The sequence below is a fragment of the Myxocyprinus asiaticus genome, chromosome 20 (genome assembly GCF_019703515.2).
Source record: "Myxocyprinus asiaticus isolate MX2 ecotype Aquarium Trade chromosome 20, UBuf_Myxa_2, whole genome shotgun sequence".
Classification (NCBI taxonomy): Eukaryota; Metazoa; Chordata; class Actinopteri; order Cypriniformes; family Catostomidae; genus Myxocyprinus; species Myxocyprinus asiaticus.
Genome location: NC_059363.1, coordinates 5,724,387 through 5,788,837, shown reverse-complemented (window position 1 = coordinate 5,788,837; position 64,451 = coordinate 5,724,387). Strand labels below are relative to the sequence as shown.

The following is a 64,451-nucleotide window of genomic DNA, read 5'->3' as shown; positions in this document are numbered from 1 at the left end:
ATTGTTGTCGAAATTTTAGTCCATAAGGCCGAAGAAAACCCCAGATCTTTTGATGGGGTAACGAGAAATGCCACATAAGTTTGAAAACAAGGCGCTTCTAAAATCTCCGGCTTGGACACTGCCCGCTGATAACATATGTTATGCCTTAATAAAGTCTGGCCCATTTAAATATGCAGCACTTAAAATGTACACTAATTGTACAATGGAAAATAAAGGTTGTAATGCATTATGAGCGTCGAATATTGAAATATAGAAATGAAGTCTTGTCAAAAATGCTGGCTTGTGCAGTTATAGCCTATCAGTTACCAGTTCTTATGATGAATTATAACGCATCTAAATTATATATGCCGTTACATAAACTATAACATTTAGGAAGAAGCATGCTTTAAAATGTGTTCAATATTTCTGCACTGCCTGGATTTTCGCGCAACAATGCTGCCATGGTTTTATCATCATCAACTTGACAATAAAAAACTAAAGCTTTGGCAATTTTAAGCCATGGTTTCTTTACTTGCACAGTGTACGAATCCGATTACCAGTCACTGATCATAAAGATATATATACGATTTAAATATTGAAATAAAGACATATGGCTTCTGATAAAGCATCTGAGTATATGACAACCAAACAGACAATCAAATCACAAGGTGTGATAAAAGACAGTGATACAGCAGTCTACTGTGTGATTTATGAATTTGATAATGGCCCTATACGTAAAAATAATAATAAAATAAAACTATATATAATAAAAATATATATTTTTCCACTTAAGTATGTGTTTGTACTGAGGTCATTATGTGTAATCGGGTAAATGTGGGCTATCTCCACATTTTTAGATCATAAAATATTAAACAATTCGTTTTATAATGCACTTTAATTGTGTCTATAAGCGCTTTGGTTTCTTATCGTGCGCTGGAGAGTAATTTAGACTGACATGCAGCTTCCTTTACCATCTTGGCTAATTACAAAAAAAGGTTTCTTATTTCGAGTTCTAACTGCAATAATTTCAGTGTTAATCAATACAAATATTTCCACGTTTACAAAGTTTAATGTAGGCTATGTCGTCCCACAAATATCACACAAATTGGCGGCAGTCTAATTTAGTGAAATTAAAGGTCTTTATCTCTATATTTAATTCGAATAAAAAATAAAAAAGTCACATATTAGCTGCATAAATGAAATGAAACATGAATGTGGTCGCACTTCTGCACTTCTGTGCACGTTATACTGATAGAGATGTATCAAGCCTAAAGTCAATTATCCATTTTATTTACGCATCAGGGGGAATTACATGATAATTAAATGAATTTCACGGCTACTCAGCCAAAATGCGTGTATACAAAATACCATGATCAAAGTCAAATCTGTTCAGGTTCACGTGCCCATCATGTAGGTTACGCTCCACAAAAAGATGATTTGGCCTCTCTATGATATTGTTTAAAATCCCATTTAAAACGCGATCGGATCTTTTATGAAGCGCGTGTTGGAGGCTGCGCTTGTGTTAGACTTGGATTTCCTCTTGGTCTTTTACCAACATCAGCCAGACGGTCTCAGCCAAAATCTGCCTTTAAGTGGAGACCGCATATTGAAATATTATATATATATATTTATATATATTTATATATAGCGATATAGATAAAACCGCAGCGATTGAACTGTTTTGTTTTGGTTCCTATTTAGTAATTGATCGCGCATTGCATTTAAATTGCAATTCCATCATCACTGCATGGACATTAAATTGTGCCGTAAAGCAAAAAAATAATAAAAATTAAAAAGAAGTCCAAAAACTTTCGATCAAAATGTGATCAGTAAATTGTAATAAATAAAATCCGTTATTCCTAGAAATTAAGTAAATTACAACTTTTATTTGTCAATAGTCTTAAATTAATTTCAAATATAATGTCACCATATTTTGCCTCTTTGCAAAAAAAAAAAAAAAAAAAATAAAAAATTTTCTTACAAAAATCACAAAGCACTACAAACTTTTGCTTGATTAAGAAATACATATTTTATTCAGAATGCATTTCCACCTTGGATTAATTTATTTCAATACAAGATTTGGATTTAAAATTGTGTGTGTGTGTGTATATATATATATATATATATATATATATATATATATATATATATATATATATATATATATATATATATTCAAAACGAGGTAAATAAACCCCCAAAATAATGAGTAAAATGACAACATTCAGATACATCTGCAACAGACAGGGGAATCGCTTTTTTACCAGCAACAAGCGTTTTTCAACAAGACCAAAGTTGACCTTCATTCGTGCACGTTTTAACACGTAGACATATGGCGGCGATCTACAAATTTGGGGGATTACAACAAGTATTTTACAAGCTCAAAATTATTTTAAATACACTAGCAATGATTTATAACTGGGATATACAATCATTCAATGGGAACACTTTACAATATTTTATTATACACATACACATTTATACTTTAAAGTAACAGTTCTTTATGCACAGGGTGCATGCAAAAAATAAAGTTGTTGTTGTTGTTGTTTCGTCGGCAACTTCAGCGGAAATGAAAACATGGACTAAGACGTATTAAGAACCGGCCTGGAATACACACCTTGGTAATAAGAGGCCTCTAAAGCCGAAGGGTCCATGCTGGCTCTGCCGGCCATGGGCAAACTGGAAGACATCCCTGAGCCATAGGAGGAATATTGCAACGCTTGTTCGTATGCTTTCAGTTCCAGTTTATGCTGTTGCTCTGAGGAGGACATTAAATTATTGATGGAAAACGGGTGGTTAAAGGAGTAATGGGGGTCTCCCTTGAGGTGCAGCTGGGACTCGTGGGCAATTGAGTGCAGGGGTAAAGGCAAAGAGGACAGAGATGTGGCCGAACTGGACACGGGGTGGATCTGGGCGCCGGTGCTCTTCAGTTCTGAGTTGGTGGCACCGCTTCTGTGGTCCAAACTGTGCGGACTAGAGGACTGGTTCGAAGAGGTTATAGAGCTTGAGTCTATATGCACGGGTTTGGTGCTGGTACTGTCGCTCGATGGCGAACCCGAGCCACTGGTCTGGTCCCTTTTTCCGTCTGAGCCCTTGCCAGACGTCAACTTTCTGTCGCATTTAAAGCGCTTTTGTCGGCGCAGGTAACAGCCGTTCTCAAACATATTCCCAGAGTCAGGGTGCAATGCCCAGTAGGAGCCTTTTCCCGGTTTGTCGGGTGACCTGGATACCTTGACGAAACAGTCGTTGAAAGACAAAGAATGCCTGATGGAGTTTTGCCACCTTTGTTGGTTCTGGCGGTAGTAGGGAAACAGGTCCATTATCCACTGATAAATCTCACTTAAAGTAAGCATTTTGCTCGGTGCTTGCTGGATAGCCATTGCAATGAGAGAGATATAGGAATAGGGCGGCTTTGCATGGGGGTAACTTCTCCTAAAAGTCTTGTTGTCTCTGGCCCTGTTGAGGTTGGGCTGCGCGTATGTCATGGAGCTCATGGTGGGGCTCATGCTCGAGTACGGGTTCAGGGCGTTCATGGAGCTGTGTTGAGCCGTCATTGCGTTCAGGTTGGACGGGCTGAGCGCGGTGCCCATGCTCGATATCCCGCCGCTCATCCCGTTCATGGCACCGGTCGAGCACGGGGGCATCCCGGCCATAGTGCCCGGGCTCAGGCCAGCACCGAGCGCGGGGTTCGCATAGGACATGTTGAAAGAACTGGAAGTCATATTCCCACTGGTGGACATGCCCATGTAAGTGTTCATATTATTCATGGAACTCAGCCCAGCGTTTATACTGTTGTTCGTCATAGGAGAATAGACCTGAAATAAAAAAAGAAAACCATGTTTTCTTTTTCTGTATTATTTCAGTTTCGAATAGGCCTACATTTATTCCGCATAGCTTGTCATTTCACGGTGTTCTCTAATTGACAAAATGTACATAATTCATGCCTTTAACATTTTTCACGTTGCACTTTAAAATAATTTATCAGATGTTCCACAAAATATTTAACAGTTTGAGCTTAGGCTACACAAAAATAAGTACGGCAATAATTATGCACAAAACCACGTAAAAATCTGATTTTGCCTGCAATGTGAGAAAAAGTAATAATGACAGTATTATTTTATATATTTCACATAAAAAAGCACATTACTGTCCGTATAGGAATAATCATAAGTTTATAAATATAAGCGACAATAATTTCATTTTTAGGCTACATTTTATTGTGCGTGATCTGACAGACTAAAATTTCGCAGGACAAAACAGACTGAAACGTCTAAATTTGTTTGAAATGCTCTAAATACATACACAAATGATTATTAAATAGTATTAAAACTATCTAATTAAGTAAAATAGATCAAACTAAATTTAAGTTAAATAAAATGTTGCTAAACTCCTTTAATATCTCATATTGTGACCCACTTCTATGGGATCACTGCTGCCACCAAGTGGGTTGATCAATTGCAGATATTTTCTCAGCTTCTGACAACAATCCAACGAACAATTATTTAATTAAAATTAATTATTTCTTTCCAGAAGTGGTTTGTAGAGTTAGCCCCAGTCCCAAAAACACAGCGCTGTTGATGCATTATCAGCATGCATTCACAGCAAACTTTCTGAACATTTAAAGGTATCTCAGACTGCCAGTCACCATATGTCCGCAGTAATCATTTTTCTTACCTCTTGGGCATCATTATAATAACTGCTCCAGTCTGGAGTTTCGTGTCCTTCCATTTTCACAGCGCCCAACATTATGGAGGAAATCCGCAGCTCCTCCACATGCAGTTCGCAGACTCACAGTGGTTCGTGTGTGTAAGTGTGTATGTATGTGTGTGTGTGTGTGTGTGTGCGCGCGCGCGCGCAATCACTGGTGGGATGTTGCGCGCGGCTTTGGGTAAAGTGAGGAAATGTTGGGACTGCAATGGAGATCTTCCCCCTGCTTGTTACGTAGGACAAGTTACATCCCACTTCCTATGTCTCATTTGCCTGCATCGCTCTTTATTTCAGGAACAACTCGACTCTACTGCTTTTAACAGGAAACATGTCCCGTTTGTTTTTATTGTACTCAAACAATATGTTTATAAAGTTAACATTCTTAATGTTAATTTAATTACAAGTTAGCACTAAATTCAGGCTAGCACTACTGCAATCTTCACATAAGCATGTCATGTAACGCAATTGCCTGCTATTACATATCCTACCTAAAGCACAGACCATTTGCTACATTATATTTCGTGTTTGCAAAATAAATGTACTTTCTTTAATAACAAATTGATAAACCTTAAAGAAATAGGCTAATTGTATTTAACATTGTACTGCATATACAGTACATTCAATTATGAACTCTTTCAGGACGTTTCTATTTGAGCTATTTGAAAGTGCATAACGATCTGTTATGCATGATATAATTTACAGTAGGCCTAATTATTAACACACAGTAGCATACATTCAGACATGAATCTATCTGAAAATAATGAATAATGAAAGTCTCATGACGTTGTATTTGAACTATTTACAATATGATCTACATTATCGTCTGTTAAGCATGATACTGTGGGCTAATGTTTGTTAAAAAAAATAAAAATAATGAATACTGAGTTTTAATAACTTTAAGTCATTATTTTAAATATATTATAATAGCTTTCATTTATGCATCACAATACATTATATACACCGATCAGCCACAACATTAAAACCACCTGCCTAATATCATGTATAGGTCCCCCTCGTGCAGCCAAAACAGCTCTGACCTGTCTAGGCATGGACTCCACAAGACCTCTGAAGGTGTCCTGTGGTATCTGGCACCAAGACGTTAGCAGCAGATCCTTTAAGTCCTGTAAGTTGCGAGGTGGGGCCTCCATGGATCGAACTTGTTGGTCCAGCACATCCCATAGATGCTCAGTCGGATTGAGGTCTGGGTAATTTGGAAGCCAGCCTTGATTTCTTGTGAAATGTGTGTAGTGTTGCAGGGTGCAGTATCCTGCTGAAAGAGGCCACTTCTATCCGGGAACTGCCATGAAGGGGTGTACCTGGATTGCAACGATGTTTAGGTAGGTGGCACGTGTCAAAGTAACATCCACATGAATGCCAGGACCCAAGTTTTCCCAGCAGAACATTTCCCAGAGCATCACACTGCCTCCGCCGGCCTGCCTTCTTCCCATAGTGCATCCTGCTGCCATCTGTTCCCCTGGTAAACGACGCACGCCTGTTGTCCACATGATCTAAAAGAAAATGTGATTCATCAGACCAGGCCACCTTCTTCTATTGCTCCATGGTCCAGTTCTGACGCTCAGGTGCCCATTGTAGGCGCTTTCGGTGATGGACAGGGGTCAGCATGGGCACTCTGACTGGTCTGCAGCTACACAGCCCCATACGCAGCAAGCTGCGATGCACTGTGTGCTCTGACACCTGTCTATCATAGCCAGCATGAAGTTTTTCGGCAATTTGTGCTACAGTAGCTATTCTGTGGGATCGGACTAGACGGGCTACACTGCAAAAAATGTCCGTAATTTTAACGGCAAAAGACTGTAAAAATGCTACAGTAAAAAAAAAAAAAAAAAAAAAAAAAAAAAAAAAAATTTAATTGGTAAACGGGCAAAAAAATTATAATATATTAAAAAAGACAATACATGTAATTTTACAGTACAATGTTGTACAAATTACATTTATGTAAAAAGTATGATTTTACCGTATAATTAACGGTAAAAATGTATAATATGTTTAACAAGAGAATAAATGTACTTTTTACGATAAATTATTGTTAAAATTACAGTAAAAAAAAAACAAAAACAAAAAAACACACAAACACAATAATCGGGCGTTCCCAGAATTCCCTGAGTTACCCATTACATTTCATTATATTTTATAGGAATAGTTGTTTCTTCTTATTTTTAACATCACTTATCATCATTGGGGTGTACTGTGTTATATCTGATGTACTTTAGTTAATGTTTATTGCATTATTTTAATTTCACATGTGTTACCCTGATGGTGTTTAGTGTTTGTGTGAGTGACACTGAGCACTGTCTCTAAATGTTAAATGGTCATTGCTCTTGGAAAGGCCACTATTGATGAACTTCATGTCGTCATGTGTCTTTTGTAAATACTATGGAGAATAACAATACGTTATAAAGTGAAAAGCAGAGTTTTACAGTTTTAGAGGTTAAAGTATTAAGTTTATATCATGTAATAATATAAACGGTAATGCGCCGTAAAATATACAGGCATCAAAGTTACATCCCGTAATGCCTGAAGCGTGGTATTTTTTTACAGTGAATTTCTGGCAACCACAGCTGCCAGTTTTTTACCATACATTTAACAGGATTTTTTTTTTTTACAGTGTAGCCTTCGCACCCCATGCGCATCAATGAGCCTTGGGTGCCCATGACCCTGTCGCCGGTTCACCGGTTGTCCTTCCTTGGACCACATTTGGTAGGCACTAACCACTGCATACCCCGCAAGACCTGCCGTTTTGGAGATACCCTGACCCAGTCGTCTAGCCATCACAATTTGGCCCTTGTCAAAGTCGCTCAGATCCTTACGCTTGCCCATTTTTCCTGCTTCCAACACATGAAATTCATGAACTCACTGTTCACTTGCTGCCTAATATATCCCACCCCTTGACAGGTGCCACTGTAACGAGATAGCCTAATAAATGTTATTCACTTCACATGTCAGTAGTTTTAATGTTGTGGCTGTGCAGTGTATAATTAACATATGTGCATTAAAATATCACCAAGATATAGGCTAATATAATCTTTAACTGTCTGGGTCAGTTTAAATATGCATTAAATAATTATCTGAGCATCATTTAATGCAATCATGTTTGTTAATGTAATTTAACATTATTAGGCTAGTGTTACTAAATTAAGTTAGCAGATGGGCTTCACTGGATAGTTCAATGACTAGCAATTTAAATAGGCTGTTAATGTTGACGTGCAACTTTGAAGAGCGTTTGTGAAGTAACTGGAAACCATCTCCCGCCCTTTTATTGCTCAGATAAACAAGAGATCACACTTCCCACTGTACACCTGCTAATGAGCGAATAACAGCTCTGATCATCCACTTACAGCGGATTATCTCCAGTGATCTCTGACACCATTAGAGCACACATCGATTTCTCACAGGACGCAATGAAATGGCCCTTGAAGCAAAAGAACGTTAGACCATGTCAAAGCTCCCATGAGAGGAAGGGAGGGAGAGAGAGCACTTATATCATGGAAACGTGTCTTGTTGTCAGTTAATTAAATGCATTATTTATTAAATGAATTTATAACAAAAGCTGGTTATAAATACGTATCTTGCTTTATTACATTTTTTCAGCTTCTTTAAAAATAAATGCATTACAGTATTGCATGGTCTGAACATTTGCGCTTCATGAGGTTTGTTATTGCTTTTCTATCAGACAGTAAAAAAAAAAAATACACAATGATAGCAGAAATATGCACAAAAATAAATAAATAAATACATAAATAATGCATGAAGAAATAACAATTATTAACAGCTAGATAATAATTTACTTGAGTATTTCCAACTGCAGATTTGCACGGGCAGTTCTGGCACGCGCAGAGAGACAGACCGGTTGCTAGGAGACGCTGCTCGGCGTTTCACTGTTTGAGTTTCTAAGGTAAAAAGCTGCACTTACATTTTAGCAACGAGCCGATACTCTTTTACTTTTAAGTACATTTGGCAAAGATTAAAGGTGGTGAGACACATTCCCGAAAAGGTAAGAGAAGAATTTGTAAAGTTTTGAAAAGGTTTTGCGAATCAGTGTCTGGGAAAAGAGCAACTTTGGAGAGCGCTAGCTTGCTACCTCAAAAAAAAAAAAAAAAAAAAAAAAAAAAAAAAATTACTTTGAGACAAAAGTAACACTTAATTTTATGCAAATTTCTATGAAAGCTGTCTGACATTAAATATTTAATTTTCCCTGAGCTGCCCAAAAGTGTAAAGAGAATTTATCACGATTAAGAAATAGGCCAGTGAAAAATGTGCATACTGTAAATAATAAAACTCAAATAAATTGCATTAATATATTGCACTGCCAGAAAAAAATGCTGGACAAAGCTTTTTTAAAGGGATATTCCCAGTTCATACAAGTTAAGCTCAATCGACTGCATTTGTGGCATAATTTTGATTACCACAAAAATTGTATAAAAAAAAAAAAAAAAGAAAAAAAGAAAGAAAAAGAAGCAAAACTGTGAAGCGTATAATTTTATAAAAGCACTTACATTAATTACTCTGTTAAAACTTGTGAATTATTTGAGCTGTAAAGTTGTTTTAATTAGCATTTTATAATTAGTAGTTGTTTTAAGGTTTCTTGTCAATGTTGTCATGGCAACGAAGTTGTAAAGTTGGATATAAGTTTACATAGAAAAGGTTAGTAAGTGATTTGATAACACTTTAATTGTTAACACGCACGTTGTTCACCTCTTGTGGCTATACTTTTGAAACTGTATTTTAACACAAAAAATTGGCCCCCATTCACTTCCATTGTAGGTGCCTCACTGTAACCCAGATTTTTTTTTCTTTTTTTTTTTTTTTAAGAAGAGGAGTGACAAGTCAAAATTGATTTTTCTAGTAATCAACATTTTGCCACAAATGCTGTCAATTGAGATTAATTTGAGTTTAACTGAACCTGGAATAATCCTTTAAATATAGCTATTTTTTCCATGTGAACTGTTACATCTTTCTCTTCCAGTTCTGATTTAAAAAAGATGATTGAGCTTGTGTTGAGTGTGAAGGATTTTCAATGCGTTTTAGTTCAAATGCTTGTACAAGTGCACAGCAAACAATGTCTGTGGACACAGAAGTACATTGAGTAGCTGTAAATGAACGACGAAGAAACACAATTAAAAGTTTTTGATTCCTTAAAAGCACTTTCGGGGTGAACACATTTAAAAAAAAAAACAATCTACTCAACCTTACCTTTTCAGGTGAGCCCTGTCAGCTTTGGTGAACCTGGTATCCTGACTAAAAATGACCTAAAACCAGTGTCTCACCCAGCTGTGTTTGAGCTCCAAACAGACCTTATCCCATCTTAAAACTGCCTCCCGAATCCATGTCTCAACAAAGGCTTACAAAATGAGTGGGGGTCAGAATAAAAGACCAAAGATTTGCTCCGTAGACAAATCATTGAACACAATGACACTTCCAAAACTTAAAGCGGGTCAAGAAATGGTCAAAAAGCCAGCTATCGCCTCTCTTGCTGGGACCACCAAAGCAGTATCCTTGTCCCAGAGGCCACAACCTCCTGCTAAGCCCAGATCAGAGAAGACGTTATCAGCAGGTAGGGCTTTACACCACACTCTTGTGCAACAGAGTTCAGGTGTGGAGAAGAAAACTTCCAGCACTTGTGCTCAACAGCCCATTTTCTGTAGAGGACAGAACCGGCCGAGCTTGGACAGCTCTAATGGCAGTGTGGACAACGAGAGGCCAGGCTCTGAGAATTCAGAAGATGGTAGACATAGTAGAAGAGGAAAGACAGGATCATTCTTAAAGCCACATAAGTGTGACACCAGCAGCTCTGGCTCCAGCACCATCCAAAGTGTAAAATCCACCTCAGAGCTGCTGGAGGAAGCCAGACTTCTTGTAGGCCTGGAACAACCAGGTGAGGTTGACCAACAGAGGGCGCCAGATGAGGCCTTGGCAGACACATTCGTGATGGAATGTGGGCACATTGAGGATGAGATCATTGGTCCCCTGCAAAGGGAATTGAATGGTGGAAATCTCTCCGCCTGTGACCATACAAATGAACAGTTCACAGAAGGAGAACTTGCACACAGCTGCATCGTTGATAATGAGGTTAGCGAAGACATTATTACTTTTTATTAATTTATTTTATTTTATTTTATACATTAAACACAGTACAAAATCAGATTTCATACTTTCATGTATAGTGGCCCCAAAAAATATTTGGACACTTAGTTCACTCATAGATAGCACAATATTAATATCAAACTATGTGACATCTTCAAACATTTTCTCACTTCTAACTTCACTTTTCTCAGCCATTTCTTTCGGATGAGACGTTAAACCGAGGTCCTGATTCTCTGTGGTCATTAAAAATCACAGGGCACTTCTCGTAAAAGAGTAGGGGTGTAGACCCAGTGTCCTGGCCAAATTTCCCCCATTTGCCCCTTATCAGTCATGGCCTCCTAGTAATCCCCCTCCATGAATTGGCTCTGTCACTCTTCTCTCTCCTCTCCATCAACAACTGGTGTGTGGCGAGCGTACTGGCGCACTATGGCTGCCGTCGCAACATCCAGGTGGATGCTGCACACTGGTGGTGGTTGAGGAGAGTCCCCTGTTCACTGTGTAAAGCTCTTTGAGTATAGTATCTGAAAAGAGCTATATAAATGTTACATTCATTCATTCATTTTTGCAGTTACTTTTAAACAACTGATCCGGAGGTGATTTTTAGTGGATATTGGAAGTTAGCAGAGTAACCACAGGTGTAGTTCATCACATTACATAGACATGTTCCACTAACATTTGACAACCATATTGTAGTAAAATATATATTTTTTTGTCTTCATTTTGAACAGTATTTTTGATGTTTTATCATTTTAGCCATTTTCAAACTTCTTTTTGTGAAATGTTTTGCTTAAAGTGTGGTTGTGCCGTGTTTCGTTAAAATAATGCAACATGTTTTGATTTTTACTGTATGTATTCTAATGAAATTCATACAATTTTAAGTAAGTAAAGATTTATTTATCAGCAACATTAAAACCTTGTTTACAAAGTGCTTTAAAGAAAACATGTAAATGTCATATTCATAGAATATAAAGAAAATGCATGTTTTGTAAAATAAAATGCATAAAACGTATTGAATAGTAATAAAAAAAAAAAAAAACAGTTAAGGAGAGAAGACAATAAAATGTTAATTTTAAGGGTGGCTTAAGTATCCAAATACTTTTGGGGGCCACTGTAGATGCAACATATATCTATGTAAAAAGGATAATGTGCAGTATTATCCGTACTGCTTAAATAGAGTCTGCGTACACCTCATGAACATTTAATCTGAAGCGATACAATAAAAGTGTAACATAATAGTAAAATCCTTCGTAGGGGGAGCTCTAAAGGCCACAAATGGCAGTGCTGGGTAGTAAAGGATTGAAAGTATTCTTTTTTTACTCTGAAACAGACAAAAAGCAAGCACACACACTCACACAAATCATAAAAATGATCATATTTTTGATCCATTAAAGGGATAGTTTACCCAAAAATGAAAATTCTCACATGATTTACTCACCCTCCTAGAATTTTTTGAAAAAAAAAAAAAAAAAAACTTGCATGTTGATCTGTTTCTCACCCACACCTATCATATACCTGTCAGAAGACATTGATTTTATCAATGGAGTCGTCTTGAGTACATTTATGTTGCCCTTATGTGGATTTTGAAGCTTTAAAATTTTGGCACCCATTCACTTGCATTGTATGAACCTACAGAGCTGAGAAATTATTCTAAAAATCGTAATTTGAGTTCAGCAGATTAAAGAAAGTCATACACATCTGGGATGGCATGAATGGGTGCGTAAATGATTAATTTAAATTTTTGGGTGAACTATTCCTTTAAGCTTCTTTAATGCATTTTAGCAACATTATCAAACTGGTACAAGCTTATCCTACTTGAATGCATGTGACATCAAATAAACAAGAATGAGGTCAGAAGTAATCCAAAAGCAATCAGATTATATTGCTTTAAAAATTTAATACAAGAGACTGCGTTATGGACTCCCATTTTAGCCATGTAATTTGTAATCAGTTCCAGATTACAGTTCAGAAGTAATCTACCCAGCACTGCAAATAAGCAACATGTTTGTTCTTTATTTCAAGCAAAGGTGGCTGTTCCCATGCTGTTTATAAAATGACATTGCTGAAAAATGTAGAATATCTAGTTGCAGTGGGGAAATTTGTAGAATTTCCTGTTTGTACGTACATCTTAATGGGTAAAGTCATAAGATTGGAATGATAACTCTTCTATGTGTATTTTCCTTCAGGGGCCAACTCAAAGGGACCCCTCATTACCAAAAGAAAAAAGTTCACCAAGACCTGAGACAGTCTTACAGAGGGAATCTGAGGGTGAAGGACTCAAGGATCTGCTTTCCGTGGTAAATTCATCACACAGTGCTGGTGGTTATTTGTGGTGATATGAACAAGAAACCAGTGCTATCAAAGAAATTACTTGAAAAACATTGTTCCCTTTTTTGACGCTATAGCTTCAATGATATATGTAAATATAGGAAGCAAACTTTGAAAGGTGACTTAAAGCTACCAGTCTGGGCTGCATTTCCCAAAAGCATTGCAAGCTTAAGATGATCGTTGAGACCATTGGCACCCATGGTTTCTATGATCTACTTAGACTTACGATGATTTCTGATCAGTTAGAATAAATAAATAAAGTGTACTACTGTACTGTATGACTGTACTGTGACAAAAGCCTGAGCTACTGTGCCAATTAAATTTGGTAGATATACCTTGGAAGCTCCAGGACGAATTATAGTTAATAAAGTATAGATCATAAATTTTCAATGAAAGGCTTTTGGATTTTGGGTATATTTGATCATCAGCAATGAAAAGCATCAGTCAACCGTTTAGAAAAGTAATTGCACACAAAGTGAAGAAAGGCTGAAGAGCTGTGGTGAGTTTGATGAATGTTGCTTGAAAGCTCTAGGAGGAGATACTGTTGAAACATTTGGTTTTGGGGAAAAATAGAAAGGATTTTAAAAAGAACCTTCAAGTCAAGATAATTCAAGTAATTTTTATTTGTATAGTGCTTTTCACAACACAGATTTTCAAAGCAGCTTTACAGAAAATTATCTTGTTACAGAAAATGAAGCTGGAAGTCATCTTTGTGCGATGTCTATGTATTACATTTTAAGAGAGTGTAGTCCATCCTATGACCAAGATGATGCTGGTTCTTGGAGGTCAGTGAGGTGCATTGCAATCCGGCTGAAAGCTAGTGGCCGTTCATATTTGGTGGAGTACATACTAACTCCGAGGTTCAGGCTTGTAGTCTTGTACTCCACAAAGCTTGTAGTCAGAGGTTCAAGATTGTGGCAGTTCATTTCTATGAAAAATTCCATCCTAAGTCCAAGGTTCAGGCAGTGGCCAGTGGAGCATCCCATGTCTTATGGTTACAGTTGGCAGTAGTTCATCCTCTGTGAAGTCCAACATAGTAGACAGAGGTGATGTAGACAATGATGACTGAAGTGCCCCTCGCTGCCTGGTTGGTACAGGCTGCAGTTAGTAGTCATCATTCAGTGACACATAGCAGTGGGAGTGGACTTCGAGCTGGACCGGAGCTGGATCTGGCAACCTCAGAATATGAATCCCGAGGATGAGACGGGTAAAAAAAATAGAATTATATTAGCGTAGATGCCATTGAATTTAAAAGTAGACTTAAAGAATACGAGAAGTGTTTCCGGTTCCGGCAGACCTGACTAATGCAGCATAACAATGAGTTAAGGGATAAATTAGGTGTATGCCTGGCTGAACAGACAAGTCTTTAGTCTAGACTTAAACTGAGAGACCTCCTTTTGTGGATTTTGATATTCTAGGTATTATTAACGGCCGGAATCTTGTGATCGTAGTGAACATGATGGATTATAGCATGACAGAAGGTCGCTTAAGTACTGAAGAGCCAGACCATTCAAAGCTTTGTAAGTAATTATCAGAATTTAAAAGTTAATACAAAACTTTACAGGTAGACAGTGTAGCGATGATAAAATGGGGCTGATATGATCATGTTTCTTGGTTCTTGTCAGCACTGTAGCTGCTGCATTTTGATCCAACTGGAGCTTTTTATTGAGCCTGCACAACATCCACCCAGTAATGCATTACAATAATCTAGTCTTGAGGTCATGATCGCATGAATTAATTTTTCAGCATCTGAAACAGAAAGCATATGTTGTAACTTAGCAATATTTCTGAGGTGGAATAATGCTGTTCTAGAAATATTGAAAATGTGATTTTCAAAGGACAGATTTCTATCAAATATAATACCCAAGTTCTTTACTGTAGAAGATGACGTAACAGTACAACCATCGAGAGTCAAATTATAGTCTAGTATCTTATTTTTAGAGGTTTTTGTTCCAATAATTAAAACCTCTGTTTCGTCAGAATTAAGTAGAAGGACATTTCTAACCATCCAATCTCTTAGGTACAGTATTTGATACATTTCACAAAATTGGAGAATTGGGAAATTTCTTTGGGTTCCAAGGAAATATAAAGTTGGGTATTGTCTACATAAAAGTGAAAACTAATTCCATGGTTCCTGATAATGTCTTATAGGGGAAATATGTATAAGGAGAAAAGCAGAGGCCCTAAAACTGAGCCCTGTGGCACTCTGTATTAAACTTTAGTTTGATCTGAAACTTCCTCATTTCCACTTCCTGTAACCTTAAAGGAATATTCTGGATCCAATGCAAGTTAAGATCAATCAACAGCATTTGTGGCATAATGTTGATAACAAAAATGTATTTAGACTCTCTTTAAAAAAAGCTATAATCTGGGTTACAGTGAGGCACTTACAATGGAAGTGAATGGGGCCAATCGGTAAACATTAAAATACTTTCTGTTTCAAAAGTATAGCAACAAGACATAAACAAAATGCGTGATTACACGATTTAAGTGTGATAAAATTGCTTACTAATCATTTTTGTGTTAAGTTATATCCAGTTTTACAACTTACTATTGCCATGACGACGTAACGTCGGTGACAAATGTCTAGAAGTTCATCTGCCTAGAACAGTAGTCTGCCTCAAAAACAATGATTTAAACAACTTTACAGCTCAAATAATACACACGTTTTGACAGAAGTGCTTTTATAATATTATAAGCTTCACATTTCTGCCTTTAAACCCTCCAAAAATTGGCCCCATTCACTTCCATTGTAACTGCATCACTGTAACCTTGATTTTTGCTACTTTTTTTTTTTTTAATAAAAGGAGGGATGAGTCAAAATTAAGTTGTAATTTACATTATTCCCCAAATGCTCTCAGTTGAACTCAACTTGAACTGAACCCAGAATATTCTTTTAATTCGGGTAAGTACAATAAATTATGAAAAGGGAAACCTTAAAATTCTTTAAATCCTTCAGATAAAAACCTATTTGTGTTTACTTCTCTCCTTTTATATTTTTAAGGTTACCAGTGCAGATATCTTAATGGCTCGTGGACGAAGCTTTACTCCTGTTCAGAGAGCAGAGAAGACATCCCATAAAGCCAAAACCCTCCAAGGCCTTTCCTTACTCGCAACCTGGACACCTAAAAAAGAGTAAAGAAGTTCTAAAACATTTTGAGATATTTACATCATGTTAGGCATTATGACAATATGGTTCACCAATTTACGTGTTGACATAATGGGTCATTAAACTCTCTATCAACTTGTCAACCTCTCAATGTGACACTAGCGGAAGGGCTCAGAGGGTGGCCTTAGACACAAAATATCATCTAGTTTCATGGTACCTGAGAACGGCGTCCAAGGCTGTCATCAGACCCCCTCAACCCTATTTAAGGGGCAGTAACATGGCGAGTAATTACCCATCACTTACGCCACTCAGCTGTGCTGCAGTTCTGTCTGGAGCCAACACACCCACACATACCTCCTCTCGACCTCACCTGCACTCACCTGAGAGCTGATAATACAAGATTTACTACCTGCACGGCTGTACCAGCGCCACTCCCTCTCAGCAAAACACTCTCAAAAAAGGGCCTTTTAATTACTAGCTTTTTCCAGTCTCAAGGGTCACTGAGAGGTTCCTGTTGGACGCGGTTGAGAGGGTTTATATGGAGTCGCATGCCTACGGGCAGATGGATAGCAGGGCAGGTTGAAGGTTCCTACTCGCAGTTTAGGAATGTTGCCTTTCAGTGATGACTTTGCCGTGACCTTCCAGGTCTTCCGTTGAGGCTTAACCACGCCAGAGCGAGGTGATAAATCTCGCTTGTCACAGGCCCAAGTGAACAAATTGTACGCAATAAATTGTCATTGTCATTGGAGACGTGGGTGGCGGAGGGCCCTCTCCTGCCTGTCTGCAGTTTGAGGAACACAAAGGGCTCGCACACAAAGTCAGTTCAGAGGTTGTTTTTTCTCCCGCTGTCTACAGTTCAAACAGTGGTGTGAAGTTATGGCCGAGACGATCTGTGCAAACAGAAGGATTCGTCTTCTTTTTATGACCGAGTTTAGGGCCTATATCCAAGTTAAGTTTGCACTTCAGTTACGGAAAATGGACTAAAACATTGGAGGTCCTGATAGACCCTGATGCGAGATTGACTGTTTCAGTTATGAGAATGTATTTAGGCCTGTCAACACTGGGTAGGGATGGGAAACGTCAGGAATTTTACAATTCTGGTTACAATTCCAATTCTTCTTAATGATTCTGGTCTCTAAATGGTTCCATTAACAATTCTTTTAGTACTTTTTGAAAAAAAAAAAAAAAAATTGGAAATAAGAAATGTAATTCTTATTGTATTTACTGCCCTCAGCAGTCTTTTACGAAAAGTTGAGAATCACAAATTTTCGCAAATGTTGCGTTTACACAGACATTTTAATAAAGATATTTATTAATTCATTCAAATTTATAAAAGACAACTAAATAAACCAAAACTCAGAAAGTTTGACTACAGATTGTCACATCAACATCTATCCAGTCACTACTCTGAAATCTTAGTTCATTTCAAGTGGGCAGGATAAAAGAATGACTTGCGGTAGTATGTTTTGGATTCATTAAAAAGATCAAGCAGAAAAGTCATTCATTTAGTAGGAAGCGTTGTATGTTTTGCGGTGTAGACCATACCACTGCTTCCTATATGCATATTACGCAGTCTGCATAGGGCACCAACTCCCTAGGGGGGCACCAGAAACTCCACTGGCTGCCCTTACTCTCACGTTATACGTTATTCAAGGACCCGGTAGCAGTAGCAGAACACAAAGGATCGGACTACGGGAATCAGGCTATGCTGTCGTGCTTTGTTTTTTGTAGTAGATTCAAAAGAACCTGCTCATAAGAGTAATTTTTTAATGAGTTGGACTACACTGGTCGCGCTGTATATTTTGCACTGTAGATTCAAAAGAACAGACTCATAAGAGTCATTCATTCAGGAATCAGACTACACTGGTCATGCTGTATGTTTCCCACTGTAGATTCAAATGAACTGGCTTATAAGAGTAATTTGTTCGGGAAACAGACAACACAACTGTGCTATATGTGTCATGCTGTCGATTTAAATGAACTGGCTCATAAGAGTCATTTGTTCTGTAATCAGACTGTCACGCTGTGTGTTTCGTGCTGTAGATTCAAATCAACTGGCTCATTACAGTCATTCATTTTGGAATCAGACAACATAGGTCACGTTAAATGTTTTGCACTGTAGATTCAAAAGAACAGACTCATAAGAGTCATTCATTCAGAAATCAGACTACACCGGTCGTGCTGTATGTTTCGTGCTGTAGATTCAAATGAATGGCTCATAAGAGTAATTTGTTCAGGAATCAGATTACACTGGTCGCTCTGTATGTGTCATGCTGTAGATTTAAATGAACCGAACTCATAAGAGTCTTTTGTTTTGGGAGTCAGACTACACTGTCACACTATATGTTTCATGATGTAGATTCAAAAGAACCAGCTTATAAGAGTCATTCATTCAGGAATCAGACTACACTGGTCGCACTGTATGTTTCACTCTGTATATTCAAATGAACCGGCTCATAAGAGTAACTCATTTCGGAATCAGACTACACTGGTTGCGCTGTATGTTTCACGCTGCTGTTTCAGCTGAAGTGTTGCAGTGCAACATTTGAGTATTTTAGCACGGTGGTGCATCACAGCGGCAGAAGAGCCATTAACATGGGCCGTAAACAGAAACGAAAGTGACAAATATCATTTGGTTCCAGTATTTAAAAAAACAAAAAATGAACTGGTACTACTGAATAAGAACTTGTTTCTTAGTTACCAACGTTGACATTGAGTAATGAAGCAGGATATTAGGCCTTAAATTCGTGGGAGCTTTTTTACTGAGCAAACCTTCATCATCTGGTATGCGAGAATGGTAGATTGTAAAAGCAAAATGCACCAGTGGAACTATCATTACTTAATATATCCACTCTTAATGGTTGGGGTTAGGGCATGTATTAAGGACTTTCTTTTGTCTTTAAAAGCAATGTTGTTCCAGGACCAACAAAAGATCCAGGAACCACTTTTTTCATCCCACATAGAATTTTGTCCTACTTGGCAAAAGCATGGTTCCTCAATACCTATTCAGACACAGCTGTTGATTAACCCTTATTTACCACATTTATCTCTTATTATTTGTAATTTGCACAGCGTAGAGGGCTACAAAACCATCCACCACTTGTGTACCACTCCTGCTAGTCAAGTTGTGCCTGTTGAGCTACAACTAGCTTCTAAAATCTTCCACACTCAAAACGTGACCACTGCAACTCCACAGTTTAACCAGCAGAGGGCAGCACTTGGACAACTAACCTCTACTCCTGATATAAAGAGGTAAAATGTCTCTGGCCCTGTCTTATTTATGTAAATGGAAGCTAATATGTGTTGCATCATATTCCTTACATGCATTTTGAGGGATTGTATTTCCACCACCAACATGACTGATCTTTCTGGTGAAGTGTTATTAATGCCGTGTTTCTTGCTGTAGACTGGTGTGTGAGGGTGTTCCCATGGATTCTGTTGGAGTTTCAGCACAGACGGACTGTGTTTCTCAATTGCCTGTTCAGCCATCAAATTCTCTGGAGGACTGGCAGAGAATAGCAGAGTTCTATGTAGAAAGACCACGGATTATAATGTGTGGACGTGCCGTAAGACAGATCTATTGTTTACCACTCACTGGCTGTGACTAATGCTAGACAAATTAGTCACTAATTTGACTAATAAAAATAAAAGTAAATAATAGCTGTTTTGCTGGACAAGTTCAACAATCCTTAGATTCTCTGGGTGATTCTCAAGAAATGTGTCAAGAAAATGCCCTGGTCCTATTTTACTTCAAAATCATAAGAAACAAATAAGAAATTTTATTTTGCATATATAAAGGAAGCCTACTGTACACTTTTGGGCCATTAAGATTTTTACATTGTGACATTATTTTCATGACAGTCACTGACATTTTACCCCTTAATTCTCATTACTGCAGTGTGAAAAGTTTTTAATAAATTATTTAAATTGTAAAGTATTTTTATACCACATTCTAACTCCATTGGTACTGCCTTTGATTTTTGCTGATTTTAATAAATATAAAAAATCATTGTACAACATTATCTTTTTTACTGCACTGTGTTACAGTGATGAGAATCATCATAATAATAATGAAATGAATGGGAATAGTAAAAATTAAGCGTCCAGGCACATTACGGTAATGAGAATTGGGGGGTAAAATGTTCTTAAGTGCCCTGAAAATAATGTCATAATGCAAAAAAAGTCCTAAATGTAGACTTAATGCAATATATATATATATATATATATATATATATATATATATATATATATATATATATATATATATATATTTTTTTTTTAATTAATTAATTAATTTATTTTTGATTTGGTGTAAAATATGAACAGGACATTTTCTTGACTGCTTTCCTGAGAATCACCCCTTTATTACCTGTGCTAAATGCATAAGTAAAGCTTACCCTTTAAGTAGGGTGAATTCAGAGTAAATTGTCATGTCAGTGTCAAAAAGTGTCCCAGTTTACCTGAATTCACCCTATGTGACCATACTTAAAGTAATTAACTGAAGGCAGTAATTATAGTGTAATCTGATGGAATTATTTATTTAGCTTTTTAACCATTTGTTTATGTTCTATTAAAAATAAAAAAAATTACCAAAATATAAATCTCCAAGCCAATAGGTATGGTAATTCCTCATACAGTGCATGTCTTTAGGTAATTTATCCCAGGCAACTGGTAATATGAAGTCACTAGGTGGCATTAGACTCACATTTTTTCCCCTATAGAATTAAAACAGTACTAAAATTGCTCTACATTATCTTTAGTTTTTAAACAGACTGTTACCTAAGTTTTACAGCCAGCCCTATAATTATCACATTAATTCTTCACCTAACAATTTTATTTCCTTAATTCTCATAGGTAACATTGTGTCCCAGCGAGCTCAGAATGTTCTGGAACCCAGCACCTCCAAAATTCATCTGCGCCCCCTGTTTTATGAAAGACAAGCTCTTCCCGAAATACCAGGTACAGCAGTGCCATTAACAGATGGACCTGTACCTCCTTCCCAATCCGCAGGGACTCTTTAATGAAAGAAACCACTGCATGCTTCCCCTATCTGCTGCCTGCATTTACACTTTAGACCTCTCTGTATTCTCTGCAGAGAATACTGCAATCCAAAGGCAGCTTTGTATCTACACTATTGTTGATGCGTGGTTTTTCAGTATTATTATTTCGATTTGAATGCAATTATCTTGCAAATCCACAATAATAGAGAGACAGGCAATTGAAGCAGTTGAGGATGGTCTTGACAAGGGTTTAAAGAAAAAGATGAATACTTGACTAGCATACAGTATTAATGCCTATAATTCACTTGAATTATGGTTATTAACATATTACCTATGATCTTCCTATGAGTTTGCTTAAACTGGGAAAAGTTGCCTTTTGATGAAACTGAAGGCTGAGATTCCATCATATACACTTTTATGCTGTATAGTTGGTGCTCTAACTTCCATTTTTGTTAATTTCATGTCCTCAGATAACTGAGCCTGACCTGTGCAAAGAGAATCTGTTGGAAGATCTACAAAATGTGGTGGAGGCTGAACAGGTTACTTCGATGGTCAGTTAATTAATTTACTTAATCCAGAGGATATCCTTTATAAAATTTTTTTGTTTACTAAGGAAAAAGTAGTCAAATATTCGTGTAAATTTGTCTACATACATAGAGTACAGTACAAGAAAGGAAAAGAAAAGACAATTGGTTTGTTTACAACTTTCTACTGTATTCATGAGAGTTTTTGAGTTCAATTGTGTTTGACATTCTCTAAAAACACGGCCTTGTCCACAGGAAAATGTCTCATCTTGTAAAAACAAGTCTCTGTCAGACTTGAGAACACTGGAATTAGCCTCAATCACTCCCTGTGGTTTCAACACAAAAGAACAGGTTGTACATACAGTATATTTTATATTTTTTATTGTTTATTGAGAGAATGAATTCATTATTTCTACTAGATACCATTGTCTATTATTTGTTCTAGTTTAACACTAGACACGGTACCATGAAAACACCATGACAGGGAGGGGGCATCCTAATGATATTTTGTATGTTTCTGTGTTCATTCTAGCCACCTTTTGGTATCACATTTTAAAGGCCCATGCTTATAATGTTTTCCCCACTTCATTTCAAATCATCCATATGCCTCTACCCTTGGATAACAGCAAATTTAGATAAATAGTTCACCCAAAACGTAAAACTTCTCTCCTTATTTTCTCACCCCATGTCGTTTCAAACACATATGCTGTAATGTTTCTATGGGTCACAAATTGGGAATTTGTGGAGAATCTTAATGGAGTTTTTTTTCCAACATTCATGAACAGTCTCTAGAATTTACTCCGAATGGTGCCAAAAACAAAAAACATCCAGTAAGTGGTATTTCTGCAGATGGAAATGCCTTGTTGATGAGAGAGGTCAACAGAGAATGGCCAGACTGGTTCGAACTGACAAAGTCTACGGTAACTCAGACAAACGCTCTGTACAATTGTGGTGAGAAGAATCTGAGATACGGGTTGGCGATGTTTTGGTGGCACGAGGGGGACCTAAACAATATTAGGCAGGTGGTTTTTATGTTGTGGCTGATTGGTGTATAATGGCTTTATGTGAGGAACAGATAAAAATTTAAATGGTTACCCTCTGAGAATCATCCCTTTCACAAAGCTACAATATTGGAACCTCAGAATACTTGGAAATCATATGCGTGTTTTTTTGGTGTTTTTTGTGCTTTGTGGAGACGTGGTCACATGGGAAAAAAGTCTGTGTGAAGGTTCTTAAAAAATTCCCCCCATGGTCTTCCACTGTAAAATATGACAGCATACGAGTTTGGAACAACATGAGGGTTAGTAAATAAGGGCAGAATTTAAATTTTTGTGTGTGCAGCAAATCTCTCTATGATTTTGAGTTTATGCGTATTGTTGCGTAATAAACCTAAAACAATAGAATAATATTGTAATATTTGTTTGCAAGCTGCTCTGCTGTATTGCAACAGTCCACATGCAACCAGACTTTGACCTCTTGTAATATCCTGTCTCCCCTTGGGGTTTCAGGACAGACGGCCCCACTCTGCTCCACACTTAACCCCAGATCCTGAGCCCTGTCTGCGGCTCCAGTCTGACTTCACCAGCCTCTCTCAAGAGCTGGAGCATGTGCGATGGCAGAGGCAGCAGCACTCAATCTGTGCCGCTCTGGCTGGCGATTCTCCACCCAATGCCATTCAGGCTGAACTCCAGGATGGGCCCGATTCATCAGTGTGGCCCTTCAAGACCCCAAACCACAGGAGGAACCCACGTAAAGGCAAAGAGTGGGCAAGAGTGTCCCGTTCCAAACGCAGGAATGCTAAAAGAGAAAAGAAACTCACTTCTGTAAAGATGGCCTATGTCCGTAAAAAACTGAGGGAGCCACCTCGGACACTCACAAGGTTTTTAGTTTTTTTTTATGAATGGGATGGTTCACCCCAAAACAAAAATTATGTCTTTATTTGCTCACCTTCATGTTGTTCCAAACCCCATTCTCATTTTGTGAGTAAATAATGGCAGAATTTACATTTTTGGATGAATTATTCCTGTAGATAGTGTCTTAATTTAGGTAAAAATTATTAATTTTTTAAAAAAGGATTAATTTCTGTAAAAATTCATGTCACATAGGATTGGGGTTTAAAAACAAGACCAGAACATAATCAAAGCAACTTATATAAAATGGACTTTCATAGCAATCCTGAATATTTTGCAAGAACTTTCTGATGCAGTGCATCTTGTATTTATCTTTTATATTTGATAATTATTCTAAAAGAAAAATTGTAATATAATATTTATGCTCCATAAAATATTTTAAAATAAACAATTTTGCCCATCATCTGCCTTGATTTTTTTAAAAATCTGGTGGCAGTTCAAGTTGCCATGTCTGCAGTTTACCAACAATTTTCCCATGGAACTGGGCTACTTTTAAAAAGTCAAAACAAATAAGATGAATACTTTTTTTGTAATGGAAACAGACAGGCTTATAACACTGTGCATTCAGTATATTGTATACACTGTCTATTCATTGTAACAATACAGTGGATTTACAGGTGAAAAAGTCTGTCCGCAGAAACAAGGTAACAACAAGTAATAGGCTTACTTATGGAGTCAAAGTATCATGAGGATTGTTCTACCTCATCTGACATGTATTGCATTTTATGACTTTTAAATATTATGTCTTTCAATGATGATGTAGATGTGGAAATGCTGCTAATTACATTAAACAGTAGGTCCACAAGTGAAATCTAAAAATGCATAATAGGGACTATTAGGGACCAAAATCTATTGCAGATTTTGAGTTTTGGTATTGGGATGGTTTTATTGGTCATTTGGCTGATTTTGCACAAGTTTTGATCATTGGTCATTTAGCTTTCATTTTCTTACAGACCTGGCAACCCTGGTTGAAATGTTTGCATTAAGATTGTGTTTATCTCTCTCTTTATTCTCTAAAAGGAGCGAGTCTTTGTGTCAGCTACCATGGAAGCCCAAACCCTCTGAGAAGCTGTCTTCACCACGCCACTGCCTCAGTCTTCCCGGGCTCCTAGATTTTGAGAGCTTTTCCACAGATTGTGGTGGAATACCTGACGGTACACCACCCAGAGAATGGATCAGAGATATATGTGATAGCTGGTTTGACAAGCTCTTTCCTCTGGAAAAGCTCCAGAGTTCAGGCTCTCTCCCCTGTGGTCTGAAGAACCAGCACCCACAGGAAAAGATCCAGGTTCTGGACAGAGTGGATCTATCTGAGGTTCTGGATGAAGGTCTCACAACAGCTGATCTGGAGCATGAAGTGGCCAAGCTGACCCAAACTATCACTGAACATGGGGAAAAAAGTGCCTTTAAACTGTGCCGACGTGGAGCGCTTTATATTAAACTTGGTTATCTCAACCAGGCCCTTGAAGATCTGAATGCTGTAAGACTTATTTTCCTGCTTGAACATGCATGCATCACTATTATTGTTGCACCTATTAGGTTTAGGGATTTTTCAACACCCCTAAACCTAAATATTAAACTTTGATGCATAGCTTATCCCTCACTGTTTCTGCTACAGACATGAATGCTACCTTAAATTGTATGGCTTATTGAGTAGAAAAGATTTTAGCCTTGCAGAAGTTAAAACAGGCCAAAAAATCACTTTATAGTTGCATTAAAGGAGTGACCTGACACATCTAGGGGTGATCTTTTGACTTATGCAGACAATTTGTTCATATACCAGTATGCAACCAAGTTCTGATCTAGCACCTAGAAATCACCCAGAACACCCTAGCATCTGCTTAGCAATGCCCTGGTAACCACCCAAAACACCCTAGCCTTGTGGCAGTGAGTTTTGCATGGGAACGCACCATTCACATTTTCTTCACAAAATGTAAAAATCTAGTTTCTTTTAATTTTTACCCCCCTTTCAGTTCAAGCTTACTTTGAAATTGTTTATTTCAGAAATTATTTTTTCCGTCCTGATTTTTTTGCTTGGTTTATTGGGTATTAATGATCAATCTGTTGTTTTTCTATTTTTAAAGGCCATCTCCCTGGAGCCCCATTTACTGGATGCCTACTGGCACAGACACAGCATCTACCTGCTGAGAGACGACCCCGATAAGGCTCTGGATGATCTCAACATCATTATTAAGAACAACAAGAAGTGTGCAGGTGTGTGCATGACTCCACTTTCATTACTAGACAGCAGAGAGACAAGATAATGATGCAGTGCTAGTGTATGCTATCTTAGTTATTATTTGACAAACACAATTTTTACACAACCCATTTGGCTCTTGGTGAAAAGAATTTCCTTGCGCTTTTGAAATGAAAAGGTTTGATGTGCTATGTAGACATATTCTAAGAACACAAAGCTTCCTACCCAGTCCACACAGTCCATTTATGAAAATAACGTTTCAAAAGTGAATATAATCATTATTGTTATCACAACCATAAGCGTTTTAACACATGACTACTCACGTTTACAAATTGATTTCAATTCTGTATTTTGTTGCTTGGCCTGCTCTGTTGAACAACAGTAAATTACGCCAGTCTACAGAGGTTAGCCAATCATAACAGACATCAATTTAATACTGAGCTCTTATAGGTACAGCACAATAGCAAAACGTGCCTGTTTCATTGTAAGGCTCAAACTAAATAATGATTAGTTTTGGTGCACAGAATCTAGAGCTAGGAATAATTCACCCAAAAATGAAAATTCTGTCATAATTGAATCACCTTCATTCCATCCAAATGTGTATGAGTTTCTTTCTTCTGCAAAACACAAACAAAGATTTTTAGAAGAATATCCATTTAGTGCAAGTGAATGGTGACCAAAAATTTGAAGCTCCAAAAAGCACATAAAGTAATCCATAAGACTCCAGTAGTTTAATCAATGTCTTCTGAAGTGACCCAATCAGTTTTGGGTGAGAACTGACCAAAATGTAACTCCTCTTTCTCTGTAAATCTTGATTGGCAATCATGATTTCAAGCTCAATTACACTTCCTAGCACCATCTGGCGCCGTCAAGCACAGAGCTTGAATTTGAGCTTGAAATCATGATCATGCCTAGAGACTGCAGTGTCAAGATGTACAGTGAAAAGGAGTTATATTTTGGTCTGTTCTCACCCAAAACCAATTGGATAGCTTCAGAAGACATAAACTAAACCACTGGAGCCTTATGGATTACTTTTATGCTGCCTTTATGTGCTTTTGGGAGCTTCAAAGCTTTGGTCACCATTCACTTGCATTGTGAGGACCTACAGAACTGAAATATTCTTCTAAAAATCTTTGTGTTCTGCAGAAGAAAGAAAGTCATACATCTGGGGTGGCATGAGGGTGAGTAAATGATGAGAGACTTTTCATTTTTGGGTGAACGGTTCCTTTAAATAACATTATAAGTGGATTTAATGTGTATAATATGTTTCCCTTAATAATTATATACTAAGGGGGCCTGGGTAGCTCAGCGAGTATTGACGCTGACTACCAACCCTGGAGTCGTGAGTTTGAATCCAGGGCGTGCTGAGTGACTCCAGCCAGGTCTCCTAAGCAACCAAATTGGCCCGGTTGCTAGGTAGGGTAGAGTCACATGGGGTAACCTCCTCATGGTCGCGATTAGTGGTTCTCGCTACAATGGGGCGTGTGGTAAGTTGTGCGTGGATCACGGAGAGTAGCAGGAGTCTCCACATGCTAGGAGTCTCCACGGTTTCATGCACAACAAGCCACGTGATAAGATGCGCGGATTGACTGTCTCAGAAGCGGAGGCAACTGAGACTTGTCCGCTGCCACCTGGATTGAGGTGAGTAACCGCGCCACCACAAGGACCTACTAAGTAGTGGGAATTGGGCATTCCAAATTGGGGAGAAAAGGGGATAAAAAGTAAAAATAAAAAATTCTAAACTAAGTTTACTTACAATACGCAACCATTCTTTATTACATTTTTCCTGTTCAGGTAAACGTATCTTAAATAGTTTTATAGAGTCAAGCAAGAAAGTTCTTCGAAGTGTAGAAGCTCATGACTGTTGCCAACTGTGTTCCAGATGCATTTATGTCTAGAGCAGAAATCTACAAACAAAGAGGGGAAACCACATTGGCCGTAATCAACTATACCCAAGCTATCGAAGTCAAGCCAGATGAAGCAGAGATCTACTTTAAGAGGGCACAGATGTATGAGAAGAGGGGCGAGATACTGCTGGCCATGGAAGACTACGCCAAAGTGAGCCTTATATGGAACAATATAACTAGATTTACATTCCCTAAAGGAAATACCACTGCTTGCAATAAAGATGGGTTATAAAGACCAATCACAATTCATTATGGAAATATTAAAGTGACATCATCACCGGCATTTACATTTTGAATGGTGAACATTATTCGGCATAATCGTCAATTTCTTAAAGGGGTCAATAAAATTTTGCTTGAACTTTTGAGATAACACTTAATTTTACTGTGAAAACATTCTGTAACTTCCATAATTCAGAACTCTCTCCCCAGTCCAAAAAGACCTTCTGTTGAAACCAATCTGCAAAAGTGGTGGAAAAAATAACAAAAAAGCATGATATCACCCCTTTAAAATGTGAAAGGTTTACAAAAACCAAAATACATAGCTTATCTAAGATGGAAATTATCTACAAAACAAAGTCTTAAAAGAATCTGTTTATGAAACATGTTGCAATCACTGTAAACAAGGCTTTTCAGACATAGTGATTGCAAGCTGTTATTTTTGCACACTTTGACCAACCATACAGTAAAACTGATTTACAGTAGTTTTATTGGACATAATCATTTAGTGTTTCAGAGCTTGACTAAGCAGAACACAGTTGGCAGGCTAAATATATCTAAATATAAACATAAGATCTGCCATCAACAAGTAGCTTATTATAGAAAACTGTTGCACATTTGTTGTATTCCTCACTTATAATAGACATGGGAAACTTTAAACCTCCTTTTTCACCACCAGACATTCACCATTGACTCTACAAGGACTGATGCAATGCTAATCCATGGAAAACACCATTTCGACAGCTCCAAATGGATGGTGGCCCTGGAAGACTTCTCCTTACTGCTGAAGCAACAACCTGGGAATGCCAGTGCCAGGTCAATGTTAATATGGAATCAAGAGAGAGTTAGACTTACTTTTTAGTGTTTGATTTCCACTAAATATATTTACAAGTACTTACTTCTTGATAAGTAATTTCAATAAAGGTTTTTTTTCTACACACTGAATATTACTGTAGGACATACAGAGGAAGGATCTGTTCTAAGCTGGGTCAGTTTGAGAAGGCTATCGAGGACTTTTCTTTGGCTGTGCACTTGGATCCCAGTGACTGGTTGGCATTTTACCACAGAGGCTGTTTGCTGAGGAAGATAATGCCTGATATGGCCTTAAAAGACCTCAGCACATCTGGTAAAACACACCTGCTTGACATACTGTAATTCACAAGGATGTACAGTTTTTACAATGGCTATTACTCTTCTTTCATTAAGATACATTGCCAATATGTTGGTGAAGAGTGACGTACTGTTAGATGAGAAAGTAGGATGAGAAGCAACATCTTAGAATCCATGGATTCATCCATAGTGGTGTGATGCAGCATCATTCAAAATCAATAGTTTTCAGTTACAGATGCCATTGTAGAAATTCACTATTCACAATCAGACATGATTCATTTAATCCAAGAGTGAAAGTGTCCAATTACAAGACGGTTACTGAGATTACCATCGTGCGACCCCGCGTCCACATGTGTGGACGTTGTATTTTGGCTTCGCTATACGCAACGCTTAATTCAAATGAATTAAAACCGACTGAATACAGTTCAGCAAGACTCTACACTGTCATATAAGGGTTAAACTTCTAGTGCACCGTGTCACGTGACATAACAGCATGACGTTGATTTTCAGGAAGTGCTGCTACCTGGCACAGCACCAACAAAAGTGCCTCTAGTAAGAACCCTCTTTAAGTTTTTTGACTGAAACCTGCTTGGTTGTAAAGAATACTGTCTCTAGTTTCATTTGATGTGCAGCTTTAAAACATCCATTCATTTTTCGTGCGTTAGCGTGCTGATAAACATGATGTCCACACATGTTGAAATTAGGACAGTGCTCCCTCAAAAGTTGAATATTTTTCTCCATTAACACATCTATGGGTGTCAGTTCGCTTCATTTTAATATGAATTTTGTTATTGTTTTATTTTGTTACCACTGTAAAATACGGTTCTATTCATTAACATTAGTAAATGCATTCCTATATATTTACTGTGCATTTTCACATTGATAATAAATGTATTCACGTGAAAGCTGAAAAATGTAGCTTTCAAAGGCTTCATATAGAGTTAGGATGAAAATAAGGTGCATTTCTAACTGTTCTGAGACCAGTGCAGACACACAGCACACTGCAGGTTAAGCCATTCACTAAACAGGGAGCAAGGGAGCATCAGTGCATCCTATAGCTAAATGCAGCTAAGTGCACTCACCCTTAAAATCCAACCAAAAGTTCAGTTTCAGGTTAAGATGATGTTTGGACCACTCAACATGTTTGGGAGACACGGGACTATGATAATCAGTACATAGATTCTTTATTTTACAATGCAAAATTTTATTTTAACATGGTTGGCAGTGATTTGATGATACTGGACATTACTTTAATAAGAACTGTTAATTCAGCTTTGTAGAAAATCAGCTGTAATGTATATACATCAGGGGCAGTGGTGTCTCAGGGGTTAAAGTTCTGGGTTACTGATCAGAAGGTTGGGGGTTCAAGCCCCAGCACTGCCAAGATGCCACTGTTGGGCCCTTGAGCAAGGCCCTTGACCCTATCTGCTCCAGGGGCGCCGTATCATGGCTGACCCTGTGCTCTGTCCCCAGCTTAGCTGGGATATGTGAAAAAAAGAATTTTACTGTATATGTGCAAATGTATAATGTGTGATAAATAAAATTATTAATTATTATTAATTATAACATCTCAAAAACATGAATAACCAACACTCCTGGACACATAATAAACTATTTGATTAAAAAAATCTGACTTTCTATAGCTTAGCATTACTTAAAATTTCACAACTTGACCCTGCTGTCCGCATATGTGGATACCAGTCACAAATCCAAAAGGGAAATGGAAAATGCACACAGCAGTCACGCAGGGTTTTCAGGAGGTTAAGCGAGTAGTATTCAGCTGGTCATGTGATTCTAAAATGGCAGCCCCCATGAGGGCACCCCTGCCCCATGTAGAATAAAACAGCTTTTATAAGGTTACTGATATGAGTAGAGTCCTCATCTCATGTGAGCGCTCATGATTTTATACATATGTTTCAAAATTACAATTCATTTCTTTAGGAGAAAAACTTTTTTAAAGGGAAAAAAATTACTGGGTGCACCTTTAAAAACATTTACACTTGAGAGTTTTTCAAGAAGCCCCATAGGAAAGAAAAATCAAAAGCAAGATCTCGTTAATATCTCAGCTGTTTCTCCTAAACAGTAATGGGATTAAATGGAGACTTTGCTTCGTATACTGCTAAAAAAAGACCCCAGTTTCACATCTGTCTCTAGAGCTGCAGAAGAGATCTCAACAATGTCTCAGACTGTTCTCAGTTTTGGCTGAGATATTGTTCCAAAGTCTGCAATTAAAATATTAACTCAAGCATTTCTCATCAGATTCTTCCATTATCTGAAACTATCGTAATTGGTTTTACATGACCATTTTCCACCCTCTTTCTAACATTGTATAATTAAACAAGCGTTTTCTTTTTTTATGCTGCTGTAACTTTAAGTCCTCTATATGTAAATCACCTGTTACGATTGACTAAATTTGTGCATATTATCACACATCAGGTTAGGCTAAGTTGCTGAATATTTAATAGGTGTTGATATATACTGTATATGATATATCATATGTTAATTTGTTTATGATTAAGAATTAAGGACCCCATCATTAAAGCCACTATTGTAACATTTTATCATCAGATGGAGTTTATAGATCTGTTGAATCAGGTCATACAAAGATCTTCATGTCTCTCCTAAAAAAAAAAAGAAAAAAAGAGCCATCCAGTCTTATCTTATATGAACTGGGGAACTACTTTCATTATATTTAAAGCACCAGCCAGTAAACTTTCATGTATTTATGGTTATATAATAGCTCAGTGTGTTTTCAGGGAAAGTGCTCCTAAGCCTCAGACTTTACTGGTGAATCTGTTCAGTTTGCGGTAGCCAACACTGACAATGTTTTTTGCAAGCTTCTGAGATTAAAGCAGCAGACAGTGGTAGACTGGAGATCCTAAGAGACCAAATGCCAAAGCGGAGTAGTAAAATCGTTTGCTGTCGAAGACAGATTGCAAAAACTGTTCTCAATGAGTATTCTTAAAGGGTGTTTCTTCAACTTTGGGCACTTTTAAAACTGTTGATTTCTAGAAAGCAAAGTCTCGTTAAATTCTTTTTCGCCCTCTCAATAGTTTTTCTAATTTGTACAATATGTACATGTACATGCATCACAGTAGATTTATGTATTTTTTTGCCATTTTATTTTTGAAAGTCATTTCCAGCACATCTCAAATTCTGTATTATGTACTATATAGTTCTGTAGTAGAAATACATGTGTTTGTTAGAAAATACGTCATATGAGCTTGGAACAACATGAGGATGAGTACATTTTCGTTTTTGGGTGAACTTACAGTATGCCTTTAAGTTTATTTTTCTCACCCCATTGCAATTGCCAAATTGTGCTGTCTTATTTCAAGCATAAATCTACAAAAATTATACATTTTTTGAAAAATACGGTAATAAGCGGTCTTAAAATCTTACACAATTTTGTTAAAATTGTAGTATTTTTACTTATAAATTTGAAAACTAGAAACAAACAAACAAAAAAAAAGCTGTTATTTATTTATTTATTTATTTATTTTTTATTATTATTATGTGTGTGTGTTGTAGTTCTCCTCAATGACAGTGTTGAAAATCTGAGTGCTTTCCTGCACCGTGGTATGATCTACACTGAACTCCGGCGCTGGCGACAGGCTATGGCTGACTTTGAAGCTGTGATCAAACTTGACAGGTAATGCCCTCCATTTTCTTTTGATGCACAAGCACAACAAAGTGAAGATAAGTTATTGAAGCTTGAAATTCTTTTAAAGTCACTTTTCAAAATATTTCTTTATAGTAGTAAGTGACAGGAAGTCTCCAAGCAGCTGTTACTAAGCTAAAATCAATACATTCACATCTGAGTCACCATCTCTCTATGTTGACTTTATGTGCACCTCTCTAAAACCACAACAGATCTGCGGCTGTTGCGCATGTCAGTTTGGGGCTGATCAATATGCTGAAAATGGACCGAAATTATGAAGCCATCAAACGGTTCAGTAATGCATTGAAAGCAGACCCAAGCTACGTAAGAGCCTACGTATGCAGGGCCAAAGCTTACTATAATGTAAGAAGATGGATGTGCTATATGGAAGACCAAGAGTGCCACTTCAAAAAATAACTAAAAATAAGGAACTAATTATCAAATTCTAAATTAAAAAAACACTACAATGGCCTCAAAGTATCTGTATAGGTCACAAAAAAGAAAGAAAATATTCACATAAAAAGCATAAAAGCATAAAAAAACATCCAATAGAAAATTAATCCAAATTGTGATCTGCAGACAAATATTACTAAAGCTTTTCTCAGAACTTACTATCACTTTTCTGAGCCATTTGGCAAAGAATTGTACTCAACTGGGGCCGGTTGCACCAGCTGTGCGTAAGTTACAACTTAGCCTAGTTGTGGCGTAAATGGGCACTAAGTCACAATTTATGCACTACTAAATATTTGAGCATTGCACCATTAAACTTAGGTAGTATGTAACCCTACATATAAACAAAATATTTACGGAAGCCTCCGACCAGGCGTAACGGATGTAATAAAAAAGCAGACTGATATTTTTATGACATCAATGAGCTCATGTTTTGCGTGACAGGCTTCAATCCTTTCAACATACATTATGATTTTGACATTTAAGAGAGAGAGAGAAAAAAAAATGTCCTTTTAAGCGGCTCTTCAGCATGAAACCGAACTAATGGTGCAGTTTTCAAGGGTGTGTCGCCCGGTGTCAAGTTTCAACACATTCAAAATATATATAGGATATTATAATGAATAAATGTCTATTTTTCCAGCCTGTTGTATTAGTATTTATTCATCACCCCTTATTTATTTAGATACAGTTCCTATATATTGTTATTTACACAGGGCAAATATACTATTTATCAAATCTACTTTTATTATGTATCATATTTCAGTGGGGATATAATTTATTACCGCTGACAGTTACGTGAGCAAACAAGGTTTGAACATCAACCGTAACAAGATCAAATTGAAGTTCATGGCTTTTTAACACTTCTGTGTACAAATTTGAAGGCTGTTTATTGGATCAATACAGGTAAACGTCATATTATGTGACTACGCCTCACTTTACGGAGAGCTTACGACCTGCTAGTGAAGTCTTGCCTTAAGAACAGGTGGTGCAACTGAATTAAGCACTGACTTAGTGAGTCCTTAGTGTGAACTTTACGTCCCAACTTACGTGAGAACTTACGCACAGCTGGTGCAACCCCACCCTGGTCCCAAGGTAATTTTGAGTGGATATGAGTATGATTTCAGTTCCCCTCAAGTTAACATAGGTATCCTAGCAGAGTAACCAAGGTGTTGTTCGTCACATTGACTATGGACATGTTCCACAAAATTTTGACCACCAGAAAATGTCCACATACTTTATATATTGTTTCATCATTTAAAACCTAAATAACTTTTGTGTGTGTGTGTGTGTGTGTGTGTGTGAAATGGTTTTCTTGAAAAGTGTACTTGTACTATCATACAATAAATGCCACATGGTTTGATATTTTGTTGTGCATTTGTTTGTACATTTTTAAGTGTGCCTTAAGCTTCCAAATGCTTTTTGGGGCCACTGTATTTAATATTATTTATGTAATTAAAATGTTAAAATATAGTTAAATATAATAGTAAAATAATATATTAATGTTTTGTATGATAATAATTCTAAACAATTTTAGTAATTATTATTTACTGTACATCATTTTTATTTCAGCTTACAAAAATAATTTGCTAATTGCTGTTCTTTTCCTTTTTTTGTCCAGTTCAGAAAATAAATGTATTTGGACAGTGGATTCGACCAATTATATTGTAATTGATTCTTTCACCAAGTGGCACTCCTGTCCTCTAAAACTTTAATTTGTGATTTATGGATTCCTTTAATGTATATTCTTACTGTTTAAATTAAACCAGTAAATTTGTGTTATTCACAGGTAAATAATCTGAGTAAAGCGGTGAAGGATTTATCTCGAGCCATACATATGAAGCCAGATGCATATGATTTGCACATCATGAGGTTATTTTAACCTACAACTCTTTGAAAAAGATTTCATTTTTTTTTCATTTTTGATATTTTTCTAACAATCAATTCAGAGCTCATTCTCTTTAAATGGCTCATTGCAGTACCTTGATCATACATTATTTTCTAATGAACTTCTAGAGAATAAAACGTTTTTGTGAAACTTAAAAAGGGTTCATCTTTGTACCTCAATGTGGATCGACGCCATATTTAATTTGATGGATATAAAAACAAGACTGAGGCTGTTTTATAAGTCCTTAAGTACCTTGTTATTGATCATCCAGGTGACAAAACTTTGAAAATGTGTCTTTCTGAAACATTGTCAGTGGACACAAAAACAAAACAAAAAATCCCTGCAAAACATGGGTTGTGAAACTTTAAGTACTTAAAGAACATATTGAACAGAGTGAACATTTACTGCATACTTCACAGCCTTTTTTACTTTCACATCAAGTTAAATATCACATATACCCTGACTAAGGCTCATGGTGCAAAATCCTTTTGGTTTTAATTGGTGAACAGCTCATGCAGAGAAAAGTTTGTTTTCTTTTTTTAGAGGGCAGTACTTGTACAAATTGGAACAATTTGACTTGGCCACCCACTGTATACGGTATGCAGCTGAAATGAAAAAAGGTAATGAACAAATATGTTTATTTCAAACTACTAAGATTCACACATGTCCTTTTAGTTCCTGAAATATCTCTGCCGTTATCTCTGCACATTTTAATGAGCATCACTAAATCTTACTTGGCCACCTGGCACAACAGAAGGTGAAGTAAACCTTGCAGGGAAATGTGGTGTATGTTGCCATAACAACAACAGGACCAAGCTTTAACCATCTTCTCTCTTCCGTCACAGCTCTGGGTTTATCATTAGTCCAGCAGGCAGTCATCCACTCGTTCCTTGGGAATGATGCCTGTGCCAGCGCCTGCTTGGAGGAAGCAGCCGATGCTTGCCCTTCTGTTCCACCCCTCATTCTTTTGGGAAAGGCACGGATGAAGGCACACCGGTACACAGTGAGTCTGAGACCCGTGTAGTGTAGCTCTCAGTTAAGCTTTGTCTGGATTTGATACAGCAGAACTAAGCCAGCTAAACACAAACACAAACTTCTCCAAAAACTTCAACAAGCCAAAATACTTATTAGCAATACTGTGTTTTAAGCTGAAGTGTGTAATTCCAGTTTTGATACACATATTTGCATATAATGTGCTTTCAAGATTCCATAACTTCATTGTAAACAAATTCTGTAATTTTAACAGTAAAAGACTGTAAAAATGCTACAGTAAAAAACGTTAGTTTGTTAACAGGTAGATATCTTAAAATACACGGACAATGCATGTAGTTTTCTGTAAAATGCTGTAAAAATTTATTTTTTTTAGATGTAAAAAGTATGATTTTCCCATATAATTAATGGTAAAAATTTATATTATGTTTAACAAGAGAGTACATGTACTTTTTACTGTAAATTATAGTTACAATTGCAGTAAAAAACAATAATCGGGCATTCCCAGAATTCCCTGCGTGACCCATTACATTTCATTATATTTTATGGGAATAGTTATGATTCATTTTTTTTTTTAACATCACTTATCTACATTGGGGTGTTCTGTGTTATATTTGATGTAGTTGAATTAATGTTTATTGCATTATTTGAATTTCACATGTGTTACCCTGATGGTGTTTAGTGTTTGTGTGAGTGACACTGAGCACTGTCTCTACATGTTTATTGGTCATTGTTCCTGGAATGGCCACTACTGATGAACTTCATGTCATCATGTGCCCTTCTGTAATTAATACAGTGAGTAACAATACATAAAGTGAAAAGCAGATTTTTACAGTTTCAGAAGTTTAATATATCAAGTTTATCATTTAATCATATAAATGACGGTAATGCACCGTAAAATATACTGTCATCAAAATTACATCCTGTAAAGCCTGAAACATGGTTACCGTATTTTTTACGGTGAATTTCTGGCAACCACAACTGCCAGTTTTTTTTACCGTAAATTTAACAGGATTTTTTTTTTTTTTACAGTGTTCCAATATATGGGTTAATTTTTGATAATCAGAGAGTTCACTGTAATCTAATCAAGCAAGTTTCCTAGATATGTTAGTAAGATGTTCTCTGATTACCGTGATATGACATTATAATGTTTATCATACATAGGAAGCGGTGGAGAGTTTCAGAAAGGCCTTGTCAGTGCTTGGTTCCATTAAAACGAAACTCTGTATTGTGCAAGAAGCTGCGGAGGCCTTCTTTCTTATCGGTGTTTGCTACATGGCACAGGTGCCTTTGTTACAGGTAAATTGAACTCAATTATACATGTCTTGCATTAGCCTTTCTGAAAACCTTGAACCAGCATGAATCTCCTTGCTGGTTAATGTTGTTTAAGTGCTAATCAACCAACCATTTTGAAGTGAAGCTGACTGACCAGGGAATCTTGCTGTTTTTGATAGTTATAGGGATAGTTCACCCAAAAATAAAAATTCTCTCATCATTTACTCACCCTCGTGCCATCCCAGATGTGTATGACTTTCTTTCCTCTGTAGAATACAAACAAAGATTTTTAGAAGAATATCTCAGCTCTGGAGGTCCATACAATGCAAGTGAATGAGTGCCAAAAGTTTGATGCTCCAAAAAGCACTTAGAGGCATCATAAAAGTAATCCATATGACTCCAGTGTTTTAATCCATATCTTTTGAAGTGATGTGGAGAGAAACAGATCAATATTTAAGTACTTTTTTGATTGAAATTCTTCTCCCTGCCCAGTTTAGGGCGGTATGCATGAAGAATGTGAATCACCAAAAACACAAGAAGAAGAATGTGAAAGTGATCTGTTTCTCACCCACACCTATCATATCGCTTCAGAAGACAATGATTTAACCACTGGAGTCTTATGGATTACTTTTATGCTGACTTCTGTGATTTTTGGAGTTTTGGCACCCATTCACTTGCATTGTATGGACCAAAAGAGTTGAAAATTTCTTCTATAAATCTTCATTTGTGTTCAGCAGATGAAAGAAAGTCATACAGACCTGGGATTGCATTAGGGTGAGTAAATGATGAGAGAATTTTAATTTTTGGGTGAACTATCCCTTTAAGGAGCCTGGTGGGGACACTTGCATACAAGTATCCCATGCTGGCAATTACTGTAGTTTCGAAAATGCAACATAAGCTGTTGACCATATGCTTTTCAGCAAGTAGGATTGTCTATTTCATGGCTCCAGTTACAACAATAACAAAGACATACTGTAACATTTTGTCAGACTTGTTTATAATTGAAAATCAAACAGATAGAGAAACAGCTCCGTCTGACACTATACTCACATCACATTATTTGAATTCAGGAGAGCAAAGCTTCTCTCCTCCTCCAGGCTTTAGATGCTTTTAACAGTGCTGTGAGCATCAACCCAGACTATGCTGAAGCTTACCATCAGAGAGGACTTTGTCGCATGCACCTACAAGACTCTAAGAGTGTGCAAGACTTTAACAAAGCACTCCACATAAACCCAAACCTCTATCAGGTAAGACACGATCAATGTTTCTACTGAATTTGGAAAGCCACGGCAAAATATGCCATAGCACAATTTATGGGGGGCCAAACAGGCAATAATTATATAAATTCTGAATATATAGTTGTAAATGTACAGTATATTATTGAATATATTATTGTAAATCTGAATATATAGTTGTAAAACCGAATTTACAGTTGTAAATCAGAATATGTAATTGTAAATCTGAATATATCCGAATATATAGTTACATTTCTGAATATATAATTGTAAATTGGAATACATGGTTATAATCCTGAAAATATTCTGATTAGATAGTTGTTAATCTGAATATATAGTTATAAATCCTGAATATATATTTGTAAATCCAGATATATAGTTGTAAATCTGGATATATAGTTATAATTCTGAATATAAATGTACAAATATGGCAATTCAGCAAAAGAAAAACTCTGCCTCAAATTTGACAGCTGGCCTACTGAGATCATCATACTGAAATAAGTCTGTCTTGCAACATGCCAGAGCATTAGGTTATATTTAGGTATTCAGAGTTTCATTTAAAAAGTACATTCAGGATTTACATTTATACATTCAGATTTATAACTAGATATTCAGATTTACAACTATATATTTGGATTTATAACTATATATTCAGATGTATGTTAGGGAACATCATGTACAGTCAGCTGGTTGTTATCTGAAAATGAATCCGGACAGCGTGATCAGGAACCAGAAACGAAGCGGAGTGGGTTTATTTTGCAATAACAACGAGCTGACTATTCATTATCCTGCTTATTACATGGCTGCTAGCCAAACAAATAAATACATGGACATAAAATATTAATTTGTATTGAAATTTTGTAATTATGTGAGAAGAAATAGATGAGCTATAATCCACCTTCGGTTTGTGTCAGAGTTCTGTTGTTGTTTATTTTGTGAAAATGACTGTCTGACTCCTCATTATCCAGCTTATTACAAGACTACTTGCCAAATAAACAAATAAATGGACATGAAACATTGATTTGTGTTGAAATTACTGAATGTAATTATATGAGAAGTAATAAATTGCTGAACAGCTGAAATCCACCTCCTGACTGCTCATTATGCATCTTTCTACAAGACTGCTTGCGAAATAAATAAATAAATGCACATGAAACATTAATTTGAGTTGAAATTATTTTATTAGCTTACTTGTAGAGATCGCACAGTGATCCGAGAAGCAGGAAAGATGGCTCGCAATACCCGAATGAGCTGGACTAATATGTGTATGTGCAGTTGTTACTGAGAAATATCAGACCACTAGATGGCGTCATTGACAAATCAGAATTGAGTATTCTAGAGAGCCTGTAGACTATATATTTAACTGTAATATATTCAGACTTATAAAAACATATTCAGATTTAAAATTACTGTATATTTTCATATGTATTACTTTATCAAAATATTTAGAAATATTTATTCAGAATTTATGATTATTTACTGTTCGGTCCTTGTAATACACACCCACATACACATATATGGTTATTTTTAATAAATCAGTCATACCGATTAGCGAAATGGTCAGACTACTCATTTGCTCACTGAATCAGCTCGGATGACTCACTCGCTCACTGATCTGCAGGTTTTTATGCCTGAAATGAGCCAAGACCCGTTTACTGTTATGCATACTATTAGAAAGCTATGTTAAAATGCTTGTAATAAATGGTATTTTAATGAATAAATTAATATAATAAGTTGAAAACTTATTTTTTTAATTAGGCCTAATCTCGGGGTAGGTGAACAATAATCTTGATGGAAACACAATGAACATTTTATAAAAAATTTAAGTTAAATGCTCTTGTCTGACTATATTGATATTATTCTGTACATGGTCATACTCCAGAAGTTCATGTTTAAAACATGTTCCTTTTTTTTTTTTTTTAAAGGTGCATCTAAGCCGAGCTGTCCTTTATGGAGCCGAAGGACGATATGCAAAGGCAGTACTTGATTGTAATGAAGCTACCAGGATCCAGCCCAAGAGTGTCAGAGCCTACTTGTATAAAGGAGCTCTTAAATTCTATTTGAAAGTTAGTAAAAATAGCACAAATTATATTTTCACAGTATGATTACTTCTCGCTTGAGGCTGATACTCTACAAAGACCAGTGATGCCTCTCTTTAAAATGATGAACACTGCAGAACATAATTTTTCCATGTCTTGTTTTCCAATAAAAATTTCTAAACATCACTAAGGCAAGATAAATTCACCTAATAAGCAAAATGTTGTTTCAAACTTGTATGACTTTCTTTCTATCTAGGGGTGGGCGATATGACCAAAATCTTATATCACGAAATTAGTCATTTTATATCGAGATTGCAATATATGGGGGCCTGGTTAGCACTGACGCTGACTACCACCCCTGGAGTTGCGAGTTCGAATCCAGGGTGTGCTGAGTGACTCCAGCCAGGTCTCCTAAGCAACCAAATTGGCCCAGTTGCTAGGGAGGGTAGAGTCACATGGGGTAACCTCCTCGTGGTTGATATAATGTGTGGTTCTCGCTCTCGGTGGAGTGCGTGGTGAGTTGTGCATGGATGCTGCGGAGAATAGCGTGGGCTTCCACACGCGCTACGTCTCCGTGGTAACGCGCTCAACAAGCCACATGATAAGATGCATGGATTGATGGTCTCAGATGCGGCGGCAACTGAGATTTGTCCTCCGCCACCCAGATTGAGTCACTGCGCCACCATGAGGACTTAAAGTGCTTTGGGCATTCCAAATTGGTGAGAAAAGGGGAGAAAAAAAAAAGATTGTGATATATATCACAATATATATATATATATTTTTTTTTTTATTATTTTGAAAATCTATAAAAATGGGTTTATGTATTAAATAATCATATAGTAAAGCAAAAACAAACAAACACTCAGCTTAGTTTTAAATCAACCTTACCACAATGCTTAGGCAAACATGGCCGGTTTGTTTCCTAATACCAAACATCATTCAAACATAATTTTAGTAAGGGTGATGATGTGTAGTTTAAAAACCTTTTATTTTGGTGCATGACACAGTGTTTTCCTCATCAGTGGTTGTTAGAATGTCAGGCTCTCTAGCCGGTTGACTTCCTGAGTAGAGCGAGTAATTCTGTTCTGCACAGTCCTGTCTCTGGAGCACAAAGATCGAGAAAGCCTGTTGGAATCGCACGTACTTGCATGTTCCAGAGATAGAGCTTATGACACTCATTTTAAACACAGATGTTCGTGTGAGATGAGAAGCATATTTAGTGCTTATGAAGTGCCGATCGTGAGATGAATATCATTGAATTTGCTTCGGTGGCCCGAAATTTCGCTTGGCGGGCCACCCGAAAAATGTTCAATGCCGGAAAAAACCTGTCCATATTTCTTCAATTCTCTCAGTCTCTGCCCACTGATAGATACACTCATGTCAAGCACATGGATATTTATATATCAAGATTTGCATGATATAGGAAAATCTCTATCGATTGTCAATTTATATCGTCACAACGATATATGTAGTCATATCACCCAGCCCTATTTCCGTCTTTCTTTTCTTTTTTTGTTTGGAATAATATGAGGGTGAGTTAATGATGACAGAATTTTCATTTTTGGGTGACTGTCCCTTTAAGGCTTATTTTAAGAGAATGTATCCTGAATTTAATTGTATTTTGCTTATTTTTTCACTTGTTTTAAGCATAAACAAGAACAGAAAATGTACCAGTGCCACAAGTGATTTTTTGATGCGAGTCAGATTTACAATCTTGTTTTAGGCATACAAGAGTGCAGTGGAGGATTTGACCATGGCAATCAAAATCGACAGTGTCTGTTCATTTGCATACTACAACCGCGGTGTGTGTTTCCAACAACTGCAGGATTATGAGCTGGTACCTTTTTTCTTTTCAATTAGCTGGCTTTATATCTGGTGCTTTTTAACGTCAGTAATGTATGCGGGATTATATATACAACATGTACAAATACATGAAGGATGGCTTTTCATCAGCATTGCACTTCTGTGTACAGTGTATGCATTTTAATGCATGTTTGCTCTCCTCTTCTGCATTATTTTCCATTGATTTCCAAGGCACTCCGAGACTACAGCATTGCGCTGCACTTGGGCAGTCAGGCGGAGGTGGATCTGAAAGTGTTGATAAACCGTGGTCTTCTGTATGTGGAGCTTAATGACTATAGCAATGCCCTCCAGGTAGGCCAGAGTTATAAAGTCAAAGAGTAAGAAGCATTGATTGCACAAGGCCTGTCAAAGGGACAATAGCTGTGATCTGTTTGTTTCAAGGACTTTGAAAGCACAACATACATGCATGATTTGTATATGTGTGAAATATTTATATATTGCTGTATTCTGGTACTAAAGTCAACATGAAATGGTATTCGCAACCCATAATATAAATTTTCTGAGTGAAAAACTTAAAAATGGAACATGATTTTATCCATTGGAAATTGATTGGATCATAAAAAAATTGTTATATCATACAAGAATCATGTCAAGAAAAAGAAAAAAGAAAAAAATCGATGTTACAGTGCGCCACTTATAATGGAAGTGAATGGGGCCAAATTTTTGAGGGTTTAAAGGCACAAATGTGAAGCTTACAATTTTATAAAAGCACTTGCATTAATTCTTCTGATAAAACTTTTATTTTTTGCTGTAAAATTTTTAAATCATTGTTTTTATGGTCATATAACATAACTTTCACAAAAAAGGTTAGTGAGCAATTTTATCACACTAAAATAATGTAAACACGCACATTGTTAATGTCTTGTGGCTATACTGTTGAAACAGTAAGAATTTTAATGTTTACGGATTAGCCCCATTCACTTCCATTGTAAGTGCTTTCACTTTCCTTAAAGAAAAGAAGGGACAAGTATTCAAAAATGAATAATTCATTTTTGTGGTAATTAACATTGTGCCACAAGTGCTGTTGATTGAGCTTAACTTGAATTGAACCTGGAATATTCCTATAATGTAATATTTTTTTATGCAAAATAATTTTAATGCAGTATGCTGTCTTTTGTTGTAGGATTTTAAAGCTGCAGCACAGAAACGTCAGGAGAATGCTGAAATTCAACATGCACTAGGAGTAATACACCACAGGTATGTTTTTTTTTTTTTTTTTTTCAGTTTTGAGTAATTATTTCACACTGTTAAATTGCCAAGCTAAATAAACAAAGCTGAAGTTGAGATCCTTCACTCTGTGGGTTGTGCTAAGCAGCAGCAGTCAGGTTATAATATCTATGCCACAGCATGTTAAACCACTGTTGTGTTTAAATTTAAATCAATGCTTAAGACTTGTTGTCTTGTGGTTTTTCACTAGGAATTTTCTGTGATCGGTTAGCTCGGTTTTATTCTGTTGTTTCAAATGACAGCTTAATAGTGCCACATAAATAAGGTGATTAGTATCATATTGTTCTTAAAGAGATAGTTCACCCAAAAATGAAAATGATCTCATCATTTACTCACCCTCATACCATCCCAGATGTGTATGACTTTCTTTCTTCTGCAGCACACAAATTATGATTTTTAGAAGAATATTTCAGCTCTGTAAGTCCATACAGTGCAAGTGAATGGGTGCCAAAATTTTACGCTCCAAAAAAACTCATAAAGGCATCATAAAAGTAATCCATACAACTGTTTTAATTCATATCTTTAGAAGTGATATGATAGGTGTGAGTGAAAAACAGATACATATTTAAGTCCTTTTTTTGCTATAAATTCTTCTCCCTGCCCAATAGGGGGCAGATATGCATGAAGAATGTAGAAAGAATCACCAAAAAGACGAGAAGAAGCATGTTAAAGTGAAAGTTAAAGTGGAGATTGAATGAGCAGGGAGGAGAATTTATTGAAAAAAAGTACTTAAATATTGATCTGTTTCTCACCCACACTTATCATATCGCTTCTGAAGACATGGATTTAACCACTGGAGTCATATGGATAACTTTTATGTTGACTTATGTGATTTTTGGAGCTTCAACATTTTGGCACCCATTCACTTACATTGTATGGACCAAAAGAGCTGAGAAATTCTTTTAAAAATCTTTATTTGTGTTCTGCAGAAGAAAGAAAGTCATACACATCTTGGGAGGCATGAGGGTGAGTAAATCATGAGAGAATTTTCATTTTTGGGTGAACTATTCCTTTAAAGGGTCAAATCATGAAAAATCTAATTTTCCTTGCTGTTTTGAAATGAAAGAGTTCCATATACTACCTAAACATAGTTTCAGAACTCAAAACTTCCTTCCCAGTCCAAAAAGGACTGAGTTTCTATTGAAACTATGCTGCAAAAACAGTCTGTTCTGAAATTGATGGATTTTTTTACATCTGAAAACGAGTCAATGCCTTTTTGGTGTTCAGCGACGTGGTCTGTCCAGTCACAGTGCCACAAACACACAGCCCATGAGTAAGCGTTATTAGGGGCTGTTCACACTGAATGCATCCTTGTGCTAAAAAAAAGCTAGATGCAGCACAACAAATAGAACAGAACGCAGGTGTTTTGAGACACGTTTTAAAAAGTTGATGTTCTTCTCAACTTTTTAACATGTCTCCTCATGTGATGCTGTAAAAAAAAAAAAAAAAAAGAAAAGAAAAGAGATACGGCCCAGTGGTCAAAGATGACCGGCTAGCACCTTTACATAAAAAACAATTGAAAAACAGTACTGATGGACACAACACTAGTTCGATGTAAACAGCCCTGTACTCAGTGCAAAGAGGCTGTTTGCATAGAAGTCTTTAAGGCACAGCAAATACTGCCTCTGTATATCTAAGGGTCAAAAGAAAGGCTGAAAATGGTCATGTAAATCTAAATTTAAACTGTTTTGGTGGATCTCAGGGAAAAAATAAGATTATAAAAAATGTATAATAATTTATCACAGAAAATAATTTGCTGCGCATGTTCTTAAAGCATGAGTTGGATTAAAAAAACTGCACACCCAAAGGACTACATTATTTATGGTGTCCTGAAACCTTGTATGACATTTATGAATAGTTAGTGATGCTCTCAGTGAACTCTGCAGCTTATTGTGCAGATGTGAATGTGATCTGCATTTGAAATGGTGCTTTTAGAGCTTTTCTTATCTAGTCCATGCTTTTCTTTTCATCAGCATTCAAAAGGCACTAGGATTTCAGAAGGCAGTCAAACTGACTAGCTGCCTTCTGTATGATACTGTAGTGTAGGGCATGTCATCGCTTCAAATGGCCTATAATAATAAGAGATATTTCCTAGTAGTTCAAACTATCATTTACAAAAAAACTGAATGCCTTCAGGCCCATAGAAGAGCACATCTGCCCATCTTCATGTCCTTTAGAGCAGCATACTCTATACATAATTTTATACTGTAATAATACATATATAAAAACACACACACATTTATATATATATATATATATATATATATATATATATATATATATATATATATATATATATATATATATATATATATATATATATATATATATATATATATATATATATATATATATATAAATATATAAATATATATATTCTTTTTTTTTTTTAAGGCCACTATAAATTATTTTTGCATGTGGTTTGCAAACGGTGCTGTTTAATAGTTTTAGTAGAATTTTTTTTTATATGAACTGTTATTTGTGAGAGTGTTCGCACACAGGTTTTGCAAATATGTGCATACGCACGGTTAGTGAAAAAATCCATTGTGTGTATTAATTGACTTTCTTTGTCTGTTCTTAAGGCTAGGCCAGTTAGAGGAAGCCGTGGACTCTTACAGTGAAGCTATGAGACTCAATCCCTTCTTTCAGGACTCATATGTGGGCAGAGGTAATGTCTTCATGGATTACGGGCATGATCAGGCAAAGAAGCAGGCACAGAAGGACTTCCTCTCGGCCCTGCACCTCAATCCACTCTGTTCGAGTGCTCGCATTGGCCTGGCACACTACTTACAGGTAGTACATAAAGAATTTTCTTGTTTCTAACAACCCAGATGAGATTTGCAATAGAGTAGTTTTAAGTATCCATTATATCTAATTTATTTTTACTACAATTCTTTTGGTGAAGTAGAAGACATTCATAAGACAACTGTTTAAATACAGAAAGAGTATAGAGCTATAAAATGTATATTGATAGCATAGTTTAGATCATTTGAATTTATGAGAAATGTTTGAGTTTGTTAAAATTTGACATTTAAAATTTTGTGATTCAGATCTCTTTTGAAACTCCAAGCATGTGTTGATGCTAATGCATTACACTGTAAAGATTTATTTATGGATCTGTATAGATTAGGATCAATAGTTGTATCTTTTCAGATTTTAGTTTTTATTTCATTCATAAATCCCTATAAAATGTTAGCTTGTAAAACACTTACTTTAAAAACCTCAGTAGGCAACCATGCCCAAAATATGTCTCTTATGGGAAGGAAACTAGATCACACCAACCTAATCACTGATGGCGGGTGTGAATAAAAAAGCTCAATTACCCTGCCAGAGGACCCCATAAGTTATTATATAATTCATCAGTTCCAGAACTACGTAATGTTATATTCTGCGCAAGCATTTGTGTTGAAGGGGTGCACTGTATACACTACAGGTCAAAAGTTTTGAAACACTTGACTGAAATGTTTCTCACGATCTTAAAAATCTTTTGATCTGAAGGCGTATGCTTAAATGTTTGATATTAGTTTTGTAGACAAAAATATAATTGTGCCACCATATTAATTTATTTCATTATAAAACCAAAATTTAATTTAAAAAAAAGAGTTTTTGAAATTGATGTCTTGGACCAAATAATAAAGAAAAGCAGCCAATAAGTGCCCAACATAGATGGGAACTCCTTCAATACTGTTTAAAAAGCATCCCAGGGTGATACCTCAAGAAGTTGGTTGAGAAAATGTCAAGAGTACATGTCTGCAAATTCTAGGCAAAGGGTGACTACTTTGAAGATGCTAAAATATAACACAGTTTTGATTTATTTTGGATTTTGTTTAGTCACAACATAATTCCCATAGTTCCATTTATGTTATTCCATAGTTTTGATGACTTTACTATTATTCTAAAATGTGAAAAAAAATTATAATAAAGAATGAGTGTTTTAAAACTTTTGACTGGTAGTGTATGTTTAAAATTCTTTAAAAATCCCCTTAAAAGCTTAAGACAAGCATGTCATCAATATCCTCAAGATCACATTATTATTTTTTTTGTAACAGTAATGCATTTTTCACTTAAGTATTATATGCCAAATACAAAATCTACCATAAACAATCTATCATGCTTGGTAAATCTAAGCATTTCTAAAAGCAGGCACAACCTCTCCTCTCTTCAACTCAACACAAAGGCATTTGTTTGACTCATTCAATATCCCTATATATTTTATCGGCACACAATGACTTTGACTTTGTTGTCCAATTCTCTCTTTTTTTTTTAAATGAACATTTCTCTATTAAATGTAAAAATACTCTTGTACAATGCCCAGAGACTAATCACAGACGTCAGGTCAACAGCAGGAGACAAACAAGGATAGCTCTGATTCCTTTTTGTATTAATTCTTGCCCTCATTATCTTCGCCTCATGCATCAGCAAGGGAACGATGTCTTGCACACAGCCTGTTGCCTCTCCACGGTATATTGATTTGCACCAAGCCCTGTCAATATTCTGTCCTCTACGGCAGGTTTGCGGATTCTTCCAGAGAGCTTGGAATCAGTTCACTGTGGCTGTGGAGGTGAATCCTAAATGCTGGGCTGCTTATGAAGGCAGAGCTGTCATCAATTTACAGATGGGAAACACATTTGCAGCCTTGCAGGACATAAACATTGCTATAAAGGTTGTTTTGGAGCTTTGGAATTAGAAAACGGTTCAGTATATGCATAATCTTTGTCCCTCACTAGTCAAATGCAGTTTTGGGTGTAATCTGATTACAGAGTAATTAGTTACTGTAATCGAATTACTTTCGATCAAGTCAAAAGCAGTGTAATGCATTACATTTTTAATTCTTGTTGTGATCAGATTACAGTTGTTGAATTTCAGTTACGGTAATTACTTTTAAGTGCATTAATTGGGGAACAAATTTCTAAAATAATATTAGTAATGTAGAATACATTTAAAATGTGAATTCATATGTTCTTATGTATGTCTCTGTATTTCTCTGACATCTGAAAGGTGTGCGGCAATGAATAAGGAAGAAGGATAGACATTATTTTGAATTTGTTGAGAGAATGTTTTTTTTTTTTTTCTTGTGAAAAGTGTTTTAGATAGTAACTTAAAAGTTATCAGTAATGTAATAACAAAGTAATCAGCAAAGTACTCTGGTTACAGTTTTAAAGAAGTAATTCGTTATTTGTATTTGCATTTGCATTACTTTTTGAGTACATAATCCAACACCAGTTATATGTTCCATACAGTAAATGATTGAGAACAACAGAAAAACTTGGTTACGATTATATAACTGTTCAGTAAGTTATTTTAGCTCTTGAATGTCACAGGCCTTGATCTGTCAAAGCATATACAGAATGTTGATTATCCTTCTAAATATCTACAGTGCATTCATAAAGTAATCAGACCCCTTCATTTTTTTTCACATTTTGTTATGTTGCAGCCTTGTGCCAAAATGCTTTAAATTAATATTTTTTCCCACATAAATCTACACTCCATACCCCATAATGACAAAGCAAAATTCAGATTTTTGATAACTTCAAATTTATTAAAAAAAATAAAAAAATTAAACATCACATTGACAAAAGTATTCAGACCCTTATCTCAGTACTTAGTTGAAGCACTTTTGGCACTTTTATAGCCTCAAGTCTTTTTGGGTATGATGCAACAAGCTTTGCACACCTGAATTTAGGGATTTTCTTCTCTGCAGATCCTCTCAAACTCTGTCAGGTTGGATGGGGACCATTGGTGGACAGCCATTTTCAGGTCTCCCAACATATTTTCGATTGGGTTCAAGTCCGGGCTCTGCCTGGCCACTCAAGGACATTCAAAGAGTTGTCCCTAAGCCACTCTTGCGTTGTCTTGGCTGTGTACTTAGGGTCATTATGCTGTTGGAAGGTGAACCTTCGGCCAAGTCTTTCATTAAGGATATCTCTGTATATTGCTATGTTCAGCTTTCCTTCATCCTGACCAGTCCCCCAGTCCCTGCCGTTGAAAAACACCCCCACAGCATGATGCTACCACCACCATTCTTCACCGTTGGAATGGTATTGCGCAGGTGATCAGCGGTGCCTGGTTTCCTCCAGATATGATGCTTGGAATTGAGGCCATACAGTTCAATCTTCGTTTCATCTGACCAGAGAATCTTGTTTCTCACAGTTTGAGAGTTGTAAGGGAGTTAGAGTGAAAGGAGAACACAGGGAAGCGGGTTTTCCAGGCTCAGGTAAGACTTTTAATCAGCCACCTCAGTGCTTTACAACTTGACAAACATATCAGCTTCACAGGCACGTAGTAACTTAAGCACATCAGCTTCACAGGCACGTAGTAACTTAAGCACATCAGCTTCACAGGCATATAGTAACTTCAACTCATTAGCTTCACAAACATAACAGAATAAATGTAACAGCTTCAGGAGCACCGTGGCCTTCTTTGTACCAGACTCTCTCTCTCCCTTCTGCTGGTGGCGTGGCTGCTTATATGCCACTCTCCCCATGCTCACTGGAATTAGAAACAGGTGTTAAACATAATCTAGCTCAGGTGCAAGCGCCCTTACCGCTTTCTCTCTCTCCGGACGGATGCTTGACCACGCCCCCGCTGCCACAAGAGTCCTTTAGGTGCTATTTTTTTATTTCAAGCAGGCTTTCATGTGTCTTGCACTGAGGAGAGGCTTCCGTCTGGCCACTCTGCCATAAATTCCAGATCGGTGGAGTGTTGCAGTGGTGGTTGTCCTTCTGCAAGTTTCTCCCATCTCCACACATGATCTCTGAAGCTCAACCAGAGTGACCATCGGGTTCTTGGTCACCTCTCTTACCAAGGCCCTTCTCCCCTGATTGCTCAGTTTGGCCGGGCGGCCAGTTCTAGGAAGAGTCCTGGTTGTTCCAAACTTCTTCCTTTTAAGAATTATGAAGACCACTGTGCTCTTAGGAACCTTCAATGCAGCCGAAATCTTTTGTAGCCTTCCCCAGATCTGTGTCTCAACACAATCCTCTCTCTGAGCTCTGCAGGCAGTTCCTTTGACCTCATGGCTTGGTTTTTGCTCTGATATGCATATTCAGCTGTGAATCCTTATATAGACAAGTTTGTGCCTTTCCAAATCATGTCCAATCAATTGAATTTGTCACAGTTGGACTCCAATCAAAGTGTAGAATCATCTCAAAGATAATCTAGAGAAATGGGATGCACCTGAGCTAAATTTCAAGTGTCATGGCAAAGGGTCTGAATACTTATGTCAATGGGATATTTCTTTTTTTTTTTTTTTTTTTTTTTTTATATAAATTTGCAAAGTTATCAAAAATCTAGGTTTTGCTTTGTCATTATGGGGTATGGAGTGTAGATTGATGTGAAGAAAAAAAATGATTTAAAGCATTTTAGCATAAGACTGCAACATAAAAAAATGTGGAAAAAATGAAGGGGTCTGAATACTTTCTGAATGCACTGTATATCTGGGGTTCTTGGGTCATAAACAGTTTTTGAATGTTTTGGGTTCAATAAAAGTTAAGCTCTATCGGTAGCAATTGTGACAATGTTGATTAACACAGAAAATTATTTTGGTTCAAAAGCAAAAAACACAGTTACACAAAGGCACTTACAATGGGAGTACATGTGGCCAGGCAATGAACATTAAAATACATGCTTCAAAATTATAGCCAATAGAAGTGAACATTATACATGTTGGCATGATACTAGTGTGTCAGTAGTGGCTTACTGACTTTGTCTGTGTAAACTAATCTTTTAACTTATGTGTGTAATGACTACATAAAGCTGGTAACTTTTTATGATATGTGCAAAGATACCAGAAAGGTACTGTTTACATGAAGAAAGCTCCACTCACAAGGATTACATTTGTAACGTATAACCATAAGTTACTCTTCATAGAAAAGTAATCTGGTAAGTAATTTTACAGCTCTATTAAATAATATGCTCTAAAGCTTAACATTTCTGCTTTCAAACCTTCTAGAATGCTGGCCCTGTTTATAGCCATTGTAAATGTGTTACTGTAAATGTGGTCTTTGCCTAATTTACATTAAGCTACAAATGCTGTCAATAGAGCTTAACTTATATTGATCTCTGAACATTCCTTTAACACCTCTTCTTTTTTATGACTTAGTGTAACGCTCTCTCAGAGCAACTCTTCACAAATCGAGGTCTGATACAGCAGTTCATGGGGGATAGATGCAGTGGCATGAAGGACTATCAGAAAGCTATCAGCCTCAACCCCAAATATGCTCTGGCTTACTTCAATGCTGCCAACCTCTTCTTTTACAATGGACAGTTTGAGCAGGTAAAACCAGACAATTCACTTCTGGCACACTATTCTCTTGAGACACTCGGTAAGAGAGCCACTGACATATATCACGAGTCTCTTTCATTCTGCAACACAGGCCTGTGAGTACTACAGCAGAGCCTTTGAGCTGGAGCCCTCAGATGAGTCTGTGATCTTGAACCGAGCCATCACTCACACTCTACTGCGGAAGCTTCCAGAAGCCCTGCAGGATTTCAATGAGGCTCTCTGCCTCAACCCTCACTCAGCACATGCCTACTTTAATAGAGCCAACCTGTTCTGCACTCTCAGAGAGTACCAATCAGCCGAGAGGGACTTTACTGAAGGTAATCTACAGGAAGCTGTTTTTTATTAAGAGGCCAAATTCTACACTTTTGTAGAATTTTATTTTTTATTTTAGTTTCTCACAAAATGTTAGTCAAGGTTTCCTGCACCACAAACAGCCGTAATTTAGTTTTTCATGACCATTTCTCTTTCTCTGACCATAAATTCACTTCTACCGGTGAAGAGCTGCAAACATCTGGCAAACAGTTGCAGTGAATCACAAGCTCATTTGCATGTAAAAATAACGAGCGGGAAGTTTGCGGCTAGTTTAGAATTTTTATAAGGGCATGGTTACAGGTGATCATCTTATCAGAGTGAATGTCACGAACAACAACAAAACTTGCCCCCTCTCAAAAACACAAATTAAATAACGAAACTAAGAAAAAGACGATATCTGAAAAATGTGTCTTATTAGCAGGTAAGTAGCATATCCTCCGCTGTTGTTTTGACTTATTGAAAACAATAGTTTCAAAATAAATAACATTACAAAAGTTAGGCAATGATGACATTAGACATAACGATTGCTAGTCATATCAGATAAGGTCAAACGGTGGAAACTATTATAACTTCACTAGCAGGCAAATAGACCAAGGTAGTAACTGGTTTAGAGATTGGTCTTGTTACCAGCATAAAGTTTTTTTTATGAAAATTAAATCAAGCACTACAGTACCACAATCCATAATAAAATGCCACATTTGAGTGGCTAACATTATCTAACGAACTACCGTGCTAAAAGAGCTTCCTGGCTAACTATCAGTCCAATAAAATATCTTACCTGTCCAGCAAGAAAAAGCCATCTCTGGGTCGGTTTTAAATCCTTTCAGATCTCGGAGTTGTCGCCACCTCTGAAAAAGCCAAGCCGACGTTGTTTCGTGTTTGATTATTACAGTGTAACAATATAAAGGATGGGCAATGAGGAGGCGGGAACCGGCGTGTGGCTCTTTCTCGAACTGCCGCATCTAGCTCGGCTTTATCCCTCTCCTCGGCTGATTTGCCCGGTTGGGGGCCGGCCGTGCGCACTCACGGCCCAGCCCCGCCCTCCTCCTTGTCACATATGGGCTCTGTCACTTTCCCTTTTTGCTTACAGACTCTTCTCGGTTCGAGATTTCTTTATTTTGAAAACAAGTGATTCCCCAGAGGGTTGCCTTTTTTAACTGATCCATGGTCAGTGTTGCACATTTGTTGTGGCTACAAGCTTTCAGCTTAAAACTACTACCACAACTATCACCGCACACATACACGCGCTGTAGTAGCTCCGGACCTTCTTTTCTTTATTTATGGACATGACATAAGCATGCACGGATGATTGAAGTAAGTATGTAATTTCCCTCCAAATCTGTCCCGACAGCTCTAAAATATACATAATTATTATAGGCTTACCATAGTGAATCGGGGTAAAGCAAATACATGGTTTAGAAGAAGGATTGCTGGTGTACTTGATCACTAATGAAATTTTGTTCATTTCTAACAAAGAAATCGTACATAGTGTAGCTTTAATGGCATAGACTTTTAATGGTAATTATGTTGCCCCCCTTGAGTACCGAGGTTTGTTACCAGCACAGTGATGAAATAGCGCATGTTCGGCCATACCATAAGTGCATCTGCGTACTTGTGTTAAGTATGTTTCTGGCCTTAGAATTAAACTGCCATTTTTGCTACCATACTTCAAGACTTCTGCATTTAAATGAGCTCTGTTTTAATTGGCTAACTTCCTCGTACCAGCATATTTTACAGAGGGGGCCAAGTTGCTGAATACTGTATAGACTTTGATGTGTAAACATGGGTAGTCATATGTTAATGTGCTCATGGTTGACGTCAATTCCATGAAGATATTTGAATGACCCATTTTTGCAGCTTAGTTTCAATAAATGGTTTGGGTGGACTGGGCAAGAAGCTTCAAGTTGTGAATGTCTACATAGTGCATGAAATCCCATTTTGCATTATATGACTCCTTTAACATTCAATAATTTTAACCCCAGTATGTTAAATATTTTTATCCTAATCTACTGTTTACTCTTGATACCTCTTTATATATTGGACATTTGGGTGTTTCTTCAACTTCAGGCAATTTGGCAATTTCAAATACCAAGGGTTGATTTTAATTAAAATTAACAGATTTAAAATTATATATATCTTTTTTGTTGTTAAGGTCACATTAAAACTGGCTTAGAAATGTTTTACCATGCCTTCGTTTATTTTTAGTACTTTTTAAGTGCTTTTTATGTATAGATTTTATTGTTTTAGCTTTGTCTCAGACCTAGATTTTTAATATTAAACTCTGAAATTTATACAAATATAAACGATTACATGTTTACTTCTATGATAATCTATACAAAAAATGTAAAAAATCACTATTTCAATATTTATTGTGATTTTTTTTTTTTTTTTTTTTAACTTTTTTTTAATTATAATTTATTTTTTATAATTGTTATAATTGTTGCTGTCCCACAGTGTCATTTCCACCACACCAAAAATGTTTCCCTTAAAAAAATTTTTTTAAGTTAGTGTACTTGTTATCCAAGTCGACAAAAGTGTCATTGAAGAGCATGTTTGAGATGAAATATGAGTTATGTTTGAAGAAAAAAAAGAAAATTTGTGTAAATATCACAGCAGAATATTTTTTATTGGTTATTGTTTTATCATTATTCCCTTAGCAAAGGAGTCATCCATTTTATTTAAATGCATTAAAAATGTAATCATTCAGCATCATTTCCACAGAATTTGAACACAATAGAGAATTTGACGTGCTGGAAATGACACTGTTGTAGAGATTTTCATGACCTTCAGAAAGAAAGAAAAAAGACAAAAATTACATAAATCTCCTGTGATGCACGTAAAAACACTGTTGGACATTGTTTGAGGACAAATTTAATAATCTTGAAGAAACACTATAAATATTAATATATCTATTTATTTATTTATTTATTCTTATTTCTTATTCTTATATTCTAAACAAAAGACAAAAATGTAAATTGTTTACAGTATTTAGGCCAACTGTATATCTGCTCAAATAGAGATAACTCTGAATAGGCATTCAATGGTAATGTCTTTGTCTATTTTTATATTTAAGAAGTTAAGCTGTTAGTCCTGTCATCTAACACTTTCAGCTTCAGGTTATATAAACTCATCTGTAACCTTCTACCAACTAATTTGCTAGTATACAGACAGCTCTCATTATCTGTGCTGTGTCTCTCTTATTACCCCAATGAATAATAAAGGACACATTAGTCATCATACAGTGCTCTATGAGAGTGTAATACTAAGTAGCTGCACTCCAGTATCTATTTTTTTTTCGTTCATGGACAAGGATGGAAAGGTTATTCTGCGTCAACTTTTAAACATCCTTTGTGATATTAATATGCCAATAATGATGAATCACTTTACATGGAGCTTTGCACGTCAGGCCGACATTCAATGTCGCCCGCACTTAATTATGTCTGATTATACAGGGTGGTATGTCTGTGGAGAGCTTTGTCGAGATGGTGAATGGAGAGGAGTTGAAAAGATAGCAAAGTTGTGCATATCCCCAACTAATCCAGACATTGTCTTAAAAGTGTGCCAGTCTCAACCTCATATTGCACACAAAATTGGCAAGCGCTGACTTACCAGCTCAAGCCTGATTGGCTGGCTTTATGTAACTTCCAGGAGTAAGAGTACACAGGTTTTGTTCAAGACCACCCTCAAAACATACAAGTGGTTAGTCACTTTACATGTCAGTCAGATGGTTTCTTACTGTCTGAGGCCACATCCAAACTAATCCATTTTAGTTTGAAAGCTCCATTTTCAGTTTCCTAAGTCATTGTTCAGAACGTATTTGGTCTGAAAGGCCCTTAGTGCTGAACGTGAACAGTCTGGCTATACAAAACTATATGTGTGCAATCATTCCACAGTGTGTGTGTGTGTGTGGCAGATGGATTGTTTCAATGCACAGTTTCACACACGAGTGGACAAAAGCATGATGGGTTTGGAAAAAAAAAAACAGTACAGAATTAAAACAAATGCAGTAACCATGTCGCTTCGCCGCTGTCAAACAAGAGGCAGGTGGTTACTATGGTTACAGTGTAAACCAGTTATCGATTTTCTCTTGCCAGATTACATATTTATAAAGTTGCAATGCAAGGATGTCGAAGCATTCCTGATTGGAAGAATCATAGTTTTTTAGAGCCCACCGCTAAATCCCTCCGCCTGTGGCTGAAACAGGTGGGATATTAGGGAACAGATGGCCTTGGTTACTAATGAGTCTGTACTCCATGAATGGAGTAATCACTTGCCATTCCAGCATGTGTTTTCAAATACTCTATCTAATTTTGTGAGCCATAAATAGACACATTGAATGCTTATCCTTGTTCCCTAAAAATGAGTTTGTCTACACTAGCTGAAGCACTCTAAATCAAAGTGCCTTAGCTAAACACAGCCTGTTAAGATACCAGCCGATGATGGTAATTTATGCAAATGCACCTGGAAAATTGCTCAATAGTCCCTATTGTGTGAAGTAAAAAGTAGATGTCCTCATATTTGCTGTCATTTGCTCTCACAGTCTGTTACAGATGGTTTAGTCACAAATAAGCACTGTGTGATGTGTTGTTATAATAATTTGAGCCTCTACTTGAGAAGAGTAAAGCCTGAGAAATTAACTGTGAACAAAGCTGTTCTTGCAAAGACGGTACAAATAATGGTACACCTCTTAGTAAACTAGAGACAAATTGGTGAATACAGAAGAAGGTGAGAGTTGTGTTAAGCAGGATGAAAGTGGTGACTTTTTTACACTACTACCTCTCTCTGTGTGTTTCTTCTAGCCCTGAGGCTGCAGCCTGGAGATGCTCTGCTCTTTAAACTCAGGGCTGATGTTCGGGGTCATCTAGGATGGACAGAACATGCGTTGAAGGACTACAGGACTGCAGTTGAGCTTCAAGACACTGCAGGAATCTAGACATGTAGAGTAGTTGAAATAAGAGCTGTTTTTGATCAAAAATGTGTAACTTATTAAAGCAATTACTGCTAGAACAACAGAAAATACAACAATAAAAACTCACTGTAATTCTATGTGTGAAAAGATGTCACATTTAATGGTTACATTTTAAACTACTGTATATTAGTTATTTCTGAAGGAAATACCACTGTTTGAAAGGCAGAAAAAAGTGTTTTAATAAGCTTAGGTTGTAGACTTTGGTTCTGCGTACATGAAATGCTGCATCAGAGCCGCTTTGCCTTATTATGACACTAAATGCACAATGTGACACCGTCTTTATATGCTTCTGCTGAAGCCATTCAACTGCGTTATTTGAACTTCATTGTTTAAATAGCATGTTTGTTAGCGGAATTCCAGGTAAACAACTACATTACCCATGGTACAGCAGAGAACGGTTCACCAATCAGAAAACCGTGGCCAACAAAACCTGCAAAATTTGCCTTGGAGTGACCGCCCACTCCCTTGACCCACTGTGAGTTATGTAATCCAGTCGTCTCCCTTTACCCTTAAACTACTTATCTAATTGTACATATCAGAATATTTTGCAATTAACATACATTTATTTTTTCTATACTCATAATCAACAACTTAAAATCAGTAGTTTTATATAATCCCATTGTTTTTTATTTAATTACTTCATTCACAATGCTTCATGGGATTGTAGTTTGTACACTCAGGAAAGACGGTAAGTACACACCTTTGTACCTTTGTCTTTTTGTCCAATTTTCAAATACTTTATTGCTAAAAACAAAGTTTGTGATGTTGTGATTCACCTCAGAGCTGGTTGGTTTGGTTCATGGCTTACAACTGTTTTATGGAGGATTTTATGAAAAGCCTATGCAAAAAATAAATCGGAAAAACACTTCTGGAACCCAGATGCTGGACGGGGCACTGTTGCACTCTTTTGGAATTCAGTATGCAAGTATTACATTGCCATCAGTTAGATTTTGAATGGCAAACATTGCATCAATGGAATTCAAAGGGAAATTTAAAAATGTTGCCTTAAATTCCAGTATAAAGTGTAATAAATATACTGTATAAGTATGAAGTTTACAAAAGCAAAATTAGAATGCACATGTCCGAAACAAAGTTTGGATGGAATCTTTACATTAAGTGTTTCAAACTAAAAGAATAGCAGACATTTTTGTCTAAGCAAAATTTGAATATTAAAGGAATATCAATTTCATGCATTTTAACTGTTATAGCTGCATATATTATCACTTGGTGGAAATTATTTCCATGTTTAGCAACATTTCTAGCTGTGAAACAGCGTTTAATCGTTTGAGAAACTTAATTCACTGACTATAATGGAATCACATCTCCAACTAATTAATATCTATCAATAAACCAACCTGACAGCTCAACACAGACAGCTGTATCTATCTGATGTTTAAATCACATTTGCCTTGAAGAATTCAGGTCACTTCAAATGAAACTGAGCAGAGTCAATGGTCTTGGAGTAGAGAGAGAGATAATGGCTAAAAATCAGCTGAAACACCTGCTGAATGACTTGGCATCTCTCCATTTCAGAGAAGAGGGGAGAGAGAGAGAGAGAGAGAGATTGAGAATGTCAGAGAGAAGAGTGTGAATGCAGCCATCTGCTCCTCGCACATTGTGCTGTAACTGGGCTCATTACATTTCAAGGACACAACTTCTGTCTGTCTGTCTTTTCCTACATGGCTTGCAAAAACAAAAATGTAATAATTGCTTTTTAATTGTCTTTTATATTATTGTTCACATAAGTTAATGCAGATCGATAAATGCATCAGGCTCATCAAAATGTGGCAACGGAATTTATTTTCTTTTCATCTGTACTCCAACACTTTAGATATGAAATGACAGTGACAGGTTAACAAAGTTAGTTGAATCTGGTCATTCTCATTTATATTAAATGAATTATTTCTAAATTAGAGCACTTTTAGCAATGCTTTCTCATTATAGAAATGAACTGGAATGAGTTTTTGGATACAGAAGCAAAAATTAAAATGTTAATTTGCTAAACACATTCAGAGATTACTGCGGTTATCTCTTTACTTTATCTCTGAAAGCCATATGGATCTAAAACTTGAATATTTTTCTAAAACTACAGTCTCTCTCAGTCAAGAAATGCAGTCATTTTAGCTGAAGCAGGATTATTTTCTTTAGCTGTGGATCCATCACTTAGTGGTGCCAGAAATAAGCACAGATAAGCTTCCCCTTTAAACCCAAGGGTGCTTTTCCGTTATAATAAGTCATTATACAGAGTAGCCATAATATGCCCATATCAGGGTTCATTCGAATAGCTCCAGACTCTAAATACTGAGTGGGACATGTTTCGTGATCCTTGTGTAATACATTGTAAATACATGCTGCTTTATCACAGAATATGCAACATGTTTTATTCATATTTGGAGAGAAAATGCATGAAGAAATGAGACCTGTGGACACAACCGTGTATGAAAACTAAGCCTACCTGATACCACTTATCAAATGGAGTAGCTGTCTAAATGCTCTACTGTAACCAATTGCAAGGGCATTGGTTGTGTTTGAACATTAGTGGGGACAAATTCTAGCAAAATATTTTCATTATTCTGGTTTCAATACAAGTTAAGCTCAATCAAAAGCATTTGTGGTTCTTTAAAAAAGCATAAATCTGGGTTACAGTGGGGCACTTACAATGGAGGTGAATGGGGCTAATCCGTAAACATTAAAATCCTCACTGTTTCAAAAGGATAGCCACAAGATGTAAACAGTATGCATGTTAACTTGATTTTATTGGGGAAAAATGCTTACTAACCTTTTCTGTGTAAAGTTATATCCAATGTTACAACCACATAATGCCCTTGACCATGTAATGCCGTAAACCTGTAAACGACTGAAGGACAACAACGATTTAAACAACTTTACAGATCAAATAATACATGAGTTTTAACATAAGAATTATTGTAAGAGCTTTCATAAAATTATAAGCTAAACATTTTTGCCTTTGAATCCTCCAAAAATTGACCCCGTTCACTTCCATTGTAAGTGCCTCACTGTAACCTTGATTTATTATTTTATTTTTTTTTAAGAAAAGAAGGGAGGAATCTTATCCCACAAATGCTGTCAAATTAGCTTACTTTGTATTGAACCCGGAATATTCCTTTAAACATACTACATTTCTGTTATGGTCCTTTGAATAGTCTTGTGATACTGTTGACACTCATGAAATCGACTTCTGTGACCTATAGGGCAGTTTTAATTAACTGCACTATAATTACATTTCCAACTCATTTTCTTTCATTGCCCCCACATTTGAAGACATTACATTTTAAAATCCAAGAACCCCCCCAAAGATTCCTCACACACACACACACACACACACACACACACACACACACACACACACACACACACATATGTTGGTGCAGCTATCATTATGAGGACTCTCCATAGACATAATGATTTTAATACTGTACGAACTATAGATTATATCTCCTAACCCTACCCCTAAACCTAACCCTCACAAAAAACTTTCTGCATTTTTACATTTTCAATAAATCATCGTTTAGTATGTTTTATAAGCGATTTGGATTATGGGGACACTAGAAATGTCCTCATAAACCACATTTATAGCATAATACCCTTGTAATTACCAGTTTGTAACCTATAAAAATGTCCTCGTAAACCACAAAAACCTGCCCACACACACACACACATACACACACACACACACACACACACACACACATAATTACAATTGTAATTATAAACCTTTCGTTTCAAGACATTTGATTGCTTTTAAATGTAAAAGTAAGCAAAAGAAAGATTTCTGAATAATTCACAGCTTTTTGAATTCGAAAAATACTTTTTTTTTTATTTTATTTCTAATTATATTGACATAGAAAGGAAGGTCTAGTTGTCGTCAAGAAACTATTTTTGTTGCCCAGACGTTCTACCGAATGCATTAGGACTCGAGTCGCGTCATTTTGCGCGTCTGACGTCTGTGAATGTTATGCATGTGGCTGTGGAGTATCTGTCCAAGGTGCTGAAACCACCGCGCAGCGTAGCAGCAACGCGATGCGCTTTCTGGAGTCTTACTGCAACATTTGAGCTAAAAAATAAAAAAAATAAAAAATACTTTTTAACCTAAGTAGACCAAAACAGTGTCGGGATGCTGCCCAACGACACCTTCAGAAACCTGGAGGATGGTTTATATCTATTAAACTCCTCCAACGAGACGCATAACGTGGATTCTCACCGCAGCAGCGCGATCTTTATATCCTTCATCTATTCCGTGGTCTGTCTGGTGGGACTCTGTGGGAACTCGATGGTGATTTATGTCATTTTCAGATATGCAAAGATGAAAACTGCGACAAACATTTATATTTTGAACTTGGCGATCGCGGATGAGTTACTCATGTTGAGCGTACCTTTCTTGGTGACCTCTTCTTTACTTCACCACTGGCCCTTTGGATCTCTACTGTGCCGTTTGGTTCTGAGCGTCGATGCTATAAACATGTTCACCAGCATCTATTGTCTCACTGTGTTGAGTATGGATCGCTACATCTCCGTGGTGCACCCCATCAAAGCCGCCCGGTACCGGAGACCCACCATCGCCAAAATAGTCAACTTGGGGGTCTGGATGTTCTCCATCCTGGTCATCTTACCCATCATTATCTTCTCCACTACTGCACCCAACTCTGACGGATCGGTGGCTTGCAACATGCAGATGCCCGAACCTGAACGGCAATGGATGGCTGTATTTGTGATATATGCTTTTCTAATGGGCTTTCTATTTCCTGTCATTGCCATATGCATGTGCTACATACTCATTATAGTGAAAATGCGGGTGGTCGCGTTGAAAGCGGGTTGGCAGCAGCGCAAAAAGTCTGAGAGGAAGATTACATTGATGGTGATGATGGTGGTCACTGTGTTTGTGATCTGTTGGATGCCCTTTCACATCGTGCAGCTGGTAAGTGTGTTTGTTCAGCAGCATAATGCCACTCTCAGTCAGCTGGCTGTGATTTTAGGATATGCCAACAGCTGTGCCAACCCCATCCTGTACGGATTCCTATCGGACAACTTCAGACGCTCGTTCCAAAGGATTTTATGCCTCCGATGGTGGGAAAACGCCACGGAGGAGCCCATAGATTACTATGCCACAGCTCTGAAGAGTCGAGGATATAGCGTGGACGAATTTCAGCCGGATAATCTGGAATCGGACAGCACTTACAGGAATGGCACCTGTACTTCTAGAACTACAACTTTGTAGGAGGACAATATTACACCATAAAAAAAGACTTGATTTGTTATATGTTGTCTTTGCAGTATAAGCTGTTTTACTGTTTTTCGTTTTGGTAACACTTTAGAGTAATTTTCGTTAATGATATTATTCATTTACATAAAGCTTGATCAGTAGTTAATGTACTGTCAAAAACTTATAGTGTCATTATAGATTTCCATAAAAAAAATATGTGCATTAACTTTTAATATGTTAACCCTCACAGACCAAAGCATTGACATTGATGATTTATTTTCTTTTTTTCCCCTTGAAAGTGTTTTTAGAAAGCCACTGCATATAAAACCCTAGATTTTTAAGGATATTTTGTTTTGGGGGATATTTTGTGTGACAGAGTGCATGTCAGCTGCTGCTTTTTAATGTAAAAAATAAATAAATAAATAAATAAATATATATATATATATATATATATATATATATATATATATATATATATATATATATATATATATATATATATATAATAGTTGGCCCTAATATTTAATTGTTTTAAAGAAACGTTTCTTTCTGTTATGCTGGGTCTCTGGTGGTTAAACATCATATGTTTCTTTATGAGTTATTTAAGGGATATTTCACCCCAAAATGAAAATGATCTTATCATTTACTCACCCGTATGCCATCCCAGTTGTGAATGACTTACTTTCTTCTGCAGAACACAAATTAAAGTTTTTTTAGAAGAATATCTCAGCTCTGTAGGTCCTCACAATGCAAGTGAACGAGGACCATAACTCAGAAGGTCTGAAAATGGACATAAAGGAGGCATAAAAGTAAAGTATATGACTCCAGTGGTAAGTCCATGTCTTCTGAAGCAATTTGATAGAAGTGGGTGAGAAACAGATCAATATTTAATCCTTTTTACAACCAATTTCCACCTTTGGCCAGCCCTAACCAGTGAAGATTTTCAGTAAAAAAAAAGGACTTAAATATTGATCTGTTTCTCACCCACACCTATCATATCGCTTCAGACCTTCAAAGTTCTGGTCACCATTCACAGGACCAACAGAGCTGAAATTTTCTTCTTTGAAAATCTTTGTTTGCTTTTTGCAGAAGAATTAAAGTCATATACAGTACATCTGGGATGGCATGAGGGTGAGTAAATGATGAAAGAATTTTCATTTTTGGGTGAACTATCCCTTTAATGAAAGTTATTATAAAGTGTTACCGATGTATATGATGTCGTTGAACTAAAGCGATATGAAAAATACTTGATGTCCGGATTAAAAAGAGAAAAAACACCTATTTAGTTGTTTATTGGTTAAAGAAAACAAAGGACAAATAAGTAACCTTCATTCTCAGTATATTATGTGATAAAAATAGTTTTTCATTTCCTTAAGGAAATGTATGAGTGCTTGCAAAGCGGCAAAAGTGTTAGTTTTATGTTTAGGTTTTTTCAATGTGAAAACCACAGTTCAGTATGCAAATTTATTCCACGGCTCTATGTAATAGTCGATTTTGATTGGTCAGTCATGTCATCCAGCGTTCAAACATTTATATGTCCGCACATCTGGGGATGAAGTGATTATTTAGTGGTCATCCAGGTATTGTGAGTCATCTTTCCTACTTCTCGTATTAATCTGCCAAGCCCTGTGAAAGTAAATTATTAAATAATTCCAGCTTTCATGTTTATTTGGTAAGTAGTCGTGTAATAAGTGGGATAATAAGCAGTCCAATGGTCATTTTCCCAATATAAACACAACAGAACTTAGGCAAACCAGAGTTTGAATTCAGCTGTTTCAGGAGACTATGTGGTTTCTTTTTCTCACATAATAACATAATTTCAAGTCATTATTTCATGTCCATTTATTTACTTATGTGGTAAATTAGTGGTATAAAGGTACAGTTAGCCTTCAATGTGATACCTGACCCTCTGAGTGTTTTTTTTTTTTTTTTTTTTTTTGCAATAATGACCGGCTGA

The 64,451-nt window shown here is 36.6% G+C and overlaps 3 protein-coding genes across 3 annotated transcripts; 2 read left to right on the top strand and 1 right to left on the bottom strand.

Annotated features, from left to right (window-relative positions):
* Positions 1-2,140: 2,140 nt before the first annotated feature.
* On the bottom strand, positions 2,141-4,853 carry LOC127410853 (hepatocyte nuclear factor 3-alpha-like). Its single transcript, XM_051646063.1, has 2 exons — positions 4,654-4,853; positions 2,141-3,794 (listed from the first exon to the last, which is right to left on the bottom strand). Exons 1-2 carry the CDS (start codon positions 4,723-4,725, stop codon positions 2,562-2,564), a joined length of 1,305 nt encoding a protein of 434 aa, XP_051502023.1. The 5' UTR covers positions 4,726-4,853; the 3' UTR covers positions 2,141-2,561.
* A 19,973-nt stretch (positions 4,854-24,826) lies between these two features.
* ttc6 (tetratricopeptide repeat domain 6) lies at positions 24,827-57,350 on the top strand. Its single transcript, XM_051645995.1, has 22 exons — positions 24,827-24,843; positions 24,890-25,136; positions 25,741-25,870; positions 27,736-27,911; positions 28,656-28,792; positions 28,933-29,102; positions 32,618-32,738; positions 32,960-33,110; positions 34,984-35,066; positions 35,626-35,702; positions 35,928-36,085; positions 37,237-37,371; positions 38,418-38,594; positions 40,508-40,648; positions 42,345-42,458; positions 42,656-42,775; positions 43,608-43,681; positions 46,294-46,504; positions 48,222-48,374; positions 51,810-51,983; positions 52,084-52,309; positions 57,104-57,350. The coding sequence occupies exons 1-22, from the start codon at positions 24,827-24,829 to the stop codon at positions 57,235-57,237; spliced, it is 3,126 nt and encodes a 1,041-aa protein (XP_051501955.1). The 3' UTR covers positions 57,238-57,350.
* Positions 57,351-61,291: 3,941 nt separating this feature from the next.
* sstr1a (somatostatin receptor 1a) lies at positions 61,292-62,880 on the top strand. Its single transcript, XM_051646065.1, has one exon. The coding sequence runs from the start codon at positions 61,409-61,411 to the stop codon at positions 62,507-62,509; it is 1,101 nt and encodes a 366-aa protein (XP_051502025.1). The 5' UTR covers positions 61,292-61,408; the 3' UTR covers positions 62,510-62,880.
* Positions 62,881-64,451: the final 1,571 nt, after the last annotated feature.

Excerpts from the sequence above, each read along its gene's own strand:
- LOC127410853 (XM_051646063.1), bottom strand. The coding sequence starts at position 4,725 with ATGTTGGGCGCTGTGAAAATGGAAGGACACGAAACTCCAGACTGGAGC. Across the intron at positions 3,795-4,653 it reads ATTATAATGATGCCCAAGAG|GTCTATTCTCCTATGACGAA; the intron begins GTAAGAAAAATG and ends TTTTTATTTCAG.
- ttc6 (XM_051645995.1), top strand. Across the intron at positions 32,739-32,959 it reads GCTGTGATCAAACTTGACAG|ATCTGCGGCTGTTGCGCATG; the intron begins GTAATGCCCTCC and ends AAACCACAACAG. Across the intron at positions 46,505-48,221 it reads GCCTGGCACACTACTTACAG|GTTTGCGGATTCTTCCAGAG; the intron begins GTAGTACATAAA and ends CCTCTACGGCAG.
- sstr1a (XM_051646065.1), top strand. The coding sequence starts at position 61,409 with ATGCTGCCCAACGACACCTTCAGAAACCTGGAGGATGGTTTATATCTA.